At 35.6% G+C, this 72,089-nt stretch overlaps 1 long non-coding RNA gene across 1 annotated transcript; it reads right to left on the reverse strand.

The window, feature by feature from the left end:
• Window positions 1–29,406: 29,406 nt before the first annotated feature.
• LOC135969590 (uncharacterized) lies at window positions 29,407–58,727 on the reverse strand. Its single transcript, XR_010584861.2, has 5 exons — window positions 58,564–58,727; window positions 53,193–53,277; window positions 39,059–39,116; window positions 31,394–31,632; window positions 29,407–30,518 (listed from the first exon to the last, which is right to left on the reverse strand). It is a non-coding gene; the product is annotated as an uncharacterized lncRNA (long non-coding RNA).
• Window positions 58,728–72,089: the final 13,362 nt, after the last annotated feature.

Consider the following 72,089-nt stretch of genomic DNA (forward strand, 5'->3'; position numbering starts at 1 on the left):
CTTATTCAAAAATTAACTCTAGATGATTAAAGACTTAAACATAAGACCTAAAACCATAAAAACCCTAGAAGAAAACCTAGGCAATACCATTCAGGGCATAGGCGTGAACAAAGACTTCATGACTAAAACCACAAAAGCAATGGCAACAAAAACCAAAATTGACAAATGAGCTCTAATGAAACTAAAGAGCTTCTGTACAGCAAAAGAAACTATCATCAGAGTGAACAGGCAACCTAAAGAATGGGAGAAAATTTTTGCAATATATCCATATGACAAAGGGCTAATATACAGAATCTACAAGGAACTTAAACAAATTTACAAGCAATAAACAACCCCATCAAAAAGTGGGCAAAGGGTATGAAGAGACACTTCTCAAAAGAAGATATTTAGACTCTTAACCACACACCTGACTACCTTTTTTAAAACAATGAAAATTTAAACATAGAAAAATACATATTATGCCAAAGCTACTAAAAAACATGCTGGAGTAACCTAAATAATGTCTACCAAAATAGATGACAAAAACAATTACTAGAGACAAAGTAAATCATTTGAAATGATAAAAGTTTCAATAAATCAGCAAAATATAATAATTCTAAATTTATAATCACCTAGTAACAGTCTGTAAATATTACAAACAGTAATTTATAGGTTATATTGAAAATTTTAAAACCCAGCATTAGAGTATTTTAACATTAGTTATTTCAATAATTTATACATTAAACAGAGAGTAATTCAGTAAAGCAACAGATTGGAAAAGTACAATTAAAAAAATTAAATTTTGCATAATTCACATATCTAGAATATTACACTAAAATTAAAAATTATGCATTCTTTTCATGCCTATATTAAATATAATAAATATTAGTCAAATTTGGTGTTAGCCAGCAGATTCTAAGAAGTTGGTGGATTTCAAATAATCTTTTTTTTACCATGATGCAATTAAGACAGAAATCAGAGGCATAAACATAACTAGAGAAAATCTGCATGCAGTTAGCCAGTCTTATGAATAAGCATGGAAGCAGAATCCTTTATAAAAATGAGCAGACTGAACCCAACAATGTACTGAAAAGTTAATTCATTAAGATCAATCTAGATTAATCACAACAATAGAAAATTGATTACACATACTATGTCATTCTATTAGTTTAATGTAACCATTATATATATAAACTTATGAAAATGACAAACTCTCTTAATCATCTGTCTTCTGAGCTGTAAAATGGTGATAAAGATCTCTGTTCTATCTCTTTCTAAGATGATAAAGATGAGCAAATGAAAATAGGTTTAGTGGTTGTGTGGTTTGTAAACTGAAACACACTGTAGTATTCATATGAGTTATATTACTATGTGCAAAAATTGTTACTAACATTTCCTTTTTACTTTTCAACCCCTGTTATATAGTTAATAGAACAGCATTGTCTATATAAGGAGTTTAGTGTGTTCTTAAGATGAAATTGTTTTGAACGATGCTACATTTACACTTGCTGTCCATATCTCATTGTGTCTGAGTGTACATGTACAAGAGTTTATCTAGATTTTACACCTAAAAATTAAACAATTGTGTCAAAAGTTGCCATATTTAAAATATACTAAGAAATTCCCACTCTTTCCTGAAGTGTTTGTACCTATATATATTCCCATTAGTAACGAGTGAGTGTTATTATACTACATCATCAAAACTGAAGATATCACCCAACTTCTCAATTGTTACTTTGATGGATTTGAAATGGTTTCTTATTGAGGTTTTACTTTGCATTTCCTTATTTACCAATAAGGTTAAGTATATTTCCTTTCTTAATTGGTCATTTATTTTCTCTTCTGTGAAATGCCTCAATGTCTTCTGCCCATTTTATTTATAATTTTTTATTATTAAAGAAAGGTACAAAATGGTAATTAAACAATATGCCTAAGACATGAAGAATGGCAATACCATGAGCACTCCTATACTTTAAAAAAATTATCTTTGAATTTGCCATGTGTCCTGTATATCCTTCCTGATCCCATTCTCCTTCCTCACCCAGCAATGTAACCACAATACTAAATTGTGTCCTTTGGCTTTTGTTTTTAGCTTTTCAGTCTTCTGTAGTTTTTAAATATTGTTTTACTATATATACGTGCATAACAAACTTTTCTCCCCATCTTCATGCTTAATAACACTTTTATTTTCTGTTGGCATTAGCTGGACTAGTCAGAATTACTCAGGAGAGTGATTAAACAGCATTAAATAAAATGCTGCTGCTACTTACCCTTCAGAGAATTACATAGATCTGCCGATGTGAGCAGGTGCTTAATTGCAAATCATTGCCAACAGTTCAAAGCCCCAGCTCTTCTGACTTTCAATTTCGGGGTTATGTTTGAACTGAGTTGGTGTTTTATTCTTTCTCCCCTTTGTATTTAATGTGATGTTAACCTTCATGTCTGTCTTTTGACTGGCATACACTCAGGACTTAGATACATCTGAACAATCAATATTGAAGGGCGTATATATTCTCTTCATGTTTTTCTAATACTAAGGTTGAATATATGTTCTCCAAAACAACACGCAATATTGGTTTATTAATTTGTAAAATTTAAGTACATATTTTCATGAAATACTTTTTTTTTGTTTATAGAATGTAACCATTTAATAGGTATAAAGGCAGTGTATTTATTTGGACTTTTGCTTTTTATTATATTACTACCACGACCTATTATTTTCACTTAGTGGACATTTAAAAAATGTAGCTGGCTAGGTGTGGTGGCTCACGCCTGTAATCCCAGTACTTTGGGAGGCCGAGGCAGGGGGATCACTTGCGGCCAGGAGATCAAGACCAGCCTGACCGACATGGTGAAACCCTGTCTCTACTAAAAATACAAAAATTAGCCGGGCGTGGTGGCAGGTGCCTGTAATGCCAGCTACTTGGGAGGCTGAGGCAGGAGAATGGCTTGAACCCAGGAGGCAGAGATGGCAGTGAGCCGAGATTATGCCATTGCACTCCAGCCGGGTAACAGAGCAAGACTCTGTCTCAAAAAAAAATACAAATAAAAATAAATTAAAAAGAAATGAAAATGACAAAAAATAAAAAAATTAAAACGTAGCTATAAATGTTTTTAAAAAGTGACATGCAAGACCTTTATGGATGTGTGAGTCAATACAAAGCATCACACTTTTCATCGTTACTGAGCAAATCTCTAAATTATGCCTTTTATTATGAACTCTCATTTATACTCTTGTCAAAATTTGGTGATATTCTTGTGGATACATTATTGGAAATGTTCTTGCTTGTAATTTATTAGAGGTTATACATATATATCACAATCTATTCTACATGTCTGTTAACTTTCTCTTCATATTTGAATTTTTATCCAATAGTTGGAACAAATTTGGAACAATCAGAAAATAACTTTAATCTCTCCCCCTTCTACTAATCACATCTACTCTATGGGTTGTAATATTTCCTCATCCTTTGGTTTCCTGTGATCATTCTATGACTACTTTCATTATTCTATGATAATTCTGGCTACACTGAAAAAAATTTTTGAATTTTCTAAAATTTTTTTCTAGTCACTTCTACACACAAAATAATCTAAATCATGGAATGCAAATGACCATTCTTAGAAGTTCTAGATCCACTGTGGCAGAGTAAGCTCCCAGTAACCCATGACTCCTGAAAAGCCCAACTAACACATCTGGAAAAAAGTACAAAATTGACCAATTGAGGATATGCAAAAATAAACAAAAACAGGTGTACTGTCGAATAACAAAATTTGAAGAAATAACTTGATGAGGAGAATTTCCTGCTTTGTTTCACGATGTTTGTTTGTTTGCTTTTTTGTTTGTTTGTTTGTTTTTAAGTGGAGTCTCATTCTGGCACCCAGGCTGGGGTGCAATGATGCGATCTCAGCTCACTGCAACCTCCGCCTCCCGGGTTTAAGTGATTCTCCTGCCTCAGCCTCCCGAGTAGCTGGGATTATAGGTGCCCGCTACCACGCCCAGCTAATTTTTGTATTTTTAATAGAGATGGGGTTTCACCATGTTGGCCAGGCTGGTCTCGAACTCATGACCTCAGGTGATCCACCCACCTCAGCCTCCCAAAGTGCTGGAATTACAGGCATGAGCCACCGTGCCCGGCCTCACGATGTTTTTCCCTCGTGGTTTTGCCCTGAATTTGAGGCCCACTCCCAGAGCTGTGTAGGGGCACTGGAGGCTAAAACTCAGACAGAAACCTGACAACTTCCTGGCTAGAGGAAATTTCCTGAGCCAGCGACTGGGAGGAGAATGCCAGAGGGAAGACTTTTTTTACTACAATTTAATTTGTAATTGTGTTGTTTTAAAGAGGAATTTCACATACTTTGAGATGCGGAAGCTTAAAATTTTAGTAACATACTATTTTGAAGTTTCCTGTGTACTTCTGCTGGGCTCTTATTCATTTTATTCATGCAATAGTTATGCTCAATTCTCAGCTTGAGATTTCTGTAACTATGTGCATACCACACATTTAGACTTCACCCTCACATATGTTAGAGGTTGTGTGCCACTGGTGAGGATGAGTCTTTTTCCATCCAAGGTTCCCCCCCTCTCTCTTTCTCTGTCTCTCCTTTCCTCTCTCCCCCTTGTCAAACATTTCGCTTTCCTCCATTCGCTCTTTCCCTGATTCCAGGCTTTATTTATTTTATGTGATAATTTAGTACCTACTTCTTTAATGCATGTGCTGTCTCTCCCAGTGGGAAATACATGGTTTGTGCTGGGATTGAGTCATAATCATTCTTTATATATTCTGGATACAAGTTCCTTATCTGATATAGGATTTACAAATACCTTTGCCTTTTCTATGGACTGTCTTTTCCTTTTTTTGATGGTATCATTTGAAGCATAAATGTTTAAAATTTGGTGTGACTCAATTGATCTTTTCTTAAGAAAAAACTCATTTGTGCTTTGGAGTCATTTCTAAGAAGTCATTACCTAATAAAGGGTCACAAAGATTTGCTCCTGTGTGTTCTTCCAAGAATTTTAGCTTTTAGATCTAGGTATATGATCCATTTTAAGTTCATTTTTGTATATTGTGTGAGATAAGGGTTTAACTTCATTCTTTCACAAATAGACGTCCTGTCATCCCAGCACACCATTTGTTGAGAAGACTGTCTTCTCTCCCTATTGAATTGTCTTGGCACCCTTGTAAAACAAGTGATTCTGCATGGCTATATGGCTCTATATTTCTGAACTTTGTTTCTGAACTTTAAATTCTATTCCATTGATCCATATGTTTGTCTTTATGTCAGTACCACATAGTGTCAACTACTGTAGCTTTGTAGTAAGTCTTGAAACCAGAAAGCATGAGTATCTACTTTTATTTTTCAAGATTCGAGATGGTTTTGACTATTCTGGTTCCATTGCATTTCCATATGAGATGAGAGGTTAGTGCCTTTTCAGGCCTTTCTGGAACAGATGACCAATTCTGCTCATTAATGTGGCCTTCTAGAGTCCAGAGAATATGGCAGAGATTTTGAAAGGACCCTAAGGACCTCTCTTTCCTCAGTTTTTTCTTTCAGTGTTTTCAGTCAGCCTCTTTTTAGCCCCAACTGGCAGCACCACCTCAGGCAGCTGCAATGTTAAAATCTTGCTACTGATTGTGTTTGAAAACTTGGCTGGAAATAGGGCTACTCACTCAGAGTGAGTTCTGAACCAGGTCAAATAGGGAAAAGCTCTAAAATGAAACTTTTCAGTGAGCTGCCTGAGAGGTCAAATAGTGACATTTTCTTCTCTGTGGGCAAGGCTTTTGGGAATCTTCAAATCTGTTCTTCCTCCTCCAGTGGCTGGTTGACTGCTGGATCCAAAGCCACTGTAGTTGTAATGCTGTTTATTTTCAAGGCTGCTATGGAGCTGGGGAGAGGATATGGAATTAGGGCAAGTTAAAATATCACAAAACTCAATGTTACTACCGAGATCCAGCTGTTTTTCTAAATAACACTCTGGATTGTTTCAAGTCTTTGGTTAATTTTCAGAGTTCTGAAAAAGTTGATTTTGATAGTGCTCTCATTGCTTTTATGGAGAAGCAGATTTTTCTAAGGTCTTCATTCCATCATTTCAGAAATGCTTCTATCCCTGGTAATAGAATTTAAAATCCTCATACCCAGGTAGCTGGGTCTATATTTAATTTTGATTCCTTATAGGTTCTTTCCCATAGAAATTAGCATTTCTGCTTGCTAATCTTATACCTGTTCATTTGGATATTTTCCTTTTATTATTATTATATTTTAAGTTCTGGGATACATGTGCAGAACATGCAGGTTTGTTACATGGTATACAAATGCTACGGTGGTTTACTACACTCATCTACCCATCATCTACATTAGTATTTCTCCTAATGCTATCCCTCCCCTAGCCCTCCAACACCCAATAGGCCCCACTATGTGATGTTCCCCTCCCTATGTCCATGTGTTCTCACTGTTCAACTCCCACTTTTGAGTGAGAACATACAGTGTTTGGTGTTCTGTTCCTGTGTTAGTTTGCTGAGAATTATGGTTTCCAGCTTCATCCATGTCCCTGAAAAGGACATGAATTCATCTTTTTTTAAATGGCTGCATAGTATTCCATGGTGTATATATGTCACATTTTCTTTATTCAGTCTATCATTGATGGGCATTTGGGTTGGTTCCAAGTCTTTGCTATTGTGAACAGTGCTGCAATAAACATATGTGTGCATGTGTCTTTACAGTAGAATGATTTATAATCCTTTGGGTGTACACCCAGTAATGGGATTGCTGGGTCAAATGGTATTTCAGGCTCTAGATCCTTGAGGAATTGCTACACTGTCTTCCACAATGGTTGAACTAATTTACACTCTAACAAACAGTGTAAAAGCATTCTTATTTCTCCACATCCTCTCCAGCATCTGTTGTTTCCTGACTTTTTAATGATCACCATTCTAACTGGCATGAGATAGTATCTCATTGTAGTTTTGATTTGCATTTCTCTAATAACCAGTGATGTTGAGCTTTTATTCATATGTTTGTTGGACACATAAACAACAAACATATTCATATGTTTGTTGGACACATGTTGGACACACGTCTTCTCTTCAGACGTGTCTGTTCATATCCTTTGCCCACTTTTTGTTGGGGTTGTTTTTTTTCTTGTAAATTTGTTTAAGTTCCTTGTAGATTCTGGATATTGGTCCTTTGTCAGATGGATAGACTGCAAACATTTTCTCCCATTCTGTAGGTTGCGTGTTCACTCTGATGATAGTTTCTTTTGCTGTGCAGAAGCTCTTTAGTGTAATTAGATCCCATTTGTCAGTTTTGGCTTTTGTTGTCATTGCTTTTTGTTTTTTAGTCATGAAGTCCTTGCCCATGCCTATGTCCTGAATGTATTGCCTAGGTTTTCTTCTAGGGTTCTTATGGTTTTAGATATTACGTTTAAGTCTTTAACCCATCTTGAGTTAATTTTTGTATAAGGTGTAAGGATGGGGTCCAGTTTCAATTTTCTGCATACAGCTAGCCAGTTTTCCCAACACCATTTATTAGATAGGGAATTCTCTCTCCATTGCTTGTTTTTGTCAGGTTTGTCAAAGATCAAATGGTTGTTGACGTGTGGTGTTATTTCTGAGGCCTTTATTCTGTTCCATTGGTCTACATATCTGTTTTGGTATCAGTATCATGCTCTTTTGGTTACTCTAGCCTTGTATCATAGTTTGAAGTCAGGTGGTATGCTGCCTCCAGCTTTGTTCTTTTTGCTCAGAATGAAGGGATCAACAGAGCAAGAAGAGCTAACTATCCTAAATATATATTTAGGATAGCTCCTGTATTGGATAATACAGGAGCACTCAGATTCATAAAGCAAGTCCTTAGAGACCTACAAGGAGACTTAGACTCCCACACAATAACAGTCGGAGACTTTAGCACTGCACTGTCAATATCAGACAGATTAATGAGACAGAAAATTAACAAGGATATTCAGGACTTGAACTCAGCTCTGGACTTAGCGGACCTAATAGACATCTACAGCACTCTTCACCATAAATCAACAGAATATACATTCTTCTCAGCATCACATTGCACTTATTCTAAAATTGACCACATAATTGGAAGTAAAACACACCTCAGGAAATGCGAAAGAATGGAAGTCATTATGAACAGTCTCTCAGACCACAGCGCAATCAAATTAGAACTCAGGATTAGGAAACTCACTCAAAACAGCACAACTACATGGAAACTGAACAACCTGCTCCTAAATGATTACTGGGTAGTTAAATGACAAAATGAAGGCAGAAGTAAATAAGTTCTTTGAAACCAATGAGAACAAAGACACAACATACCAGAATCTCTAAGACACAGCTAAAGCAGTGTTTAGATGGAAATTTATAGTACTAAATGCCCACAGGAGAAAGCAGGAAAGATCTAAAATCCACATCCTAACATCACAATTGAAAGAACTAGAAAAGCAAAAGCAAACAAATTCAAAAGCTAGCAGATTTTCTTTTGTTTGTGTCAAGGTGAAAAATATTTTCTAATGTGTACATCTCTGTATTTGAGATAGATTGGGATACATTTTTACATAACATCTATCCATGATGTTAAATAAAATTGTGAAAACACTTTTTTAAGTGATGGCAAGAATTTGGTAAAGTGAGATGCTTTAAAGATCAAGAACAAAAATGTAATGTTTACAAAGTAATGGGAAGAGATGGGATCCGTAGTAAAGGTGATAGCATAATTCTTAATCACGTAAAAGGCCAACTCTTCTAAAATAGAGAGAAATAAGAATACAATGGTAGAATACCAGAAAGTCAAATGTTGGTAGGAGAACCAGTTAAGCAAATTTTTGTCTTATGTCATATTTTCCATGTGAATAAAAAGGCAGACTTTTTTTTCCTCAGAAAAAGGTTAAAAAGGATAGAATATGTTCTTGGCAAAATGGATACACGTTAAGAGAAAAAACGTGGAAGATGGAGGGAGAGACCTAAGGATTCAGAGAATAATTTCTGTCAGCTTTGGGAACTTGGTAGAGTAGAGATCATAAATCGGTAGTGGCAATAATGTGCAGCATTGTGTGATTTAATATAACACTGGAGCTCCAGTAACTGCAGCTACAGCCCTGTGGAATCACTTTTATTTTCATAAATACATCATGTTCTTTCATTCCTTCGTTTCTTGTTCAATACCATTCTGCAGTTCCTCATAATATAGAGCGTCTTATCTCACTTCTTCTCTCATGTGCTTCTCTCCAAGGGAAATGTGTAACTTATCTGATTAATGAGTTGAATGAAGAGTCACAGTTTATGCATGGCACAACTTTATTCTATCTACATCTCAGATCACCCTTCATGCATGTAACCCTACTCTGATGGGGTTCACTTATGGGGAGAGGTCTTCCCTGACTTCAGCGGAAGAAACAGTTGTCTGACTGTGATGTGTTTGGATATATCAGTCATTTAGTATAGCTTGATAGTTAAAAACTCCATTTTTATATCTGATTCAGGTTTTGTTACCGAAAAAATCTATTCATTTGAATCTTTATGTTATGAACAAACAAGTTGGTTCATTTCTATTTAGTTTATATGTTACTATCATTCTCAAATGCTGGAGACTTCGTTAATAGAAATTCTAACATATTATTGATCATCTCTATGAGCTTATCTGTTGTTGTAAGCTACATTTTAACCACCTTGAGTACAACAAACATAATGGTCACTACTGAATACCTAGTACTTAACCAAGTGACAAAACATAACATTCACTGTAATTGTTGCAATTGTTGATTGGAGAAGAGGGCAATTTCCTTATGACAAAAGAAAGAGATCAGACCTGCCATTTTGTACTTTTTAAAAAAATAAATTATCTGTAAGAAACTGCTAAACAAAGCAGTATACTTTGAAAACAAGCTTAAAGGAAAAAGACAAATACAGCACAAATAATAGATATAATTTCTTTCCATGACTCTACAGAAAACATAAATGTCAGAGTTTGAAGAGCCCTTAAAAGTCATGCATTCCAGTTTTTTGTCTTTGTTTTGTTTTGTTTTTGAGACAGAGTCTCCCTCTGTCTCCCAGACTGGAGTGCAGTGGCACGATCTCGGCTCACTGCAAGCTCTGCCTTCCGAGTTCACGCCCTTCTCCTGCCTCAGCCTCCCAAGTAGCTGAGATTACAGGTGCCCACCACCACGCCTGGCTAATTTTTGTATTTTTAGTAGAGACGGGGTTTCACCGTGTTAGGCCAGGATGGGTCTCAATCTCCTGACCTCGTGATCTGCTCACCTTGACCTCCCAAACTGCTGGGATTACAGGCGTGAGCCACAGCGTCCGGTTTTTTGTTTGTTTGTTTGTTTGTTTATATATTGTTTGTTTGTTTTAAGATAGAGTTTCTCTCTGTCGCCCAGGCTGGAGTGCAGTGGCGCAATCTCGGCTCACTGCAACCCCTGCCTCCTGGGTTCAAGTGATTCTCCTGCCTCAGCCTCCCAAGTAGCTGGAATTATAGGCACCCACCACCATGCCCAGCTAATTTTTGTAGTTTTAGTAGACACGGGGTTTCACCATGTTGGCCAGGATGGGTCTCAATCTCTTGACCTTGTGATTCACCCGCCTCGGCCTCCCAAATTGCTGAGATTACAGGCATTAGCCACCACACCAGGCCTCCAGTCTTAAAAAGAAATAAGGAATTTACATACTTCTATGCTGTGATCTCCAGGATATATTGAAAGTGAATAAATGAAGGTGGAGAAAAATTTGTATAATATGCTAATGTTTATGTAAGAAGTCAGAAATATGAATATACATAGGCATATGCTTTTAGTAACAATATATGTAATAAGTACTTAGAAGGTAAACATGTAATAATTAGCCTCCAATTATAACTTATAAAGGTGAAATTTTCCTTACCCTTTATAATAGATATATCATTTTTTTTCAAGTTCATACCCTCCTTTAAAAAACTTGAAAACGTCACCTTTTTTGATCACATTATTATGTGCAATGAATGTGTGATGTTTTCTTCAAAGAGTGCAGGTGTTTGCATGTGAGATATGACACTTGTGTTACTAGGGTGACAGTCTGCTTCTTGGTAACGGAAAATGTAATATTAGAGCAAAAAGATGTGCATATAGACCAGCTACAAAGTACATTTGAGAAAGAAAATGGCTTGTTGCAATATTGAATGAAACACAGGCAAATCAGGAAATGTGAACTCTCAGACTCACATTTTTCAGCTAATCTCTACATCTGAGGGAGCTTCTCCTACCTCCTTACCCATGTTCCTAATGTTCTGTTGCATTTTCCTTCATTCCTCAATTAAGCTTCCTCCTTTATTTGCTTAAGGTGTGAACAGTTGTTTACAGCTTCTAAAGTGTAACACTTCCTTAAAAATAATGCACTTCTATTCTAAAAAGGTAAAAGAGAACTTCACCCCTTTCCAATCTAGGACTTTCGAAGAGACACTGATGTGACAGCACTAAACTGCTCTTTCCTCAAGCCAGAGACTGAGTTCATTGGCCTCATGAGATTATTGCATGAATATAACTATCTCAAAATCATTCATTCTGAGTTGGGAATATAAATTCTGAAATCCAGAAAGTAATTACCACAGGCACATAAAAATTAAGTCAAAAAAATAAATCAACTGTCTTAGTATTTTATATTTATTATTAATGACTTATCTAACTAAGGAGAAACCAGTACTCTCAAAATTCAGTTCCCTCTTTAAAATGAGATAGAACAATAAGATTCCATCTGAGAGCCAAATGAAGAACACAATTCCATTTAAAATAGCCACACACAAAAAATAAAATGCCTATAAATACATCGAATCAAGGAGGTGAAAGTTCTCTTCAAGGAAAACTACAGAACATTGCTGAAAGAAGTCATAGATGACACAAACAAATGGGAAAACATTCCAAGCTCATTGATTGGAAGAATGAATATTGTTAAAATGATCATACTGCTCAGTCTACAAGTTCAATGCTATTCCTATCAAACTACTGTTATTTTTCATAGAATTAGAAGAAAAAAACTGTTCTAAAATTCATATGGAACCAAAAAGAGCCCAATTAACCAAAGCAATCCTAAGCAAAAATAACAAAGCTGGAAGCATCACATTAACCAACTTCAAAATATACTACAATGCTACAGTAACTAAAACAGCATAGCACGGGTACAAACACAGACACATAGACCAATAGAACAGGTTTGAGAGCCGAGAAATAAAGCAACACACCTACAGCCATCTGATCTTCAACAAAGCTGGCAAAAATAAGCAGTGCAGAAAGCATTCCCTATTCAATAAATGGTGCTGGGATAGCTGGCTAGCTGTATGCAGAAGAATTAAACTGGACTATTACCTTTCACCATATAGAGAAACGAAATCAAGATGGATTAAAAATTTACATGTAAGACCACAAACTATAAGAATCCTAAAAGAAAACTAGGAAACACCATTGTCCTTTGCAGCAACATGGATGGACCTGGGCATCATTATCCTAAGCAAACTAACACAAGAACAGAAAACCAAATTCTGCATGCTCCCTCTTATAAGTGGGAGCTAACTTTTGAGTGCACATGGACAAAAAGAAGGGAACACTAGACACTGGGGCCTACTTGAGAGTGGAGGGTGGGAGGAGGGTGAGGATCACAAAACTATGTATCAGGCACTATGTTTATTACCTGGGTAATGAAATAATCACTACACCAAACCCCCATGACATGTATTTTAACTATATTACAAATCTTCACATATAATACTGAAACTGAAATAAAAGTTTACAAAAAAAGTAAAGAAAGCCAGATAAACTCACTGACTTTACCACTAATGTTGGATATTCTGTATTTCACACATTTCATGTCCTATTGTAAATACATATTTTCTTTAGCATCGTCATTGCAAAAGGAATCAGCATTCTCATTCCTGACTACTGAGGAATGATTATGATATAATAAAGTTTGACTGTATGACTAGTGAGCATAAAAACATATTGCTTCTCCTGCTGAGCTCTTACAAAAAGCCAATTTAATTGCATAAATAAAAATCGGCAAAAATCTAAAAATGTTAAAAGTGTTTATCAAATGACTGCTAGGTTACCTGTTTTGCTATCTGCCAGGAGGTCTAGATGAAATATTTGATTTCTCATCAAGAAAAAGTGCTATGCTTCCACTGATTATAAAGTCTTTTGTAGATAGCAGACATTAATTTTTAAAATTAGATAAAGACATATGATTAGAAAATGTGGTTTAGAAAAAACTGTAAAGAAAAACTACAAGGAGCTTAGATAATGTATAATAGAGTTTATACTCCAATGTAAAGATAAATTTGAGAAAATTTTCCCTGAGGAAATTGTATGTGAAATGAGACCTGAAGCATATAAGAGTAAAGTAGATGAAGAGCAGAGCTAAAAAACCAAATTTCTAAGTGGGAAGAATGACATACATGGAAAACTGGAGATGGTAAAGGACTTGGTGTTTACAGGAGTGAGAATAGGGCTTATGTGGCTGGAACTAGGGGCAGAGGCTAGATCTTGCAAGGCCTTTAGGCAAGATAACAAATTTGGATTATATTCCATTCTATGCCGACTGTAATTAGGAATAGGTAGAAAAGGTGGGAAATGTTTCAGGCAAAGGGATTGGCCTGTACAAAGGTCCCGGGGGGTCATCACACAGCATGACCTGGATGTGAAAATGCACAGGGCACAAAATTGGAGGGACAGGAGTTAAATGGGAAAAGATGAAGCTGGGTGGTAAGAGAGAGCCCGATCATGTAGGGCTTTTGGTCCATGTTGAAGAGTCAGGGTTTTAACTCATAGGTAATGGAAAGACTAGGGAATTCCAGCATGATCTGTCATGTTAATGTCATCATATCTCATGCATTTCAGATGTTACATGATGCAGTGTGCACTGCACACTACAGAAGGAAGAGATCTGAGGTAAGGGGGCTGAACAAGTTAGTAAGATAATGCAAGAATCTAGGTACAGTTTTAAAAGATACAATATTTATTGAGCATTGGTACACGAAATATAGAAACACTGAAGGGTTGCCTTTTAATAGGTACATAACGTTTATTACAATATTATATTTGAAATAAAACCAGAAGTTGGGTTTTTGAAAAGATAAACAAATTTGACAAACCGTTAGCTAGACTAAGAAAAAAAGATAAAACTCAAAGAAAATTGTAATAGAAAGAATAGACACTACAATTGATATCATAGAAATACAAAGATTCGTAAGAGATTACTATAAAAAATTATAAGCCAACAAATTGGACAACATAGAAGTAATGGATAAATTCTTAGAAATACATAACAAGACTGTAAGATCACAAACTATAGGAATCCAGGAAGAAAATCTAGGAAACACTGTTGTTCTTTGCAACAACATTGATGTAAATGGAGGCCATTATCCTAAGCAAACTAATGCAGGAACAGAAAACCAAATAGAAAATCTGTACCCCTCCCATCCTTTCCATGGGAGCCCCTAAGTCCCTTGTATCTTTTTTTTTTTTTTTTTTTGAGACGGAGTCTTGCTCTGTCGCCCAGGCTGGAGTGCAGTGGCCGGATCTCAGCTCACTGCAAGCTCTGCCTCCCGGGTTCACGCCATTCTCCTGCCTCAGCCTCCCGAGTAGCTGGGACTACAGGCGCCCGCTACCTCGCCTGGCTAGTTTTTTGTACTTTTTAGTAGCGACAGGGTTTCACCGTGTTAGCCAGGATGGTCTTGATCTCCTGACCTCGTGATCCGCCCGTCTCGGCCTCCCAAAGTGCTGGGATTACAGGCTTGAGCCACTGCGCCCGGCCCACTCCCTTGTATCTTTCCTAGGTTTTTGAATTCTAAAGTAACTGAATTCAATTTCTGCATTGAAATTTTGCTGCATTGAGCCATCAGAACTTTCTCAAATTAACATCACACCTTCTAAATTATTTGATCTTTTAAATATATTTTAATATTTGGTAGGACAAATTACATTTTAATGTTTTTTATTCAAAAAAGAAATTATTGTACAGAGTAAATTACCAAATACTAAAACAGAAAACAACTGGGAAAGAGATCAAGTTCATATTATCTAAATGAAAATTTGAGTGAGATGAGTGAGAGAACTTAAATTATCTAAAAAAGTGGATGTGATTATCACATTGTGACCTTATAATCAAATATCTCCATCTCCTACCTCATTTTATTTATTTTGTAAATAATTACAACTTTTATTTTATATTCAGGGGGTACATGTGCAGGTTTTTTACATGAACATATTGTGTGATGCTGAGGTTTGGTATATAAATGATTCCATCACCCAAGTAGTGAGCATAGTATCCAATAGATAGTTTTTCAACCCTTGCTCCCCAAACCTCCTCTAGTAGTTCCCAGTGTCTATTGTTGTCTTTATGTCCATGAGTACCCAATGTTTAGCTTCCACTTATGAGTGAGAGTATGTGATATTTGCTTGTCTGTTCCTGTGTTAATTCACTTACGATAATGGCCTCCAGCTCCATCCGTATTGCTGCATAGGACATGATTTTGTTATCTTTTATGACTGCATCGTATTCTATGGTGTATATGTACCACATTTTCTTTATCCAGTCTGCTGTGGATGGGCATCTAGGTTGATTCCATGTCTTTGTTACTGTGAACAGCGCAGCAATAAACATGCACATGTATGTGTCTTTATGGTAAAATGATTTCTATTCCTTTATATACCCAATAATGGGATTGCTGGGTCAAATAGTAGTTCTGTTTTAAGTTCTTTGAGAAAACACCAAACTGCTTTCCAAAGTGTCTGGACTAATTTACATTCCCACCAGCAGTGTGTAAGTATTCCCTTTTCTTTGCAACCTCGCCACCATCTGTTATTTTTTTACTTTAATAATAGCCATTCTCACTGGCATGACATGATATCTCATAGTGGTTTTAATTTACATTTCTCTGATGATTAGTGATGTTGAGCATTTTTTATATGCTTGTTGATTACATGTATGTCTTCTTTTGAAATGTGACTGTTCATGTCCTTTGTCCACTTTTTAGTGGGGTTGTTAGTTTTTTGCTTGTAAATTTACTTAAATTCCTTATAGGTTCTGGTTATTAGCTCTTTGATTGGATGCATAGTTTGCAAATATTTTCTCCCATTCTGTGGGTTGTATATTTACTCTGTTGATAGTCTCTTTTGCTGCACAGAAGCTCATAAGTTTAATTAGATTTGACAATTTTTGCTTGCGTTGCCATTGTTTTTGGCTTGTCATGAAATCTTTACCAGGGCCTATGTTCAGAATGGTATTGCCTGGGTTTTCTTTGAGGGTTTTTATAGTTTGGGGATTCACATTTGGGTATTTAATCCACCTGGAGTTGATATTTGTATGTGGTATAAATAGGGGCCCAGTTTCAGTATTCTGCATATGGCTAGCCAGTTATCCCAGCACCATTTATTGAATAGGGAATCCTTTTGCCTTTTATTATTTTTGTTAATTTTGTCAAAGATAGGTGGTTGTAGGCAAGCAGCTTTATTTCTGGGCTTTCTATACTGTCCCATTGGACTATGTGTCTGTTTTCATAACAGTACCATGCTGTTTTAATTACTGTAGCCTTCTAGTATAGTTTCAAGTTGGGTAATGTGATGCCTCCAGCTTTGTTCTTTTTCCTTAGGATTGCTTTGGCTAATAGGTCTCTTTTTTGGTTCTATATGAATGTTTGAATATTTTTTTTCTAATTCTGTGAAGAATGTCATTGGTAGTTTTTCAATGAGTTGTATTAATAACTTGCAGTTAAGGAAGTAATCACTTAATGATTGATTATGATTTTCTTATCACAAAAATGTACAGTAGGTCAATATGCCTCAAAATTTGCACACTTATTTTAAACAGAAACTCAGTGACAGATTAAATGAGCAATACATTTCAGGACCTTGATTGGCTCAGTATTTAGCACATCATTGGAATTCAGTTCTCATCACTTATCTTGAGTTATCTTCTCTCATACAATGTAAAATGATGAAGATTTAAATAAAACAGTCCTTCTTTTCATTGTAATTGCATATAAAGTGTTGTTGGTAAGGGATTTAAGAAAGAATAATAAAAAACATTCAGTACTTTTTTCTTTGAAAAAGCAAAAATCATGTTCAGAAAGTGATGAAAATTAGAATTTTGGTCTCCAGAACAACTGAATACAATTTTAGCAAATAATCTTTGTATGGATATTAATTTCTGCTGTCCTTTAAGGGTGATCAAATCTGTGGACTTTTTATTGCCTACATGTAATTGTTCTCTGCTCAAGGATGTGTTAAGTATATGCACAGAGCCTTAGGTTTCTTTTATATAAGTTCATGTTTTCTTTTGCAATATTTTAATGGAAGTTTTGCATATTTGAATGTGCAACAAACATATTCTCCATGAAAAATGCAAACAACTATTTCATTTTCAAGGAGAGAATGGCTCTCCCTAGTTTCAGTGTTGTTGAAGAGTATATCTTTTTAATTTCATACAACAAAATTTGCATGTTGATGTAAATCTTATAAAATATTCTGACATTTCATATCTTTTTGGATCTTCAAAAAATCCTCAAGGATTGTTAGACAGGGTATATATTTCTGTTTGACTGATGAAGAATCTGAAGCCCAGAGAGACCTGATTTGCGAAAGGTTGTTCTTACAGTATTGAATATAAGGTTGAGCTATAGCCTTATTTTCTGCTCCTGCATAAAGTCTAGCATGATATATATCTTGAACTATATTGCAAATTATAAGTATGTGCATATATATTTCAAATAGCACAGACTCCCTTCCCTAAAAAGTGTGGGTCTGAGTGTGCCATATTTCAAATAGAACAAACACTCACTTTTAAAGAGTATGCGGTCTTGGCTGGGCACACAGGCTCACGCCTGTAATCCCAATATTTTGGGAGGCTGAGACGGGTGGATCACCTGAGGTCAGGAGTTTCAGACCAGCCTAGGCAACATGGTGAAACCCTATCTCTACTAAAAATACAAAAACTAGCCAGGCATGCTGGCGGGAGCCTGTAATCCCAGCTACTCAGGAGGCTGAGGCAGGAGAATTGTTTGAACCCAGGAGCCAGAGGTTGCAGTGAGCCGATATCATACCATTGCACTCCAGCCTGGGCAACAGAACGAGCCTCTGTCTCAAACAAACAAACAAACAAAAAAGGCAGGGCGCCATGACTCACGCCTATAATCCTAGCACTTTGGGAGGCTGAGGCGGGTGGATCACCTGAGGTTGGGAGTTCAAGACCAGCCTGAGCAACATGGAGAAACCCCATCTCTACTAAAAATACAACAATTAGCCAGGCATGGTGGCACACGCCTGTAATCCCAGCTACTTGGGAGGCTGAGGCAGAAGAATTGCTTGAACCTGGGAGGTGGAGGTTGCAGTGAGCCAAGATCGCAACACTGCACTCCAGCCTGGGCAACAGAGCAAGACTCTGTCTCAAAATAAATAAATAAATAAGAATGTGGGGCTTTAAAAATCTTGCTTTCAATTGAATTTTGCTCTCTATTGAAATATAAGTGGGGAAATGTTGGTTTTGTGGTTAGAACACTTCTCTTCCTTTACCTTTTTAAAAAGCCAAATATTTATTTCTCATTCCACGGACATGCTTTATCTGTGCCTTACTTTAGTCTGTGGATGTGTTTTATCTCTGACCTTCGAGTTTTTGTATTCTGAGATCTATGCAAAAAGTGCATCTCCCATGTGGGCCCTGTACATTCTTATGACCAAAGACTGAGGGGAAAGAGAGCAGATAGGGACTTGAAATGCCTTTAAGAGCTTTGATTATCTGTGGAGTACACCATGTTTACTAGTAATCTTGACCAAAGCATGCTACAAGGCTACATTCCATGTCAGTGTATTGCAGATGTAAATTCCTCCCATAGGCCAAGCGCAGTGGCTTACACCTGTAATCTCAGCACTTTGGGAGGCCAAGGCGGGTGGATCACCTGAGGTCAGGAGTTTGAGGCCAGCCTGGCCAACATGGTAAAACCCCATCTCTACTATATATACAAAACTTAGCCTGGTGCAGTGGTGGGCACCTATAATCCCAGCTATTCAGGAGGCTGAGGCAAGAGAATCTCTTGAACCTGGGAGGCGGGGGTTGCAGTGAGCCAAGATCATGCCACTGCACTCCAGCCTGGGCGACAGAGCCAGATTCCGTTTCAGAAAAAAAAAAAAAAAAAAAAAAAAAAAAGCCTCCCATAGGTGCCATTGACAAGTAACACAGCAATTGATGAGCAAGTATAAACCTCTCACAGAGAAGAAGTTAATAGCTGTGAAAAATAATGTGACCTACCAAAGACTTCACAAATACTTACATCTCTCTTCTGTGCGTAAAATATTCTACTTCTTTCCCCAATGAATATACTCCAAAATTTTACCAATACCCCAAATCCCATTACAGCTCCTCTTAATCAGATACCTATGTGCTAAAAAGACAAATTTTGCATCCCCATACACACTCATATACAAACCATTTTGACATGTGGAAAATGGGAAGCATCAAGAATAACTTGACTCTGAAAGTTCTTAATTTCTTTTGGGCAAATATTAGGCAATTTTTTTTTCTTTTTTTAATTTATTTATTATTATTATACTTTAAGTTGTAGGGTACATGTGCATAACGTGCAGGTTTGTTACATATGTATACTTGTGCCATGTTGCTGTGCTGCACCCATCAACTCGTCATTTACATCAGGTATAACTCCCAATGCAATCCCTCCCCCCTCCCCCCTCCCCATGATAGGCCCCGGTGTGTGATGTTCCCCTTCCTGAGTCCGAGTGATCTCATTGTTCAGTTCCCACCTATGAGTGAGAACATGCGGTGTTTGGTTTTCTGTTCTTGCAATAGTTTGCTAAGAATGATGGATTCCAGCTGCATCCAAGTCCCTACAAAGGACACAAACTCATCGTTTTTTATGGCTGCATAGTATTCCATGGTGTATATGTGCCACATTTTCTTAATCCAATCTGTCACTGATGGACATTTGGGTTGATTCCAAGTCTTTGCTATTGTGAATAGTGCTGCAATAAACATACGTGTGCATGTGTCTTTATAGCAGCATAATTTATAATCCTTTGGGTATATACCCAGTAATGGGATGGCTGGGTCATATGGTACATCTAGTTCTAGATCCTTGAGGAATCGCCATACTGTTTTCCATAATGGTTGAACTAGTTTACAATCCCACCAACAGTGTAAAAGTGTTCCTATTTCTCCACATCCTCTCCAGCACCTGTTGTTTCCTGACTTTTTAATGATCACCATTCTAACTGGTGTGAGATGGTATCTCATTGTGGTTTTGATTTGCATTTCTCTGATGGCCAGTGATGATGAGCATTTTTTCATGTGTCTGTTGGCTGTATGAATGTCTTCTTTTGAGAAATGTCTGTTCATATCCTTTGCCCACTTTTTGATGGGGTTGTTTGTTTTTTTCTTGTAAATTTGTTTGAGTTCTTTGTAGGTTCTGGATATTAGCCCTTTGTCAGATGAGTAGATTGCAAAAATTTTCTCCCATTCTGTAGGTTGCCTGTTCACTCTGATGGTAGTGTCTTTTGCTGTGCAGAAGCTCTTTGGTTTAATGAGATCCCATTTGTCAATTTTGGCTTTTGCTGCCGTTGCTTTTGGTGTTTTAGACATGAAATCTTTGCCCATGCCTATGTCCTGAATAGTACTACCTAGGTTTTCCTCTAGGATTTTTATGGTATTAGGTCTAACATTTAAGTCACTAATCCATCTTGAATTAATTTTCGTATAAGGAGTAAGGAAAGGATCCAGTTTCAGCTTTCTACTTATGGCTAGCCAATTTTCCCAGCACCATTTATAAAATAGGGAATCCTTTCCCCATTTCTTGTTTCTCTCAGGTTTGTCAAAGATCAGATGGCTGTAGATGTGTGGTATTATTTCTGAGGACTCTGTTCTGTTCCATTGGTCTATATCTCTGTTTTGGTACCAGTACCATGCTGTTTTGGTTACTGTAGCCTTGTAGTATAGTTTGAAGTCAGGTAGCGTGATGCCTCCAGCTTTGTTCTTTTGACTTAGGATTGTCTTGGAGATGCAGGCTCTTTTTTGGTTCCATATGAACTTTAAAGCAGTTTTTCCCAATTCTGTGAAGAAACTCATTGGTAGCTTGATGGGGATGGCATTGAATCTATAAATTACCTTGGGCAGTATGGCCATTTTCACGATACTGATTCTTCCTATCCATGAGCATGGTATGTTCTTCCATTTGTTTGTGTCCTCTTTTATTTCACTGAGCAGTGGTTTGTAGTTCTCCTTGAAGAGGTCCTTTACATCCCTTGTAAGTTGGATTCCTAGGTATTTGATTCTCTTTGAAGCAATTGTGAATGGAAGTTCATTCCTGATTTGGCTCTCTGTTTGTCTGTTACTGGTGTATAAGAATGCTTGTGATTTTTGCACATTAATTTTGTATCCTGAGACTTTGCTGAAGTTGCTTATCAGCTTAAGGAGATTTTGGGCTGAGACAATGGGGTTTTCTAAATATACAATCATGTCATCTGCAAAGAGGGACAATTTGACTTCTTCTTTTCCTAACTGAATACCCTTGATTTCTTTCTCTTGCCTGATTGCCCTAGCCAGAACTTCCAACACTATGTTGAATAGGAGTGGTGAGAGAGGGCATCCCTGTCTTGTGCCAGTTTTCAAAGGGAATTTTTCCAGTTTGCCCATTCAGTATGATATTGGCTGTGGGTTTGTCATAAATAGCTCTTATTATTTTGAGGTACGTTCCATCAATACCGAATTTATTGAGCGTTTTTAGCATGAAGGGCTGTTGAATTTTGTCAAAAGCCTTTTCTGCATCAATTGAGATAATCATGTGGTTCTTGTCTTTGGTTCTGTTTATATGCTGGATTATGTTTATTGATTTGCGAATGTTGAACCAGCCTTGCATCCCAGGGATGAAGCCCACTTGATCATGGTGGATAAGCTTTTTGATGTGTTGCTGAATCCGGTTTGCCAGTATTTTATTGAGGATTTTTGCATCGATGTTCATCAGGGATATTGGTCTAAAATTCTCTTTTTTTGTTGTGTCTCTGCCAGGCTTTGGTATCAGGATGATATTGGCCTCATAAAATGAGTTAGGGAGGATTCCCTCTTTTTCTATTGATTGGAATAGTTTCAGAAGGAATGGTACCAACTCCTCCTTGTACCTCTGGTAGAATTCAGCTGTGAATCCATCTGGTCCTGGACTTTTTTTGGTTGGTAGGCTATTAATTGTTGCCTCAATTTCAGAGCCTGCTATTGGTCAATTCAGGGATTCAACTTCTTCCTGGTTTAGTCTTGGAAGAGTGTAAGTGTCCAGGAAATTATCCATTTCTTCTAGATTTTCCAGTTTATTTGCATAGAGGTGTTTATAGTATTCTCTGATGGTAGTTTGTATTTCTGTGGGGTCGGTGGTGATATCCCCTTTATCATTTTTAATTGCGTCGATTTGATTCTTCTCTCTTTTCTTCTTTATTAGTCTGGCTAGTGGTCTGTCAATTTTGTTGATCTTTTCAAAAAACCAACTCCTGGATTCATTGATTTTTTGGAGGGTTTTTTGTGTCTCTATCTCCTTCAGTTCTGCTCTGATCTTAGTTATTTCTTGCCTTCTGCTAGCTTTCGAATGTGTTTGCTCTTGCTTCTCTAGTTCTTTTAATTGCGATGTTAGAGTGTCAATTTTAGATCTTTCCTGCTTTCTCTTGTGGGCATTTAGTGCTATAAATTTCCCTCTACACACTGCTTTAAATGTGTCCCAGAGATTCTGGTATGTTGTATCTTTGTTCTCATTGGTTTCAAAGAACATCTTTATTTCTGCCTTCATTTCGTTATGTACCCAGTAGTCATTCAGGAGCAGGTTGTTCAGTTTCCATGTAGTTGAGCGGTTTTGATTGAGTTTCTTAGTCCTGAGTTCTAGTTTGATTGCACTGTGGTCTGAGAGACAGTTTGTTATAATTTCTGTTCTTGTACATTTGCTGAGGAGTGCTTTACTTCCAATTACGTGGTCAATTTTGGAGTAAGTATGATGTGGTGCTGAGAAGAATGTATATTCTGTTGATTTGGGGTGGAGAGTTCTATAGATGTCTATTAGGTCTGCTTGCTGCAGAGATGAGTTCAATTCCTGGATATCCTTGTTAACTTTCTGTCTCGTTGATCTGTCTAATGTTGACAGTGGAGTGTTGAAGTCTCCCATTATTATTGTATGGGAGTCTAAGTCTCTTTGTAAGTCTCTAAGGACTTGCTTTATGAATCTGGGTGCTCCTGTATTGGGTGCATATATATTTAGGATAGTTAGCTCTTCCTGTTGAATTGATCCCTTTACCATTATGTAATGGCCTTCTTTGTCTCTTTTGATCTTTGATGGTTTAAAGTCTGTTTTATCAGAGACTAGTATTGCAACCCCTGCTTTTTTTTGTTCTCCATTTGCTTGGTAAATCTTCCTCCATCCCTTTATTTTGAGCCTATGTATGTCTCTGCGTGTGAGATGGGTCTCCTGAATACAGCAGACTGATGGGTCTTGACTCTTTATCCAGTTTGCCAGTCTGTGTCTTTTAATTGGAGCATTTAGTCCATTTACATTTAAGGTTAATATTGTTATGTGTGAACTTGATCCTGCCATTATGATATTAACTGGTTATTTTGCTCGTTAGTTGATGCAGTTTCTTCCTAGCCTCGATGGTCTTTACATTTTGGCATGTTTTTGCAATGGCTGGTACCGGTTGTTCCTTTCCATGTTTAGTGCTTCCTTCAGGGTCTCCTGTAAGGCAGGCCTAGTGGTGACAAAATCTCTAAGCATTTGCTTATCTGTAAAGGATTTTATTTCTCCTTCACTTATGAAACTTAGTTTGGCTGGATATGAAATTCTGGGTTTAAAATTCTTTTCTTTAAGAATGTTGAATATTGGCCCCCACTCTCTTCTGGCTTGGAGAGTTTCTGCCGAGAGACCTGCTGTTAGTCTGATGGGCTTCCCTTTGTGGGTAACCCGACCTTTCTCTCTGGCTGCCCTTAAGATTTTTTCCTTCATTTCAACTTTGGTGAATCTGGCAATTATGTGTCTTGGAGTTGCTCTTCTCGAGGAGTATCTTTGTGGCGTTCTCTGTATTTCCTGGATTTGAATGTTGGCCTGCCCTACTAGGTTGGGGAAGTTCTCCTGGATGATATCCTGAAGAGTGTTTTCCAACTTGGTTCCATTTTCCCCCTCACTTTCAGGCACCCCAATCAGACGTAGATTTGGTCTTTTTACATAATCCCATACTTCTTGCAGGCTTTGTTCATTTCTTTTTCTTCTTTTTTCTTTTGGTTTCTCTTCTCGCTTCATTTCATTCATTTGATCCTCAATCGCTGATACTCTTTCTTCCAGTTGATCAAGTCGGTTACTGAAGCTTGTGCATTTGTCACGTATTTCTCGTGTCATGGTTTTCATCTCTTTCATTTCGTTTAGGACCTTCTCTGCATTAATTACTCTAGCCATCAATTCTTCCACTTTTTTTTCAAGATTTTTAGTTTCTTTGCGCTGGGTACGTAATTCCTCCTTTAGCTCTGAGAAATTTGATGGACTGAAGCCTTCTTCTCTCATCTCGTCAAAGTCATTCTCCGTCCAGCTTTGATCCGTTGCTGGCGATGAGCTGCGCTCCTTTGCCGGGGGAGATGTGCTCTTATTTTTTGAATTTCCAGCTTTTCTGCCCTGCTTTTTCCCCATCTTTGTGGTTTTATCTGCCTCTGGTCTTTGATGATGGTGATGTACTGATGGGGTTTTGGTGTAGGTGTCCTTCCTGTTTGATAGTTTTCCTTCTAACAGTCAGGACCCTCAGCTGTAGGTGTGTTGGAGATTGCTTGAGGTCCACTCCAGACCCTGTTTGCCTGGGTATCAGCAGCAGAGGCTGCAGAAGATAGAATATTTCTGAACAGAGAGTGTACCTGTCTGATTCTTGCTTTGGAAGCTTCCTCTCAGGGGTGTACTCCTCCCTGTGAGGTGTGGGGTGTCAGACTGCCCCTAGTGGGGGATGTCTCCCAGTTAGGCTACTCAGGGGTCAGGGACCCACTTGAGCAGGGAGTCGGTCCCTTCTCAGATCTCAACCTCCGTGTTGGGAGATCCACTGCTCTCTTCAAAGCTGTCAGACAGAGTCGTTTGCGTCTGCAGAGGTGTCTGCTGAGTTTGTTTAGTTTACTGTGCCCTGTCCCCAGAGGTGGAGTCTACAGAGACAGGCAGGTTTCCTTGAGCTGCTGTGAGCTCCACCCAGTTCGAGCTTCCCAGGAGCTTTGTTTACCTACTTAAGCCTCAGCAATGGCGGGCGCCCCTCCCCCAGCCTCGCTGCTGCCTTGCCGGTAGATCACAGACTGCTGCGCTAGCAATGAGGGAGGCTCCGTGGGTGTGGGACCCTCCCGGCCAGGTGTGGGATATGATCTCCTGGTGTGCCTGTTTGCTTAATGTGCAGTATTGGGGTGGGAGTTACCCGATTTTCCAGGTGTTGTGTGTCTCAGTTCCCCTGGCTAGGAAAAGGGACTCCCTTCCCTCTTGCACTTCCCAGGTGAGGCAATGCCTCGCCCTGCTTCAGCTCTCGCTGGTCGGGCTGCAGCAGCTGACCAGCACCGATCGTCCGGCACTCCCCAGTGAGATGAACCCAGTATCTCAGTTGAAAATGAGAAATCACCGGTCTTCTGTGTCGCTCGCGCTGGGAGTTGGAGACTGGAGCTGCTCCTATTCGGCCATCTTGCTCCGCCCCTCGGCAATTTCTTACCCTAAAGATTGGTAATGTGCATTGATGGAGCCCAAGTTCCACTTCCCATATCATTATTCTCTATGAATTCATTATTCTCTATGAATATTTAATCCTCTGAGAGTACCTTTCTTTTCCATTATCCTTTTCCGAATTTGAAGAGAGCAATGGAGAACATGGCTTCCTTGGGAATTGAGAAATTTTCTCAGCCTCTTTTACTCCTATAGATATTTGGGAAACCAATAATTGTTTCACATTCAAACAGTCACAGTCTCTTTTAATTTAGGATACACCTGCATGTATATATTATATATTTTATATAAAATATAAAATATTTTATGTAGGTATACATTGAAATAAAATATGTAAGTGTATAACTATATATATTTAATGCAGTCAACTACATTTGTTATTACCTACCCCTACAATACTTTTTAAATTCTCCATTTCTCTATACTGAAGAGAGCACTTTTAATCTCTTCTTCTTGAGCCTTTGGGTTCAACTGAAAGGATTCACTGGGGTCAATGTTAATTCATGCACACATTTTAATGAAATAAACCAGAGCCACATCCTTGATTCTGGTTTGTGCCTTGAGACTGGGTATCATTCTTTGTATAATTTCTCAGTTTTTTTTCTTTTACATATTGGACAGGAGAAGTTGCAACTCTCAGCCCTGAAAGTTTGAGAATTTCTGGATTCTTTGCATTTCCTTATTGCCCTGCTTGCAGGTGAGTCAATTCTTTTCTGAGCACATACAGTGGTACTTGTCTTGTAGTACTTGCTTAATGTGACTAATAAACAAAAACTCTGAGAAAATTTTGCTTCTCAAAATCTAGCCACTAGATCTCACAAGCTTACTAAGTACATTGCTTGCTTGTAGTACTTGCTTCATGTGACTAATAAACAAAACTCTGAGAAAATTTTGCTTCTCAAAATCTATCCCCTAGATCTCACAAGCTTATTAGATACATTGCTTGCCTTTCAGGTTCTTAAAACCTTTGGTATTTTAAGGTTTACATTTAACCAAATGTTCACCAGTGCATGATATCTAGTGCCATTTTTCCATAAAATGTCAATAAAATGTCATCACCGGCATGTTACACATTTCTAATGATATCGCTTGGGTATTTTGTTAGGGCTGCATCTATTTCTGATACTACCTTTTGCATAGCAATTAGTTTTGTTGTATAAAAATAGCACTAAAACTTCAGTAGTTCACAGTAATTAACTTTCTTATTCATGTTACATGTAGGCTGACTCTGGTTGCTATGGCTTTATTTATTGCTGCTCCATATGAGTTTTCATGCTGGAAAATAGTCTTTAGGAGCAGCATCTATATAGAACATACTCATTCTCATGTCAGAGAGGAAGAGGAAGAGGTATGATAGCATTTTTAAGCAGAAATGAATTTTTCAGTTCTATGATTTGGATATGTCTCCCAGAATGTTGGAAATGTATGCATATGTTGGAAACGTAATACCCTTTGTAACAGTGTTAAAAGGTGGAGTCTTTAAAAGTTGATTAGCCTCTTCCCTCATAAAGGGATTAATGCTGTTATTGCTGGAGTGAGTTTGTTATTGCAAGTGTGGGCTTCTAATAAAAGGATATGTTTGGCCCTATTTCTTTCTGTCTTGCACACTTACTCTTCATGTGATGCCTTCCTCCATTAAATGACCTTCCATGTCATGCCCCTGGACTTTCCAGCCTCAAGAACTGTGAGAAATAATTTATTTTCTTTACAAATTACCCAGTCTGTGGTATTCTGTTATAACAGCAGAAAATAGAGTAAGACAGTTTCCAGGATAGGGTGCCAGGTTTGCTTTGTTGACAATCTTATTTTGCTGTAAAAGAAGCCCTGTGGCATTACTCTGAGGGAAGCTCTACAATAGTGCCTATGTGCTTTGCTTTGCTGATATCCATCAAATCTTAGATGTGTTGGAGTTAGTAGATCTCCAGAGATTAAGTAGGCAACATTATTATTAAACAGATGAGTATATCCAAGGGTAAAGAGGTGTATTTCAAAGAGCATTTCCAAGAGCATGGCATTTCAAAGAGTAATGCCATGAATTAGTATCTAAACAAGGGATAGAATTTGGCTCATCTCATAAATTAGTATAGAGTTTTGTCTACTATTCCACTTCATGCTTCCTCAGAAGAAATATAAACTTATTTAGTGAAACTATTGCTTTTTATTGTTATTGCCGTTTGTGTTGTTAATACATAGAGGGAGTGATTTCATCTCCTCTTCTTCAATCTCAGACTTACACATAACTATCTGTCAGCTTAGGCTAAGTTACACAGCACGTCTGTGCCAGGTAATTTAGGCTATGTTATGGTAACAAATTATCTCACAATCTTAGACTTAAGACAACAAAGACTTATTTCTTAGTCATATTCACATGCATTGGAGGGTGTTTGTGACTTCGCTCCATGTTCATTTTTCTTCCGGAATGAAGGATAAAAAGAAGATTCTATCTGAGACATAATCGTTTCATGGCAATAAGAAAGTAAGATGGTAGGGCCATGCAATAGATATAATTTATTTTGCTGGGAGGTCACCCAAATAACTTCTGTCCATGTATTATTGGTGTATTAGTCCATTTTCACACTACTATGCAGAATTACCTGAGATGGGATAATTTATAAATAAAAGAAGTTTAATTGACTCACAATTCTGAATGGCTGGGGAGGCCTCAGGATACTTACAATCATGATTGAAGGTGAAGGGGGAGCAAGGCACATCTTACATGGTGGCAGGAGAGAGCAAGCTATGAGGGAACTTCCTTCCCCCTACCTTTAAATCATCAGATCTCATGAGAACTCACTCACTATCACAAGAACAGCATGGGGGAAACTGCCCCCATCCAATCACCTTTCACCAGGTCCCTTCTCTGACATGTGGGGATTACAGCTGGCCATGAGATTTGGGTGGGGACACACAGCCAAACCACATCAATTGGCTAAGCCTGATGTCACTGTAATGGATTCAGTAGTACTTTTATAGGTAAGGATTCAGAGCAGAACAAGGGAGGGCAGCAAATATTTTCACTGTAATACAATGTGCAAGCACATACAATATCTCAGAGAAAATGATGTGTCCATCTTCATTATTTCATTGGAACAATAGATTTTAAAGAATGTTTGATCAAAAAATGACTGAAAATATATAGAAAATGGAGTTTTTATTGGCTTTATCATGATATGTGTATGAGGATTTCTGCTTGAAGCATAGAGGAGTGAGCTCCTAATAAATTAACCTTCCCACAAATAAGAGCTATTGACTCTCAAAAAAGAGCAACCTGAAGGCACTGGACACTGGAGATGGAAGCTGCGCAAGAACTTTTTGAAAGGGAATTGAAACTTGGAGCCTGTAACCAGCGTGGGCATTGAAATTTGGAGTGTGTATGTTATTTTTTAACTGCTTGACACAGAAGGCAATCACAGCAGTCATACTGGGCATGAGGTGGCTCTAGCTCTGATAGAAAATAACTCACCCTCTTTTAGGCAGAGGAATCAAGGAAGAGAGTTGAAATACAAAAACAGCTTCTGAAAAGGAAGAATCCAGAGAAGAAGAAACCTAACACCTAAAATCTTGACATCTGATGAATGCATGAATAAGCAAGCTGAAAGCAATCAGGAGTTAAGATTTAAAGAACTAAACTGCACTCTGAGCCTCTGCCATCACATATAGACAGTCTTTAATCTGAGCTTAAGTCATTTTTCTGCTAAACAATAGCATCAACACTTTTTAAAGTGATATGAAAAAAGCCAGAGCCTAGATTTTTATTCATAATTACATTCATAATGTCCACAATTCAATCCAAAAATCACTTCATATACAAAGAGCCAGGAAACAATGACTCATTTTTTAGGGGAAAAATGACCAAATTATCAGACATGAACTTTAAACAGAGTTAAAACTATGCTCGATCAGGTAAAGAAAGATACACGTGGAAGGAACAAAAAAGAATAGAAAATAGAAAATACCGGCATAAAAGTAGAAAACATAAAAAGGCATAAAAGAAATTTTAAAATTGATAAAAACACAAAAACATAAATTTTCTGGGTAGGCAAAATTATTAAAATAAGGATGTCAAAAGAATCTAAGTAAAACCGAATATAAATCAATAGAAATCATGCAATTTGAAAAAGAGACAAGTTTATGAACAAATACAAACTGGGACAGGTGCGGTGGCTCACGCCTGTAATCCTAGTACTTTGGTAGGCAGAGGCAGGTAGATCATGAGGTCAGGAGTTCAAGACAAGCCTGGCCAACATGGTGAAACCGCATCTCTAGTAAAAATACAAAAATTAGCTGGGCATGGTGGTGCGTGCCTGTAATCCCAGCTACTTGGGAGGCTGAGGCAGGAAAATTGCTTGAACCCAGGAGGCAGAGACCACGGCACTGCACTCTCCAGCCTGGTGACAGAGTGAGACTCTGTCTAAAAAAAAGAAAAAAAAAAAGAAAAAATATAAACTGAGCCCCAGAGAGCAGTGGAACATTTCAAAAGGTCTAACACCTTAATTAGTTAATTGGAGTCCTAGAAAGAAAGGAAAAAGTTTGAGACAAAAAATATTTGAAGAAATGATGACCAAAACTTTCCAAATCTGGTGAAAGGCCTACATTTATAGATTACTAAAGGGCAGCAAACTCCAAATAGGACACATTTGAAAGAAGCATGTACACAGGTATAGGGACCTCACAGTAAAACTGCTCAAAGACGAAAGGAACAAGAAAATCTTAAAAACACCCAGAAATGAATACTTTACATATGGTGGAACAATGATCAAATGATGGTGGATGTGACATCAGAAACGATTAAGGCCAGATGACAGTGGAGCAACAGATTTAAAATGCTGAAAGAAAAAGAAAATAATGGTTAACCTAGAATTCTAGATTTAGTGAAAATAGAACAGAGTTAAAAACATTTTCAGACAAAGTAAAACTATGGGAAATGCAAATAAAATTATTCAGGTTTGAAGAGGGAATTGATATAGAAAAATTCATATGTTAGGAATGAATAAAGTTTAAATGAATAAAGATGAAAGATAGTGACTGTATGGTTAAGTATAAACATAACAATTTTCTTATAATGTTTAAACATAGAACATTAAAACAAAATTAATTGCATATTATATACTTTCAGCAAAGACATAGAAAATAAAATTTTAAGAATTTAACATACATTTACCCCCCCCAAAAAATTATGAAATGCTTACATAAAAACTTAACAAAATATACACAGGACTTTTACACTATGAAATAGAGAATAAAAGAAATTAACAAAAACGTAAATAAATGGAGGAATATTACGCATTCATGCATTGGAACAATCAATATTATTAAAATGTAAATTCTCTTCAAAGTGATCTATAAATTCCATGCAATCTCAACAAAATGTCTAGAAAGTTCTTTTACACAAAGTGACAAGTTGATTTTAAAATGTACGTGGAAATGAAAATGTTGTACAATAGTAAAATGAATGTTACACAAAAGAAAACACAGAAAAAATACACTAACAGACTTCAAAAAGTACAATAACACTGCAATAATCACAGCAATATTATATTGGCATAAGCATAGATATGTATATTGCTGGAGCAGAATAGAGTATCCAGAAATAGACCCAAACATATATAAAACAATGATTTTTGACAAAAATGCCAAGGCAATTCAATAGGGGAAAAAGTACTTTCCAAAACATGCCACTGGGAGAGGCGTAAGGACTCACATCTGTAATTCTAGTGCTTTGAGAGGCCAAGGCAGCGGCATCGCCAGCCTGCACAACAGAAGAAGACCCCATCTCTACAAAAAATAAAAGAAATTAGCTGGGCATGGTGGCACACACTTGGAGTAGTAGGTATTCAGGAGGCTGAGGCAGGAGGATCTTCTGAGCTGAGTAATTTGAGGTTGCGGAGTTATGATCGCACCACTGCATTCCAACTTGGGTGACAGAGCAAGAGTCTGTCTCTAAAAAGAAACAAAAAAGGCACTGGAACAACTTGATGTCAGTAAAAAAATAAAAATATCTGAATCTTAATTCACATAAAATTAATCTAAATGGGTTATTCACCTAAATATAAAAACTGAAATCATATAACTACTACTTAAAAACAAAGCTAAACTAGACATAATCTTGGAGACTTAGGGATAGTCAAGCATTTCTTAAATCAAACACCTAAGGAAAATCACAGGAGAAACTTTCACAATTGGGCTTTATAAAATTTTAACACTTTTGCTCTTCAAGACACAATTAAGAAAATAAATACAAAGAGAGAGAAAATACTTAAAACACATATTTTTATAAAGAACTGTGCCTAAAGTATATCAACAACTCTTATATCTTAATAGTAAGAAGACAACCCAACTTTTTAATGCTCAAAATATTTGAACAGGCATTTACAAGAGAAAAAATATGAATAGCCAATAAATACATTAAAAAACACCCAACATCATTAGTCATCAGGAAAATGTAACTAAAACACAATGACCTACTCCTAACCATCCATAAAATGGAAAAAAAAATTAGAAAGACTTACAAAGTATTATTAATCAATAAAGTGCAAAGTAAATGTACACATTCAATGGAATACTAATCAGCAATTCAAAGGAATAAACTACTGATACATACAACAATATACATGAATTTCAAAATATTTTGCTGAGCTAAAGACACAAAAGACACAGAAGATTATCATATGATATTATTCTTATTATAAAACATGCAAACTAATCTATGTAACAAAAATCCAGTAGATTGTTGTTTGCAGTTGAGGATCAAGGGAAGGACTAACTGCGAAGGTATAGTAAAGATCTTTGAGAAATGATGAAAAATATTACTTTTTTTATTGTGATGGTGGTTTTACTGGTGTATACAGCTGTCAAACTCATTGATTTTACATCTTACATAAATGAAGTTTCTTGCGTAGGCTTTTTTCTCAAGAAATTTGATATATTTTTATATACCACTGATTTTTGCTTTGTTTTGCTACCATAAAATCCAACAGTAATATTTTTTATTCTTGTCAATGATAGTCTAGCATATTTCAGATCAGCCATTCTTCTGAGACAGCTATAAAACATGAAAATAATATTGAAAAGGATTTATGTGAAGGTATTCAATATCTTCTAAGGTCATCATCAGACTTGGCAGGCCAGCATGTCAGAGAAAAGTCTAGAAAGGTAAATGCAATATTCAGTACACTGATGCTTTTTCTTGGTGAATTTGAAGATTTACAAGCTACATCTAAGAGGCTAAGAAGGCAAGCAAAATTTCTGGCATTCTAATGGAAGCCACTGAAAAAAACGAACTCATGAACCACCAAGTAGGTGGGTCTCTGGTAAATGCCCTTGGTTTGCCTGTGGTCCAGAACAGCTTCCATGTACACACACAGCAAATATGACAGTATTGAGAAAGAAACAATAATTCTTCTTGGATGGAAAATACATATGATGTATAATAATGATGCTGGGCTTTGAAAATAAGTTGTATTTTTTTCACTGAAAGAGCGGAACGGGCATTTTTAAGCAGAAATCTTTTAAGATCCAGTCCTTCAAAAGGTTTCTGAGAGAGCTTTCTTTTCTCAGATCAGAGGAGGGGGAAAAGACAAGGGAAATTCAGGGAGGTAGAGAAAAGGTTCTATGCTTTTCTCAGAATACATAATTAATGCTTTTGCTTCCTCAGTTTCTTTCCCATAGTTAATCTATATTCTTCCAAAAGCAGAGTAAGTCCCAAAGACTGTCTTTCTCACTATTTAATAGCCGCCAGGAAAAAATTTAAATACCAGGAGGATGAGAACCCCTCTTTTAGACCTCTGTCTCCAATATCATTCTTCAAAATAAACTAATTTTGTGACCAATATTGTGCAGGAAAAATGTCATTAGCTGGCTTTAACCAACCTCTATGCTGCTCTTGGGGTAAAAAAAAAAAAAAAAAAAAATCATGTTTTTATCTTTTTTCTGCTTATGCAAGACTGTGACCAGTTACTTCACCTCTGAACTTTTGATTCTGACAATGCCATCAGACTAGGATATCATGCCATTGAATGACATGCTTACAATGGCAGAAGAAACATGAAAAATGGTAATCTATTTACTATATACCACACTGCCTTTAATAAAAGTCAGTAACATATATTCTGCCTACTCCATGGATAGTCTCATGCTAAGCCTCTTGTTGGTGTGTAAGCCTATATAATGTTGCCTGTATCACAATAATTTCTGTGAATCTTAAAATACTGCTGACATTTTCTTGTATTAAACATTAGAAACAGATCCAGAGGGAACTGTGCCTCATTATTTTTCTTTGAACTTTTCTTTCTTTCTTAAACTTCCTCATTAAATTAGCCATTTTCTTCCTTGGATTTAAAAGTAGCTGACACAAAAGGGCCACACTGATGGTATAGTAATGAGTTTTACAGAATCAATTTTTAATTTTAAAATGACTAAATTGGAAGGGAGATAAAGCATGCAATTAAAACAAATTAAAACTGATAATGATTATCTGTAGAAAAAATTGTGTCCTGGTTTTTTCCAGTATGCCATACCCCTTACAAAACTAATTCCAGTCCCTTCAGAGTTACTTGTTAGAGGTAAATTTTTTTTAATACTCTCCTGTAACAGAAAAGCTGAATTCCTTGGCAAAGATCAATTGTATGATATGAGTTTTGAGCCATAGTTTATGGTTTATTTTTAATTGCATATTTCCAGAATTTTGTGAAATTTTTTACAAGTAATTTCTAAGTGATAGTCACAAACACATGTGAACACACATATCCATACACAATAATCCACAAATCACAAATGCATCTTGTAAGGTGTGGTGAAAATTTATGATGGTTATTTTTTAATGTTTTCAACTCTGTTCAGGTTGTAATTCAAATTTGCTCATACCAAAATCCTGAGCTAGTTTTAGTACTCTCTTTTCTCAATTCTTTTTTTTTTACATGCTAACAGCTGTCTACTTATTATTATTATTATTATTATTATACTTTAAGTTCTAGGGTACATGTGCACAATGTGCAGGTTTGTTACATATGTATACTTGTGCCATGTTGGTGTGCTGCACCCATCAACTCGTCAGCACCCATCAACTCGTCATTTACATCAGGTATAACTCCCAATGCCATCCTTTCCCCCTCCCCCCTCCCCACAATAGGCCCCAGTGTGTGATGTTCCCCTTCCAGAGTCCAAGTGATCTCAGTGTTCAATTCCCACCTATGAGTGAGAACATGCGGTGTTTGGTTTTCTGTTCTTGCGATAGTTTGCTGAGAATGATGGTTTCCAGCTTCATCCATGTCCCTACAAAGGACACAAACTCATCCTTTTTTATGGCTGCATAGTATTCCATGGTGTCTATGTGCCACATTTTCTTAATCCAGTCTGTCACTGATGTGGACATTTGGGTTGATTCCAAGTCTTTGCTATTGTGAATAGTGCCGCAATAAACATACGTGTGCATGTGTCTTTATAGCAGCATGATTTATAATCCTTTGGGTATATACCCAGTAAAGGGATGGCTGGGTCATATGATATTTCTAGTTCTAGATCCTTGAGGAATAGCCATACTGTTTTCCATAATGGTTGAACTAGTTTACAATCCCACCAACAGTGTAAAAGTGTTCCTATTTCTCCACATCCTCTCCAGCACCTGTTGTTTCCTGACTTTTTAATGATCGCCATTCTAACTGGTGTGAGATGGTATCTCATTGTGGTTTTGATTTGCATTTCTCTGATGGCCAGTGATGATGAGCATTTTTTCATGTGTCTGTTGGCTGTATGAATGTCTTCTTTTGAGAAATGTCTGTTCATATCCTTTGCCCACTTTTTGATGGGGTTGTTTGCTTTTTTCTTGTAAATTTGTTTGAGTTCTTTGTAGGTTCTGGATATTAGCCCTTTGTCAGATGAGTAGATTGCAAAAATTTTCTCCCATTCTGTAGGTTGCCTGTTCACTCTGATGGTAGTTTCTTTTGCTGTGCAGAAGCTCTTTAGTTTAATTAGATCCCTTTGTCAATTTTGGCTTTCCTTGCCATTGCTTTGGTGTTTTAGACATGAAGTCCTTGCCCATGCCTATGTCCTGAATGGTATTACCTAGGTTTTCTTCTAGGGTTTTTATGGTATTAGATCTAACATTTAAGTCTCTCATCCATCTTGAATTAATTTTCGTATAAGGAGTAAGGAAAGGATCCAGTTTCAGCTTTCTACTTATGGCTAGCCAACTTTCCCAGGACCATTTATTAAATAGGGAATCCTTTCCCCATTTCTTGTTTTTGTCATGTTTGTCAAAGATCAGATGGCTGTAGATGTGTGGTATTATTTCTGAGGACTCTGGTATATTCCATTGGTCTATATCTCTGTTTTGGTACCAGTACCATGCTGTTTTGGTTACTGTAGCCTTGTAGTATAGTTTGAAGTCAGGTAGCGTGATCCCTCCAGCTTCGTTCTTTTGACTTAGGATTGTCTTGGCAATGCAGGCTCTTTTTTGGTTCCATATGAACTTTAAAACAGTTTTCTCCAATTCTGTGAAGAAAGTCATTGGTAGCTTGATGGGGATGGCATTGAATCTATAAATTACCTTGGGCAGTATGTTTAATGTAACATAACTGTTGACATTATCCTTAAAATCTATCCAATCTGACTATTGTTCATTATCCCAATTTCTATCACTCTAGTCTAAGTCACTAGTATATCTACTTTGATCCCTGTCATGCCTACCATTCCTATCTCTGCTTGTATTGTGCTAAATTGCATACCACACATAGGAGCTAAAATGATCCATTTAAAACATAAATCATGTCATGTTGATTTCCCGCATAGACTTCAATAACATTTCACTGAACTTAGAATAAGGTGCAAACAATTATCATGGTCTACGAGAGACTATATAGTCAGACAACTACTCAAGACATTGCCTTTCTCTCCTTCCACTCTTCTCTCATTCATTTGACTTCATTAGTACTAGACATGTTGGTATTTCTTGGAAATAACAATTCTGTCCTGGCTAAGGCCCTTTTGTGCTTGGTGTTTCCTTATCCTGGAGTATCCTTTGCCCACACCTTGGTCTGAATTGCTGCCTTTCTTCATTAAGGGATCTGTCTAAATATCTCAACAGAGAGAGTGTCCCTTAATGATCCTATTTAAAGTGGCATGAGACAAGTAGAAAGTAGTCTGTGTTGTTTAAAGTGCTAGAAAATGTTGAAACTTGGTATTTTGGGGAAAAATCACTGAAGATTTTTGCCTGATATTTTTTCTCATCAGCTAGAAAAGTGGGAGAAAATAATGTATCTTCACAGAGTGCGGCAAAAATCTGAGGAAATATCTGCAGGATAATGGCTCCTTAACTGCATAACACAGTAAAGATATAAAATTCCATTTTATTGGTGATTGTAAATAATTGGGGGCAGTATTTTTTCTGACAGTGCTGATGTGGGAAAACCATATATGCAGCGCCTATATTTGTATGATGTTTGGATTTTACAGCTCACAAATATTTGTATAGTTTTCTTCAAAGTCATCCTGTGACAATAAAAAATAGTACTACCTGTATTATCATAATTTATATATGAGAAACTGAGGCCCAAAAATAGTGAAATGGCTTGCATTCACAGCCTACAAGTGTTAGATTTTGCACCTTATACCAACTTTTATCACTACAAATTTAGTATTTTTTCATAGCACTGTATAACAGAAGGGGTAAATGCTAGAGAAAAATATATAAACCCAAATAGTCAATCTAATTAGATCCATGTTGAAGAATTATCTATTAATTATCTAGTAATTTTGATAAATTATCTATTAATGCATTTAAACAAATAATGAACCATTTCTCTTTGATAAATTATCTATTAACGTGTTATACAAATACTAAACCATTTCTGCTTATGCAAGGAAAGATACTTTTTCTATTGCTACAGTTATAAAAGCAAAAAGAAATTACAAAATGGTTGGAGAGAGTTAACAGTAGTTGTTGAGTTCCTGAGTTTGTCACCACAAATGGGAGGCTTTCATAGACCTTAAAATTAACTTCCTTCATTGCCAGTTGACCGGCTGCACAAGACAGCCTGCAGATCTTCATTAATTGGATTAAACAAGCTTGCTATGTTTTTCTTTCTAGCAACACAAGCTATATAAAAATCTCCAAAGAGAATGCCCTTCTTGACAAGATTTATTCCTGACAAGCTGTCAAAGCAGCATAAAGCCAAGGCTTCAGTGAATGAATATAAATGAAGATCACCACTCTATGTACAATATCCAAGAAGGAGATGTCTCCAGGTCATAGATCCTAGAGCTGTATGTTAAGAAAGTTTTTAATCTGTTAGAATTCTAGGTATGAAAGGCATTGTGTGGCCACTCAAACCTTATTTTATAATTACAGAGGGAGCACCACACTTTAATTATGATGGTTCTAGAAGATCATTTTCATGACCACTGCTTCAAACTTTAACGTGTTATCATCAGAGAAATCAGCACAGAGCACAAAGCTTTCAGTTTAAAAATGTATGTTATTGTTTATTGTTTAAATTTTTATTAATTGCTACTATTTTCAATGTTCTGTGTTAAATTCCACAGAAGACACAGAGAAAATTATTGATTTTCTGCCCTATCATGGTTATTGTCTAGAGGATGGATAAGATGTTTATGCAGATGACCAGGGGATGAAGAAGAAAGTAATCATTTCTATAAAAAAATACTAAGTTTGGGAGTTTGGGAAAATGCTTATTCTTATCATAGAGTCTGGGTTTCAGAGCTGGGTAGTTAGAGATTATTTAGTCTATTCTTCTCATTTTAGATATGAGGGAATCTAAGCCCTGGTTGGAAAAATTAGTTTTTTAGTTCGTGTAGCTACTTAGTAACAGATTCAGGAGCAAAATAAGCTATCTGAGTTCCCAGTCTTCTAATATTTATAGGAATGGATGCACACAATAGTTAAGAATAATAGTTAGCCTTGGGACTCAGGAGAATTCAACACCTGGATGTATTTTATACCAGGCAGCCAACTGGTGGCCACATTCACCATTTAGAATCCTGGCTAGCTTCTCACGCCATATCCAACTATGACTTTTCCAGTGAGAGCTCTTCAGGGAAATGGGCCAGGGCTTTAAGAAAAGAAACAAACAAACAACAACAACAACAAAAAAAAAACAATTCTAGCCTTCAACAATCTGTGCAACATCTAACTCTTAAATTGCTCAAGATTCTGGCTCATCACAACTCTCTCTACAACCTTTAATACCAGTGCCTTCAACTACTGTCATTGACACAATATCCTGATCGGTCTTCATCCAGAACCCAGGTTCATACTGCCTATTGGACAGTTACACCTTAATATATAAATAACATATCTAAATGGAAATATAACTGTAATAAAATGGGAAATCTCTAAAGCGGAGGTCCTTACCTCTGTTGCTGTGGTGTATTTCTCCTGTTCTATGCTCCCTCTCTCCGTGCAATTAAACCTGCAAAATTTTAAAATCATTTGTCAATTGCGTTTCCACATTCATAAGTCATTTTCTTTCTTGCCTCCTGCTCTCTAAAAGCTTCCCTGGCTTTTCTTTTCTCTGTGCTCTACCGCTTACTAGAGCTGACAAATTTCTTAAAATCCCTGGGGGTTAGCATTTGCAATTGTAAAAGAAGGATGGTCATTTCAGTTACCTTAAAAAAGATTATTATGCTGGAATCATGGGGGTTATTGGATGACTTTTTCTGCTTATTTTGCTTTTGTGTTACTTTCTACATTTTCTGTAAAGAGCATTATTTACTTTAATAATAGCCAAATAAATGCACAAAATTAAAGCAAAAAAAATAAGAATTTTTTGTGCCACTTTTGCATTTTTATTTGAAAATGATATTTTCCTCTTTTAAATTCAAACAGTAATAACTAATTATACAATGAAAAATCCCTTCATCTGTGGCAAAAACTGGTAACTATCGAGCAAAATGTTTTGCCTCTTACCATGGCACGCAACCAAATTGCCGCATTGTCAGACTCACTGGCACTTAGGTGTCACCACGTGATAGATTCCTAGCCAACAAGTAAAAGTAGTAATGTGCAACCTCCAAGCCTTCCCATAAAAATCTCCATCTGCAATTCTCCATGCTCCTTCTCCTTCTTCTTCCAAATGAATTTTGCTATCTATGAGAACTTTGGAAGTCAGTGGGAAAAAATGTTACAAAGTCGGTCATCCTGGGTGACAACTGTACGACATAAGACACCCCCACCCTCATCATTACAATTAATGTAGAATCTCAATGAAGCGATATGTGAGCAAAAAGAGACTTCTATTGCATTTGAGCCATTATGTAATTTGGACTGTATATGTTATAGCAGTAAGCCAATTTTAAATATATCTGACTTCCCAAATTGACCACTTACAACAATCAGAATAGACTAGGTTTATTTGGTGGCAAACAAAACCCAAAATTCACAACAGTTTAAAACAGTAAAAGTTTATTTCTTGTTTCTGCAAACTTCTTGATAGTCCTGGTGACTGTCAGCCAGTTGTCCTTGTATATGAGTCAGCCATTCAAGCTGCTTTTACCCTGTGGCTCTACATTTTCAACACAAGACTCTGTGCATGCATACTGGCAGAATTTAAAAAGGGCTTTTCGTTTTTGTCAGCTCAAAAGTCAGTCGCACTCATTGTATTTGCCAGACCTAGTTTCCTGGCTTCAGTTAACTGCAAGAAGTATGGGAACTATAATCTTCTGTATGTCCAGGGAGAGAACTAGCTGTTAGTGAACACAGTCATGTCTACTACACAACTGTTATCTATTTCTAGAGAAATGAGGGTCTACTATATAGACAGTGTTTGAACTTTTGCTTTTTCATTTAACATATTTTGCAGATTAATATATAAATTATTCCTTTCTAATGGCAGAATTTATTCAATATGTCACTCATTGTCGGAAATTTGACTTATTTCCAGACATTTTCTATTGCAAACAGTATTGCTGTGAACATTATTTGAGTATATACTAGAATATCTATGAGATAAATTCCTAAAAATAAAATTTCTAGGTCATATTTGCATTTTTAATTTTGATATATAGTTTTATGATACATATATGTAATTTTATCCAATGAGTTTGCATGAATTTACATCATTGGCAACAACTTAAAAAGGAAGTTGTTTCCTTTCAAGTTTGCAATGACAGTATATTATTAAAATCATGTGAGGGTATTAGGTGTAATCTGCATAGTAGCCTATCACATTCAGTCATGCGTTATTTAACAATGGGGTGCCTTCTGCAAAGTGTGTCATTAGGTGATTTCCTCATTATGTGAACATCACAGAGTATACTTACACAAATGTAGATGTTATAGTCTGCTATGCAATTAGGCTAGATGGCATAGCCTAGAGGCTACAAAACTGTATAGCACATTATTGTGCTGAATAGTGTAGGCAGCTGTTGCACAATGTAAGCATCTGTGTATCTGATCGTAGAAAATGAACAGTAAAAATACAGTGTTATACTCTTATTGGCCTGTATATGTCACCTGTCTTGACTGAAACATCCTTATGTGGTACATGATTATATTTATATTTAACAGAGTAAACGTTACTGAATATTGATTTTGTTTCTAATACTCAAATTACATAAAACATTACACACAAATATGTACCCACATGCAGGGGCCTTTGAAAACAGTATGCTGAGAATAGATAGGGCTCAAGGACAGTATCTCCAATTGAACTTTTAATGAACTCCTGTAGGCGCCAAGAAGGCGGACAGATAAGGAAGGGCATAGAAACAAAGAACTGAGTAGAAGGTTACATCAGGGAAAAGAAAGTTTGTTTTGCATTGCATTCTTTCTGCTGACATGGGGTTTATGGAGTATAAATAAAGTGAGGCGGAGGCTCTGAGCGCGGCCGCCATGTTCTCTGTGTGTCTTTGTCTTTTGTGTGTTCTTTCATTCTCCACCACCCCCGGCACCGACCCACATTTTAATTATGTTATTAGATTTTCCTTTTAGAAGTGGAATTACCATATCTACAAGTGTGAACTATTTTAATTTTCTTGATATTTTATCCAATTGCTTTACAAAAAGGTTTTACCAATTTACACTTCCTCCAGAGTTATATGAAGGCCCCTCTCACTTCACCTCCACCAATATTAGGTTTTATCATTTTTTAATCTTTGTAAACTAGTAAGCTGCATAAGGGCAATACCGGAAATTGACAATGCCACCTCTGTAACAACTAACTTATGGGACATTAGCATGGCAAATTCCATTATCAAAAATATTCTAAGGGGTATGTTTTCTTAGCGTTGCATTTTTTTACAATGTAGCATCTTTTGAGAGGTAGGATCACTATTCCCCAGTGGCATGTGGTTTTTGTGAACATTTCAGTCATGTTATCTTGTTACAGGAATTCTCTATTCCCCTGTTCCAACAAATATCCTAAGCTGTGCCAATTCAAGACCTTCCTTAATATTAATCTACAGAACCTGGAATAAATAAGCTGTTGCCCTTTAAGGGAAAGGGCAGTGTTGCTAAACTGAGAGGAAATATTACTGGAATGGCCAGGGGCTGTATCTTATTTAAAATATGAAGAATGAAGCTAAGCACAGATAACAAAAGAGAGAGATAAGATTTTAGCAATTCTGAGTGCATAATTCCTGCCCTAGGTGCTTTGTTTTTCTATATCTCTTGCTTTCAACTTGAAGCTATTCTTTTCTTCCCAGCCAGTGAGTTACTTTTGTATAAACTAATTTGAGCTGAATTCTTACCTTTTGCAACTGAAATAATTCCTACTAATACACACATTAAAGCAGTACCTTTACATACTTCTCTGCTACTTTGCATTCTGATAACCAGAATGTTAGTCATCATAGACAATGTAAATCTTATTAAATTTCATAAAGAAAGCAGTATTAGATCCACAAGTGTCTCCCAAATATACAAAGATATTTTTCAGAACTTGATATAATTTTAATATTACTGTATTGATTTGATTACAATATATTATTATAAACTAGAGATCCTTTTCTTGATATGTAATAGATGAGTCCAAAACCTATTAGCTTCCAACCCTGCTGAGTACCTGTTACAGAATTTTACTCTTTCGTGTCCCTTGAAATAGGAGTCAAAGGCTATATTTTGGAGTAAGAGGCAGGTGCTTACATCTGGACATCTAGCCAACCTTTAAAGCTGAACTAATCTAGAGTAGCTAGTCTTACAAAATTGAATAGATTGTTTTAGTTCAGTTTCCTCACCTATAATAACCTCATTTGAATGACTGTTAGAATCCCTCCTTGTTCTCACATTCTAATGAATTTTATAGTAAAAACGAATCAATTTTATAGTAAATTTAACTTCAAAGTAGCAAGTCTGACCTTAATCCAGTCCAGTTTATGTTGAATAAATAAAACATTGCTTTCATTTATTCTCCTGTTGACGTAAAAATGAACTAGACACTTTACAAATCTTCTGCTTTTCTTTTATACAGTCACAATGACTTAGGTGTTTCTGAATAGCCTAGATCAATTAAAGCATTATATATCATTTGACATTTCAAAATCATTAGTTAAAAAAAGTTACATTTCTGGTGGATTGATTATTCTGTGATTATATAAGGTCTATAAAATTTGTTCCTAGTTATATTAATAAATAATTATATTTGTAGGTTTATCATAAGAACTGTAGTTCTAAATACCTTTTATTTAAATAAACTCATGATTTTTCTGAATGGCAGTTAAATAGATATGGACATCTTTTTAGAAAACTATTAAATCAAGGTTTCCTTTGGGCATGCAATTGCTTGGCCTTGATATGGATTTTTAAATAAGCATGTTAAAACTGTGGGATTCTCTTTCTTTTCTTTATTTTTTTATCAAATCAAGAACCCACGAAATGAAATGATGTTACAGTAGAAACTACATTTGGCAAATAGAATGAGAGTAACAGCTCCAATTTTCTACTTTTTTTTTCTTCCACATTAACATAATTCCATTAAGAATATCTACAGAGAATTTCTGGTGTGCAAGACCATACATCAGATATTGCAGAAGATAAAAGAAATGAAACAGAAGTAACTCTATTCGAAGGTGAATGCCTTCTCCAGCAAAATGAATAAAATGCACACATGCAAAAAATTATCGTCGTTACTTACATATTTATTGGGCATCTTTTGTCTCCAGGAAACTTACATTTTAATGAGAGAGACATACATAAAATAACTTTAAATACTGCTATGAAGAAAGTAAAACATCACAATAAAATAGACAGTAACTGGGAAGTTACTTTACGTTAGATGATCAGAGAGCTTACTGCAGCAGTAGAATATAAACTAAGACCTGGATAACAAGAAAAAGCCAGTCAGAAAGATCTGAAGAAAGTATTTCAGGATGAGTGAATAGTTCAAGGCCTTAAGGCATTAATATAACATATTACTAACAAAGGAGGCTTATGCTGAGGTGCCCTAGGACAAGAGGCCAAGAGAATTCAGAGGTGTAAGAACATAAGTAAAAGCAGATATAGGAGATTTGTGAGAAACAAATTAAACCTACCTCAAATTTGAGCGGGTTTCATTAAATGGACATGTTAAGGTCAAGGAAGAGAACCCAAGATACAAGGAAAAGCATAAACTAGGAATTTCTAACACACAGTTACAGTCTTAGATTATGTAGTGAGGTTTAATATTTACCAAAATGAAAGAGTAGCATCAGGAGGTCTTTAGTGGACTTTTCCAAAAATATCATGAAAAAACAGATACTGACTTCTTTTAGAATCTCAGAGCAAATACTTCCCCATAATCCAAGGTATTAATACTTTAGGAAATAAATCTGATTTTAATTATTAAAACTTGAAATTACATATTTTATTCTCCTGTCCTGTGTGATTTTTTAAATATTCATTTACAAAAATCCTTCTCTAAGAATTTTCCAGGGAATAATTATAATTATTTGAGAAATAATTTGTATAATTAAGAGCTAAAAGAAACTTTAAAGCTCACCTAACCCAAAACTCTAAACTTACAGATGAAGAAGAGATCCAGAGAAGTAAATCTTGCCCATTGTCACAAAAATAATTGAAGAGATAATCAAGATTTGAACCTAATTCTGCATTGATTCCCAATCCAATACTTTTTATTGTTTCCTTATTTTTCATTATGAGCATAATTACTTGTATAAACATATAACAGTAAAATTGTATATATAATGTAAAACATAATATGTGTGTACAATGTGTGTGTGGGATAATTAAATCAAGCTATTTAACAAATATTTTTATGGTGTGAAGGTTGTTGGTCAAAGGACACAAAATTAGTCAAAGGGTACAAAGTTTCAGTGATGCAAGATAAATAAGTCCTGGAGATTTACTATACAGTATAGTGCCTATAGTTTATTTTACATTGTATACTTTCCAATTTGCTAAAGGGTGTATCTTCTGTTATCCCTTCTTATGACAGAAAAGTAACAATAAATAAAGAGGGCAGGAGGAAACTTTTGGAGGTAATGGATATGTTTATGGCATATATTGTGATGATGATTTCCTGGGTGTACACTTATCTCCAAAATCTTCAAGTCATATAGATTAAATAGGGATAGCTTTTTTATATGGTCAATCATATCTCAATAAAGTAACTTTAAAAATATCTGAGAAAACTCAGGCAACTAAAACAGAGTAAGATATGAAGTATATCAGATATAATTTGCTTAAATGAAAATTTTAAATATCATATCTTTGGATGCCTTTAATATTTTACAACTAGAGATGATCCAAGTTTTTTTTCTTTAATGTCACAATCCTTCACTTGCATGCAGGTATGATTTCTAAAGAGGTCAAAGGAAAGGGTGGAATTTGTAAGATATCTTTTTTTTTTTTTTTTTTTTTTTGAGACAGTCTCACTCTGTCGCCCAGACTGGAGTGCAGTGGCTCCGTCTTGGCTCACTGCAAGCTCTGCCTCCCGGGTTCACGCCATTCTCCTGCCTCAGCCTCCTGAGTAGCTGGGAATACGGGCACCCGCCACCGCGCCCGGCTACTTTTTTGTATTTTTAGTAGAGACGGAGTTTCACTGTGTTAGCCAGGATGGTCTCGATCTCCTGACCTCATGATCCACCCGCCTTGGCCTCCCAAAGTGCTGGGATTACAGGCGTGAGCCACCGTGCCCGGCCGAATTTGTAAGATTTCTTGACAGAAAGATTTCAATCTATCTGAAATATCACACTGTCCTATCACTCACTCAGCATTTTTGAAATTGAGCCTTCTTTTTATCTAAAACCACAATGTAAAAATTTGTTGATGCAGCTTCTGAATATTTTATACCAAATCCCTAAGTATTGTTCAGGAATTAGAGAAGAAACTTTAAGACCCTTGTATTTATCTTTACTAGATTAAGGATGATTACAGGCCAGGAGCAGTGGCTCATACCTGTAATCCCAGCACTTTGGGAGGCTGAGGCGGGCGAATCACCTGAGGTCAGAAGTTCGAGACCAGCCTGCCCAACATGACGAAACCCGTCTCTACTAAAAATACAAAAAATTAGCCAGGCATGGTGGTACATGCCTGTAGTTCCAGCTACTCAGTAGTCTGAAGCAGGAGAATTGCTTGAACTTGGGAGGCGAAAGTTTCAGTCAGCCTAGATCGTGCCATTGTACTCCAGCCTGGGCAACAGGAGTGAAACTCCATCTCAAAACAAAAAAACAAAAAAAACAATGGTTTTTAATTAACTTTTAAATATAAAAATGTTTACATGAAAGCACAGCAGGTGTATTCTCAAAAAAGGTTAAACTCTGTCTTTTAAAAAAAATCTTTCTCTTAATGCTATTTGCATATGAAACTGGTACTCAGCTGCCTAATTTTTATCTTATTAAATGCAAAATAGATCTGTAAAATCCTACTAAAATAAAACTCAAAATGGACACACTGCGTATACATACTTTTTAAAAACTCAATGTATTAGTTACCTTACAAACTGTAGTTTGTGTGTGAATCATCTCATTCATCACTTAACAATCAATTATTTTTGGATAGAATGCCTAAGCCCAATAGTGACAACAACATCACAATTCAATTTAATGAGAACGGCTATTTCTGAGTGAAACAGAGAAAAGTGAGAACAAGAACAACATGACTAGTTCCTAAGAATGCATATAACTTCCAATTATGCCGGCTAATGGATTTTTAAAGATTGTCCTAGATCTTTCCTTTAATTCCATTGATTTGATTTTCCATTTCTTTCTCTGTTCTCTCTCAGATTCATTTTTGTTGTGAGCACAATCATAGCAGCACTCAAAGCCAAAAATATTTTCTAGCAAGTTGGGCTAGGCTTCGATTGGCACTGGTTGCTCAAATATAAAAAACAAATGAGAAGATGAGAGGTATATTAGTGAAGTGCAATAGCACCAAATGGGAAAAGGATAGACTTGTTGAATATGAAGGAGACACCTTAATTCTCTAACGTTCATTTGGCACAACTATAAAAGTAGAATATTAGATTTACCCTTTATCCTCTAATATGGTTTTGATCTTATTACTACTGTATAAACTTTTAGAATTAGATGATCTCTAAGTTAACTTTAGCGATCACCCAAACTAGTCCATACATCATTTGAGTTGGATGAAAACCTTCGTGCATTTATTTATATGGAGTGGCTCCTTAGAAGTTTCTGGCAAATCAGAGAAATGTCCTGAATCACTCCTAATCTTTCAATGGTTGGGAAATTCAGGACCTCATAAGAAACCTGACTTCTCTACTTCACATGCTCAGCATCAGTAATTGAGAAAACCTCACAACCTCAATCATAGGCTAATATTTTTTATTTGACATCAGATGATATTTAGTCTTTCAACTAAAATTGTTGATAATACTCAGACTCTTCAATTCAATGTGGTTCAGTGTCCCAGCACAGGACTTCTGGAAGATTTTGGGGAAAAAAACCAAAAAACAAACAAACAAAAAACCCTCTTATTATTAACTCAGCCTGTTTTCTCTCAGCACAGGTAATTTACTGGAGCTCAGAATAACAGTATTCTGAAACAGCTCTTATACATGATATATGACTGCTTATGCTTCTGTCAGTAGCATTCCTTCCATACTTTCCCTGTACCCAGATATCTGCCTACCTAATTATTTAACCAACAATAAACCCCAATATGTACAGTGAAGGTGAATTTTGAATGGTCTTGTGATTCTGAATTCAGTTTAAGTGAGGTTCTCGCCAGCATGGAAGCTTGTCCTTAACATAATTTCCACGAAAATGTACGATATTAAACACCTTTCTCTGTCTCTCCTTTACCTACTCACTAAACTCTCTTGTGGATCAGACACAGTTACAAATTACCGCTTCTGATTTATAAATATCTAACAGTTTTGCTTTATCAATCTCAATTAACTTGCTTTAGAAGTACTAACCAGAAAGGAGAAGCAAAGGGAAAGAGATTAGGAAAGACGCTTATGTTGAATTTTAAAGAATGCATTGCTGGGAGGTCAAAATTAATACTGTATTCCTTTCAAATATGCTATTCCTCATGGGCATGAAAACACATTAGTAGTTAACACACACTCTCCTCAAGATAAAATAAAAGTTTCAAAAATCAAAATATTGATGACATTGTCCCAGTAGTTTGTTTTCAAAGACAGGAAACACTTTTCTAGTGACTTGGGCTAAGCTTGGGTTAGCACTGGTTGCTCAAATACAAAGAACAAATGAGAAGATGAGAGGTATATTAGTGATTTGCAATAGCCCCAAATGGGAAAAGGATAGGCTTGTTGAATATGAAGGAGACACCTTAATTCTCTAAGGTTCAGTTGGCACAACTGAAAAATTAGAATATTAGATTTACCCTTTATCCTCTAATATTGTTTTGATCTTATTACTGTTGTATAAACTTTTAGAATTAGATGATCTCTAAGTTAACTTAGGACAACTAAGTTATCATCTGGGATCCATGGACCCAAAGTAGTCCATACATCATGTGAGTGGGATGAAAACCTTTGTGCATTTATTTATTTGGAGTAGCTCCTTAGATGTTTCTACCAAATACAAGATTTCCAGAATCACTCCTAATCTTTCTATGGTTGGGAAATTCAGGACCACACAAGAAACATGACTTCTCTATTTTACATATTCAGCATCAGCCGTTGGAAACCTCATACCCTTAATCACAGGCTAATATTCTTTATTTGATATCAGACGTTATTTAGTCTGTCAACTAAAACTGTTTCTTGATAATACTCAGACTCTTCAACTTCAATTCCGTGTGGTTCAATGTCCCAGCACAAGATTTCTGGCAGATTTTGGATAAAACAAAAACAAAAACAAAAACAAAAACAAAAACAAAACACCCTTCTTATTATTAACTCAGCCCAGACGGTGATGTCTCACACATTGTCCTTGCCGGGTTCAATAAATCTGACACTTGTCCTGCTGAGCTGAGGTAATCCACATCTCATCTCTCTTCAATTCGTTTGTATTCCTTTGATCACAATTGCCATGTATTCTGATGCTTTTATTCATAACTAAGAAAAACACTTTGGATACTGCCTTTGGCTTTCTCCCAAAAAGCCAACAAGAGGACACCTTTTAATTCAACAGCCAATCCCTTTGTAGCTTAACCATTTCGAGTACATTCTAATATTGATTTTTATATATTTTTCCATTAATAATGATTTTCTATCTTTAAAAATAGGTACTCTCTTATTTCTTGCAATCAACTTGCTTGTCTTTTACTATGCTAGAAGTTGTTATTCATCTTGTAATAAAGCAAGGTGGTCTAAAGCCAAGAAAGCCAAAGTAGCATTTCAGTCACACCACATTGACCTACGAGATGCATTACCCTAAAATATGACTTTAAAAGATCCAGATAGCTCAGTTGAGGTCTTGGGGGCAATCTCCTACAACTCTTCTGTTCAGGCCACAAGTTTTCTCTTAACTTTGTTCTTAATCTTTTAGATAGATATAGGGCCTTGAGATTCTGTAAGTTTCCCAGCTCTTGTTATTGAGAGAAAGATGTCTTCATAAATCTCTCACAGATAAATATGGAAGATTAAGCTGTCAGAACTAGAAATTGTGTGCTGCAAGTGATTTCTTGTATGACGTAAGGTAAACTTCTTCACTTTTCTTGTTCTCATCTATTTTTTTTTTGTTTTGTTTATGTGGTGAATGTTAATTACACTTATGTTTTCTGTTCTTTCATAGAACATATGACTGGGACAACAGGAGAGAAACAGCTTTGTGGGCTTTTACGTACTACAATACTGTGATTATTGAAAACGAAAATGCAATAGAAACATTAGAAATAACAAGTAGAACCTAAATGGTCTTCAACAGAGGTGCTAAACAATTTGACTGCAGTAATTGTACAGGCTTTAGCTAAGCGTAATGTGACTGATTATCAGCTTTAACACAAAACATTTTCAGGCTTTTCTTAGTTGATGTGACTGCATCAAGGTGAGTACCTCCAATGTTAGCTCACGAAAGTTTTCACTGGCCGGGTGCAGTCACTCACACCTGTAATCCCAGCACTTTGGGAGGCTGAGGCGGGCAGATCACCTGAGGTCAGGAGTTCGAAACAAGCCTGGCCAACATGGCGAAAACCCGTCTCTACTAAAAAAATACAAAAATTAGTTGGGGGAGGTGACAGGCACCTGTAATCCCAGCTACTAAAGAGGCTAAGGCAGGAGAATTGCTTGAACCCGGGAGGCAGAGATTGCAGTGAGCTGAGATCGCGCCACTGCACTCTGGCCCAGGTAACCAGAGCGAGATTCTGCATCAAAACAAACTAACAAAAAATATAGTTTTCATTTAGCATACATGGTTATTGTTTCTGCCTCAGGAATCATCATGTTCCAGGAAAATAAATAAGCCAGGTCTAAATATATCCTAAGAAATTTTGATAAGAAATAAGTAGCATCCTTAGTTCTGCTATGAAGATATTATTAATCTTATACTATATTTAATGAATAAATAAAGTTATATATGAAGTTTTTGTGCCCTAGCATTTGTAGCATTGGTTGTGTTAATAATCAGAATAATTATTAGTGATAATTATCAAGATAATATGCCAGGAACATTTCTGAATTTTTTTAGTTTACTTTGAAAATAAAGTTAAATAAAGGAAAAAATGGCCATTGTCATTGTGAAGAAACTTAGTAATGATTTTCTCCATCTGTAAAACGCACTAACCTGCATTTTGTTGTACTGATTTCTTTAATAATTATATAAAAATTATATAATTTACATTTATATGATAGCACATAATATCTGACTTTGGTTGGTTAAAACAACCTATCCAAAGTCAGACGTTACGTGCCATTGTATAAATGTTTTTATCTAACTGTTACTACTTGTGTTGGTTATCCTTAAATCCCACATATAGAGCATGCTCAACAATTTAAAAACTAAACATAGAAAAATACAAAGACTTCCATTATTTTGCAATATGGCAAACTAAACATTAATGGAATCACTTCCCATAACCATACAACTAATTTTGATGAATAAAATGTGAAAACAACAAAAACCCTGTGTACAGAATAGGAGAGAATTCTGTGAGTGCTGGAGCTGATATTCACCTGGAGTCAAGTGTCCGCCACTGACAGCCTAAAGCCTCTATTATCATCAGCCAACTGCACTGGAGAGAGGAGGACAGCGACTAGGCCGCTGGCAGAATGGCAGCTCAGTTAAGAGAAATTCGGAGAAAACCAAGGCTTCTGACCAATCATAAGTTAAAGTCAGTTAAAACCTGACTGGAGAGAGTTAGCAGAGATATGTTTACCAGTCTCTGATTCCCAGTGAAGCTGAACAAAAAAGAAAATGTTTACTACGAAAATTCTTTAAGTATTATTTTGTTTATAATTGACACACGATAATTGCACATATTTATGTGGTGCAGTTTGATGTTTCATTGCATGTATACATTGTATAATAAACAAATAAAGATAATTAGCATATGTGTCATTTTAATTTATCGTTTCTTTATGGTGATAGTATTCAAAATCCTCTCTTCTAGTTACCTTGAGATATACAATACACTATTAGCTATAGTCACTCTACTGTGTAATAGAACACCATAACTTATTCTTCCTGTCTAACTGCAACTCTACACGCTGAGCAACTGCTCCCCCTTCCCGCCAACCCTCTATCTCTGATAGCCTCTATTCTACTGTCTATACTTTTTTTTGTTTTGTTTTGTTTTTTGAGACAGAGTCTTGCTCAGTCACCCAGGCTGGAGTGCAATGGTGCGATCTCAGCTCACTTCAACCTCCCTGTCCCGGATTCAAGCGATTCTCCTGCCTCAGCCTCCCAAGTAGCTGGGATTTCAGGCATGCGCCACCAGGCCCATCTAATTTTTGTGTTCTTTTTTTTTTTTTTTTTTTTTTTTTTTTTTTTTTGAGACGGAGTCTCGCTCTGTCGCCCGGGCTGGAGTGCAGTGGCCGGATCTCAGCTCACTGCAAGCTCCGCCTCCCGGGTTCACGCCATTCTCCTGCCTCAGCCTCCCGAGTAGCTGGGACTACAGGCGCCCGCCACCTCGTCCGGCTAGCTTTTTGTATTTTTTAGTAGAGACGGGGTTTCACCGTGTTAGCCAGATGGTCTCGATCTCCTGAGCTCGTGATCTGCCCGCCTCGGCCTCCCAAAGTGCTGGGATTACAGGCTTGAGCCACCGCGCCCGGCCTTGTGTTCTTATTAGAGACGGGGTGTCACCATGTTAGCCAGGCTGCTCTCCAACTGCAGACCTCAGGTGATCCACCCGCCTCAGCCTCCCAAAGTGCTGGAATTGCAGGAGTGAGCCACCACACCCAGCCTCTACTGTCTACACTTCTATGACAGTAACTTTTTTAGGTTCCATATATGAGTAATTTCATGCAGTGTTTTTGTCTATCCGGGCCTGGGTTATTTCGTTTAACATAATGTCCTCGCAAATTTCTCTGAGAATTCTTAACAGCAAGTTTGCATTTATATGAGTCTGGGGACAGATTTACCACCACCTTTGGGACAAAAATCTCCAAGCTGAAAATTTCTTTTAGAGTGGTTCCAGGTTCCAGGTTGGTTTTACCCTCAGACTCCCAGAAAAGGTTAAAAAAAAAAATCCAGAAGAATGTGTATTTTCAAAACAAGTCTCAAAGAATTCACATAAAATTCTAAGTTATATGATAAGCCTAAAATTAATATATATATAAAAATAAGAGGAAAATATTTAAACATTTCTCTCCATATGAATTAGCAGAAAATAATGAAATGTTAAACCCATAAAGTCTGCAAGTATTAGAATTATCAGACAAGAATATAATGTTGATATGTTGAATATGATTTTTTTTTAAATGCTTTGAAAAGTAAGGCCAAGTAAATCTGAAAAATAATAAAATGTAAAATGCAGACATTAATGTAATAACAGGATTTAGAAACTCAATGCACAAAACACACAGTACAGCAGAAACATCGGATGTATCCTCCATGAATAAAATGGTGAATAGTAGTAAAGTAATTAAACCAACTGCAGAACAGAAACTACATGAAAAATAGGAGAGACTGGAAGATATATTGAATAAGGTAAGAAGATTTAACATAATCTATTTTTAGAGTACCTTATGCTTTTGGAGGCTTAGGAGGGAGAATCCCTTGAGGCCAGGAGTGTGGAACCAGCCTGAGAAATATAGCGAGACCCTGTGTCTGCAAAAAGAAAAATAAAACATTTAGCAAGACATGGCACACACCTACATTTCCAGCTACTCAGGAAGCCGAGGCTGGAGGATCCCTTGAGCCCAGAAATTTGAGGTTGTGTTGAGCTATGATTGTACCACTGCACCATTCCAGCCTGGGTGACAGAGCAAGGCCCTGTCTTTGGAAAAGAAAAAAAAGGTTTGGGGAAGTAGTGAGAATAAGCAATAATTTAAAAACATAGCAGAGAGTTTGAATACTGATGGAAAAAAATTATTCCGCAAATTGGTAACATAGATAATTCAAAAAGTAAATATTTTTTAAAAATCCAAATGAGAACATAGTAAAATACCAAAGACAAAATTAAAAGCAGTCAGTGACAAAATATAGACTAACTGTAAAAGGTCTATTAGATATTGGCAACAATAAAATTTAGAATATAATGTAATTACATCATTACAGTGATTAGCTAAAAATATTTAAAAGTAATCTTGGAAAATCTATGCCCAGTGAAATTATCTTTCAGTAATGAGGATAAAATAAAAGTATTTTTAGGGACACACAAAGTAAAAACATATACTACCAATAAACTCTAAAAGAACTTCTAGAGAAATTCTTTAAGAAAATCAATTCCAAAGGAAGATCTGAGGTTCAAGAAAAAATACTGAACGAAGAAAATGATATTATATCAGTAAAACTAAAGGCAAAAATTAATTATATTAAACAACAGTAATAGTTTAAAAATTAATCAATTAACATATATATAAAACCTGACCAAAAAGTAAAATAGTGGCAAGTGAGAGGAATTCTTATAGGAATAGATTCAATATAATTCTTCCTGTTAGCTTTAGAATTTATTAAAATGTATATATTAATTTTAAAAATTATAGAAAAGCTACTAAAATATAGATTTGATATAAATTCTAAACCAGTAGGTGGAAAAATTACAATGACTGAAAAAAAGGAGAAAGAAAAAATACCCTCAAATGGACGGACAGAATTTATAAACGAATCATAATCAACGTAGGGCTGAAGTAAATATTGTATTAAAATAAAAATAAAAATTGTCACACTGTATTTTAAGAATATATTTTTAAAAGTATTTCTATAAGGAAGAGAAAAAACACATGAGGCAAATTCAAGCAAAATAAATACATTGGATGTGTCTATATTAATATCAGATAAAAGGTACTTTAAATCAAAATACAAATAAAGAGAGTAATCAGACATTGAGAAAAGATTCAATTCACCAGAAAGATTATAAAATTGAATGCAATTAACAACAAAGTTTCAAAACTTATAAAAAAGAAAAATTATGGAATCCCAGGAAAATGAAAAATTTATCATGAGAGGTTTTAACATATCTCTCTCAGATATTAATGAAAAAATAAGAGGTTAAATTAATAAGTGGAGGATTTGAAAAATTCAGTAGAATTTTCTGTGTCTTTTTTCCCCCCACTCCCTCTAGAAATTCAGTTACAATGATTCTAACGGAATAAATGGAATTAACCTATCACCCAAAAATAATGGGAAACATTACCTATAGTGGATGAGTTAATTTAACACATTATGGAAGACAGAATGTGAAAGTGATGGGAGACACAGAATCACAGAAGTAACAGACTAAACTATATATAAGGGAAAATGTAAAGGGAGAAAGGAGATCATTTTCCAGACAGAAACCCAAAGATGCGCTAGCATAAAAGTTCACAGGCACAGAGAAAGTCCAACGGAAAACAGGAAGTTAGAGACTCTCTAAAAACCTGCCTCTGACTTAAAAATAAATTAAAAGTCTTTCATTATACTTCTGTAACTATAAATTTTCTCCATTTTTAGAAACAGTTAACCTAAAAAAGATATGCAGGAAAAGCATACTGTGAACAACATGATAATTTTTAAAAAACATTTCATGAAAATAGAAAAAAAGACACTGCTCACAAAACTGTAGCTCATACAACTGTCCTTTACCCTTTTGCTAGCTAGATATGCTGAGGCATAAAATTACAAATCCACATTTCCTTGCAACTAGTTATGTGAATATAAAATGGAATCTGTACATTCTTTTTTCCATGTGTCTTTAAAGTAACACTGCAGCCAGTGGCATCTTCTTGATCAGCTGTGGTTTTAGAAATAGTACTCCTATGTACTATCTTTTCAAAACTCAGAACAGTTTTGCCTTGTTCTGGGTGACAGCCCTGAAGGCCTAATCTACAACCTAGACTGGCAGTACTTTTAGTGATTTTCTGACTTGCCATATCCTTTAATCAAATTCCTTCCTTCTTAAAGTACTTGTAGAATTTTCTGTTCACTATAGTTATTCCTGACTGATAAAGGTATCCACTATCGTTGCTTCTCACTAACTTTTTTTATTTGAATATCTTAGCCAATACAATAAGATCAGAAAAAAGAAATAAAAAATATGAGTAACAGAAAGGAAGTAAACTATTATTAGGTGCAAATAATATGATTGTGTATATCTATGTCCATTAAATCAAGCTTGTTCATTGGGTGGTGTAAAATCCTCATTCTCACTCAATTTTGTCAGTAAGATCAATTACTATAAAAGGAGGGCATATTAATGACCCCATTTTAGTTTTATACTTGCCTACCTGTCCTTGTAGTAGGATCACTGCAACTCAGCAGAAATATGATTTAGAGTGGTCAGAGTATTTTGATAAAAATACTTTGTTGCCAACATGGTGAAACCCCATCTCTACTGAAAAATACAAAAATTAGCTGGGCATAGTGGCAGGCACCTGTAATCCCAGCTCCTCGGGAGGCTGAGGCAGGAGAATCACTTGAACCCAGAAGGCGGAGGTTGTAATGAGACGAGATGGCACCACTGCACTCCAGCCTGGGCAACAGAGTGAGACTCCATCTCAAACTGAATAGACAACAACAACAACACAACACTTTGTTTTTAACTGTCTGAGCTTTTTTTTTTTTTTTTTTTTTTTTTTTTGAGATGGAGTCTTGCTCAGTCTCGAAGGCTGGAGTGCATTGGTGCCATCTCTGCTCACTGCAACCTCTGCCTCCTGGGTGCAAGCGATTCTCCTGCCCCAGCCTCCCAAGTAGCTGGGATTACAGGAACCCGCCACAACATCTGGCTAATTTTTGTATTTTTGGTAGAGACGGAGTTTCACCATGTTGGCCAGGCTGGTCACAAACTCCTAACCTCAAGTGATCCACCCGCCTCAGCCTCCCAAAGTACTGGAATTACGGATCTGAGACACTGCTACTGGACTGTCTGAATATAAAAATTGGTCTTGGTACACCATTTTGGATTATTTTTTTTTCTCAACTTTTTGAAAATGTTATTCTATGTTTGGGTTGCCATTGTTTCTATTAAGAAGTCAGCTAGCAATCTATTATTTGTTAATAGCAATCTTTTTTTTCTCTCATAAGTCTTTTATGAACATTGCCTTTTTAATTATTTAGTTTTATTACAGTGTGACAATAGGAATTATATTTTGTGTATCTTACTATGATTCATTTGGTTTTCTGAGTCTAATGATTGGTGTTTTGTAAAAAGTTATGGCAAATTTTTTAGGCATCATTTGTTCAAATATAGCTCTCTCCATTTCTTCAATTTTTAAAATTCAGGTGATTCAATTACGTTAGATTTTCTGATTCTCTTCTTTATGTTTCCTAATGTTTCATGCTTTCTATTTGTTTTTCTGTTATATAGTCTGATTAAGTTCCTGAATATATTTTCCAGTGCATTCCTTCCTCAGTTGAATTAAAACTACTGATAATGCCACATATTGAACTATTTAAATGATTTTATTTTTCACTTTCAGAAATCTTATTTAATATTTTTTCAAAGACATTTTGTCATTTTCATTATCATATATTACTTTATGTTTTTAAACTGCATTAACAAATTTGATTTTATGTCTATCAAATATTGAAAATGTTTTCTCTTTCTATCCAGTGTCAAGTTGAGACAGAAATTCCTCATACCTATTCTGGATATGAAATTTGTCCGTTGTCCTCTCTACTTCTTGAGGTCATTAAAATCTAAGCTCAGATGTCTTTGGTTTGGCAAATACCCTGAAGTAACCACCTGTTTCAGTTCTCTGCTTATAACTCTGAGTTTCTACTTTCTATTATTTTTTGGCATCTAAAAATTTCTATCTTTCTTGCAAGATTGTCTGTGTTTTGAGAGGAATGGGTTTGTAAGAATATTTTATCTAGCAATTGCAATTGATTTCAACAAGAGTTTGTTCAGTTATCGAACTGTTTGTTCATATCAGTTTGTTCATACCATCTGAAACAAGAATTGATTTTTTCTTGTTTATTACTTCTTTCCCCAAATGGAATGAGGTAAAAGGAAAGTCTGGTACTTGGCCTGTCTTAATCAGCATTATATCTCATGCATATAAAACAGTTTCTGATATGTATTAATATTTATTGAGTAAATACAAATTATGAGTACCTCTAGTTCATTTATTTTAATATTTATTTGCATTTTATGATTTCAATAAAATACAGAAAATTATTAACAATTACTATAACCTCTAAGTGTATTTACAATACTTTTATGTATTTCCTCATTTTTCAACTGTGAGTATGCATTAGTTTTTAGTAAGAAGATATTTTTTAAGAATTAAATATGTCATATGATAAATACATTTTAAAATTGCTAACTACCCAAAGAAAAAAAGTTACAGGTAATAAAACTACAAGTTAACAGTAGCTATCTATGGGTGGTAAAGTATAGGTTGTTTGTTTTTTAAAATTTATTCCATCTTTAAAATGTTCTATAATTATATATTGTTTTCAATAAACAAAATGTTTATTTTAATTCAATAGACACTCTGGATGGCCTAGAGGCAATTATTTTCTTTAAAATCCTATGTAAAATTTAAACATCTATTTTTAAACTGAAATATATTAATTGATTAATATATGTCTGACTAATGCTAAGTACCTTATGTATATTGTATCCATTTTTACAAGCCAATAAAATCTTTTATGCATAATGAAATTAAATACAGTTAAGGAACTTTTCATGGACATACATGTGTGTAAAAGATTGTAATAGCAGATAAACGACAACTGCCAGGGAAGACATAGAGCTGAAACCCTTTGTCTGTGACTTTTATGGAATGTCAAAGCCATGTCTTTAAATATTGGCCTAAACTTCCTCACCCCCTATGAAGAAGTAGTGTTCTCATCTATGAAACATCAATGGAATTTCATTAAAGAAGCAGTACTCTGGCTGTATTAGTTTGCTAGGGCTGCTATAACAAACACAGATGGGGTAACATAAGCAACAGAAATTTGTGTCCTCACAGTTCTGGAGATTAGAAGTCTGAGCCCAAGGTGTAAGCAGGGTTGGTTTCTTCTGAGGCCTGTCTCCTTGGCTTGTAGATGGCCACCTTCTTGCTGTATCCTCACATGGTATTTCTTTTGCGATCATCATGCACCACGGCTGCCTCCCCGTTTGTCACTCTCCTCTAATAAGGACATCAGTCATAGTGAATTAGGACCTACCAGAATCACCTCATTTTAACTTAGTTACATGTGTAAAGCTCGTGTCTCCAAATATAGTCATATTTTGAGATACTGGGGGCTAGGACTTCAACATATAAATATTTAGAGTAAGATAATTCAGCCTATAACACAGCCATACTGAAAGTGGGCAAAAATGTAGTTCTATGTTAATAATAGTGCTCTATAATAACTTGAAGCTAAAAAAGACAAAATCCTTGCAACTCTGTAGAATACAGTCTCTGATTAATACATACGGATATTTCTGGCTTGATTATGTTGGCATTTTCCCAATATATGGTTAAAATTTGTTGTCATGAACATTTGTTATAATTTAGTAGTTAAATTCAACAAGGAGCTATTGTGTTCCAAGTACCATGGGACATTTCTAGTAAGAATCCCTGATGCAACACCAAAGAGGCTTACGATATTACTAGTGTGGGAAGAGGAACCAAAAAAGATGTATATTAACTATTGTAATAGCAGAGAAAGCACTCAATAAATGACAGCTGTCAAGTAAATTATATAGGTGAGATACACAGTACATTGGATTTTAAAAGATTTCACTTTAGGGGCAATATAATATCAGTGTGCTTATTATTTTAATTGTGTGGTGGTTTGTGTGGACCCTTTTCCTCTTTGATTTAAGCATATGAGGTAAACATCAACATAGCTTTTGGGAAGACCATTGTTTTGTTCAGACATTATTAAAATCTATTTGAAAACATTTAATGTTTTTGTGGTATCTGATCATGTGACAAAGAAGGAGCTGCTTTATAAATTAATCTTATAGAATAAAGTAAGATTTCTTTTAGTATCTCTTGAAAAAAATAAATAAGAAGGAAAATGATTTCAGTCACATAACTAATATATCAATGCAAAAAATTCAAGGGTAAGATGTTATGGTTTTTAGAGATACAAAAAAGCAACAAAAGCTAGATAACTAAAGTAAGTGCAAGACACGATATAAAAATAGAAGGGAAGGATTACAAATTAGTATTTTAAACAAGGGTAACATTGTCTCTCAAAATTTGTCTCAAATGGTGTGCTTGACAATGTCTTAATCGCATAAGTATCAATGCTAAAGCAATCGAAGATGCCAATAAATTCTAAATCTCAGGGAAATTTCTGAGAAGCTGCCAGTGGAACTCTCATAATATGCATAATCTATTTCAGATTTAGTCGGTTGACAGAAATCAACTGATATAGAGAGGTCTATTTTATTATACCTATATGCCTGCTTTCCTACCTTATATCCTCCTTTGATTAATGCTATTGTGATTCTTATGCTTTAGAACAAAACAGAAGAAATCTATGTGTTTTTTTGTACTTTAAAAGCAGTGGTTCTTAAATTGAGTAAAAGACCCCTTTAGGAATTTAACAGAAGCTTAGACTTTTAGAAATATTTATTCATTGACTTATTCCTTCAATACACATGTTGAATTCCAATTACGTGTTAGGTATTATTTGAAGTATTATGAATACAGCAACGAATTGAAAGATAAGATATCTTATATTATAGTAATAGGAACAAGGCCAGTCAAAAATAAAATAAAAAGATTATTGCAGGTTGTAATAATGTAATGAAAGAAATAAGCAGATTAATCAGAGATGAGACTAACTGTAGGATAACTGTTGTAGCTAGTGCTTCAAGGAAGCTAGTGCATCTCTGAGAATTTTATCTTTGAGCTGAAACCTGAAAGGTGAGGAGACCTCCAGGCAGAGGGAAGAACAACTTCAAGCACCCGGGGATGAGAAGGACTGGATATATTCAAGAAACAGAAAAGACAGCTGCAATCATACCATAACGGGTAGAAGAAAAAGTACAAGCATGGAGCTTAAGTAGGGACCACAGTGTTTCAAGTCTGGAAGACAGCAGTAAGTAACCTGGGTTTCAACTAAAGCTTAATGAGGTGCTTCTGATAGTGTATAGGCATAATCCTATTAACATTTCAAAAAGATAGCTCTCTTTGTTGTGTTGAGTGTCAATAGAAGCAGCAAGAAGATCATGAAGTAAATGATTTTAATCCATCAGACAGGGGAGGATTGTAGCTGGGGGGTAAGGTGGTGGCTGTAAAAATGAATATAACTATAAATAGAACTGGAAAGATTTAGAACGGCAGAGATAACCATGTGATCTTCTGGATTTATTTGGAAGGTGAGACAAAGGAGTGATCATGTCTAGTTTTTAGTCTGTAGCAAATATGTGATAGTGATGGTAGTTCCATATATAAAGATAAAACAACCTGGTAGAAAAGAGAATCAGGGATTTCTGTTTTGCATTTATTGAGACATATAGACACATAATAATACATATGTACAAAAAAACCTCAATAGGTCTACAAAACAACTGCTAGAACTAATCAGTGAGTCTAACAAGGTTACAGGATAAAGGGTTAATATTAAAAATGCTTTGTACTTGTATATGTTGGCAGTAAATAACTAGAAAATAATAATTGTTCAAAATCCATTCACAATAGCACAAAAATTCATAAAATACTTAGATAAATGCAACGGAAAAAATAAAGATCTCACACTAAATATTATCAATATTCTTGTGAGAAATTGAAGGTCTAAATAAATGGGATGATAAATTACATTCAAGAATTGAAAGTCTCAATATTGTTAAATGTCAATTACTCAAAAATTGTCTATGCTTTCAATGCAGTTCCAATCAAAATCCCACAGGTTTTTTTGGCAAACTCTATAAGCTGATTCTACAATTTATATGGAAGTTCAAAGAACTTAGCATTACTTTGCTAAGCACTTTCTTTAACAGAAGAACAAATTTAGAATAATTACCATACTTGATTTCAGCACAAAATAAAGCTTACAGAAATCAAGACACGTTAGGAGCGGCAAAAGTTTAAAGATACAGAGGGATGGGACAAAGTCACAAGTTCAGAAATAGATCCACACATATTTAATTGATTTTTTTACAAAGGCGCTAAGACAATTCAATAATCAAAGAAAATACTTTTCAATAAATATGACTAAAACAATTAAATTTCTAAATGGAAGTAAGATAAGAGATTCGTATCTCATGCCATAAAATGGAAATTGATTACAGACTTAGATGTAAATCCTAAAGTTAAAAAATTCCTAGAGAGGTTAAGAAACGTTTTCTTAGAACACGAATATTATTAACCATTACAAAAACATTAATCAATTGTTTAATCCAAATTTTTGCTCCTTGGAAGCACAGGTAACAAAATCAAAAGGCAACCTACAGACTGGGAGATAATATTCACAACACATATACCAGATGATCTAGAGGACCCTTAAAATTCAAAAATGAAAAATGGAAACACTGTATAAGAGGTTCTGTCAATTGAAATATGGAAAGTAAAAGCAATAAAACATACGAAGTTAGGAAATAGGAAGTAAAACTCTCCCTTAGGGAGATAAAACTTTGCATATGCAAAACATAAACCCAATAAGTTTACGTATTCACCAACGCTTGATTTTTTTCAGTCTTTAATCCTAGCCATTCTGAAAATGCATAGCGCCATTCATTATGGCTTTAATTTGCATTTCACTGATGACTAATGATGTTCAGAATCCTTTCAAGTGCTTAGTGGCTATTTGTATATCTTCTTGTCTGATGTGTCTGTTCAAATCTTTTGCCCTCTAATACACTGCTAGTGAGAATTACAGGCAATTGTAAAGGTGGGGTCACTGTAGAAAGAGAAAGTGTTGGAAGCATCCAGGGTTATTTTTCACAAAACAAAACCAAAAACAAAATTAAAACAGGTTAAGAAAAAAGAAATTCCTTTATATCCCAGCTCAAATATAATCTTTGTTTTCATTTCTTTGCCACTCATCTTTTCCACAAAATTACAAAGTGCATTCCCTGTTCTATCTTTTAAATATCTACTATGTGTCATCATCTTGCTAATCAACATAGTTAAAAGCAGTAGCCAAGACAGTGGGTCCTGGCTGATCTGGGACTTAGAATCTGTATGTTTTCAAAATACATAGTTGATATTTCTATTAGAGCACATGTATGGTATTTTACACTTAGCATTTGTCTGTCTTCCCCATGAGGTTGCTCGTTGACTACTGAAAGGTTATATGTTAACTTGTTTTATTCTACAACACCCAGCATAGTTCTTTGCACACACTAGGTACAGGGAAAGAAGAAGGAGGAGGGAGGGAGGGAAGAGGAAAGAGGAAAATGATAATCCATTTGGTTTACTCTTTTATTTATTTGAATACTTCTCAGAATCTGAGATAAACAATGTTTCTATAAGATTACGAAGCCAGCACTGTTTAAAGAAAAATAAATCTCCCCAAAATCTACTGTTGGACATTGAGTTCATATTGAGGTATAATTATCCAGTTAATTTGACATTTATCTGGAAGACTGGCTACCCAGCTGAAAGCCAGTTTAGACAATATTCGCAGCTATTTCATGGAGATTTGCACAAGTGCTCATTTGTGCCTGCATGTGTGAAATTCCTGCTGTGAAACTGACTTCAGGACCAGATTTCAAGATCAATCTGTTCCATGTGCAACATCCCAGCTAGAGTACTGTCTTCTGAAGTCAGTCTTTCAGCCAAGTGCTTAAGTGAAGGGGGCTAATCGCTTTAGGTTGAATACCTGACTTAGGCCCCTCTCAGCCTACAAAACCGGAGCTAGCAACATGGACTGCCTGTGAATTCCATACCATGGTTACACACAAAACCCAACGCCTGAGTCTGCTTTGTGAACCCTTCTTAATATTCCCAGAAATATTCTCTTTTGAGGTGATATAGTTTGGGTATTTGTCATGTCAAAATCTCATGTTGAAATTTGATCTCAGTATTACAGGTGGGGCCTAGTGACAGGTGTTTGAGCCATGGGGCACATCCCTTTTGAATGGCTTGGTGCCCAGATCATGAGTTCTTGTTTTATTGGTTCCCCCGAGACCTGATTGTTAAAACAGTTTGGCAACTTTCTCCTCCTGCCTCTTTCTCATGCTCCATCTCTCAATATGTGGCATGCAGGCTCCTCATTTCTTGGGTCATGATTGGAAGTTTCCTGCAGTCCTCAGCAGAGGCAGACGCTGGCACCATGTTTCTTGTACAGGCTGTGGAAGCGTAAGCCAAATACACCTCTTTTATTTATAAATTACCAGCCTTAGGTATTCCTTTATGGTAAGGCAAAATGGACTAAGACATTTGGTGTTCTGGATTTAGTAAGAGAGAGAGGATCTGCTGCAGCACATTCCTGACCACTGGTATATGAGAGTTTTACAGTGTTGCCTCAAAATTAGAATCATAACCGAAACAGAAAAAACCAGGTAGCCACAGCTTCAGAAATCAAAAAATACAGAGAAAATACTACTACTAATAAAAATAACAACAACAATAATTTTCTTTACTTTATAATGTTCTAATCAAATATATAAATATAAATTCATAAGATCAAAACATTCTATTTTTTATGCAAAGGCAGTGCTGCTAGGAGAGCAGAGAAGCATTTAAGTCATAGTAGGGCAGCAGTTCAGAGCTAGAACAATCATTTTTTCCCGAGTTTAACTTCATTTTAAAGATGAAGAAGGAAGCTTGAAAGAGATTAGAAATTTTATTGTATTATATAAATCATTAAAAACACGATCTTTACTACAGAAACATTAATAGTGATTTAACCAGTAAAAGGGACAGGCTAAACTAGTTCTGCAAGAGAGGTTAACCTGGGTTATACTTTTTTTTCTCTAAAACCTTTTCCACTGCTGTTTCCTCTGCCTGGAAACATATTTTTTTAGATACGTACATAGCTCAATACCTCACCTCTTTTATGTTCCTGTTCACCAAATGTCACTTCACTGGGAGGACTTCTCTAATCATCTATTGTAAAATTGCAACCCCATCACTTTCTATTCCTTTTCTCCATTTTTCTCACTTTATAATGCTTATCACATTCTAATATCATACTTCGCATGTATTTCCTTACCTGTTTATTTTCTGTTTCCTCCTCTAGTATGTAAATGCCGATGGCAGGAACTTTGTCTTCCTGGTGCCTTCTAACAGTGCCTGGCATGGATTAAACACTCAGTAATTGCATGGGGGATTGATGGATAGATGAGTTTTCTCAGAAGCTCATCAAAGTCAAGCTTCTCCTTGTACTCTATCACTATCTCCATATTGCCCCATGCAAACACACACACACACACACACACACACACACACGGCACCTACATTAACACACATGCACATGCAACCACCACACATACACAAGAATTTTTGTCTTTACTAAATTCAGCAAGCTCTAAGCTGCAAGATCTCCACTAGGTTCTGCTAATTTGGGTGCAGTATGTTAAGGAAGGAAAATGGGCTCACGATTTGGTCATAGCCTTTAAAGAACCTATTGTCTGGTTATAATGAATTGGAGAAAAGTTCATCTGACACATTGACTGTTTACGATGTTTGAGGACACAGAAATATAAACTACTATATTTTGCTGTATGGCACCTTGAAAGTCTGGAAAGCTTTCAGGAAAAGGGAAATGAGCAGCATTCCAACCAGTAAACAAACATGTATAAAGGCATTCCAGATAAAAGAATCTAGGCAAAAAATGACGTAAAGGAATGAGAAGGCAAGGCATGTACAGAAACAATGTCCAGCTTCCCAAAGGACTGAATACAGCAGGGGCAAGTGCACTGAAAGAACATGTTGGTTCCAGTTTGTGGCATGATTTGAATGCCATTGGTAAACATTTGGAATTTATTCTCTTGGTGATGGGAAGCTATCGATGGTTTTGCTTGGGGGAGAAACGTTAAACAGCGATCTTAAAATCTTTATTTAATATCAGGCATCATGCTAAAATGTAATACGCATAATCTTGCTTAAACCTTGCAATAAGTCGGAGAATAAGATTGTAAAATTAAGGAAACAGATTTTCAAAAAAGATAAATAAAATGAAAAGGTAAAACAGCTTGAAAGTACAAGAACTCGTTTAAAAACAGGTATCCTAATTTTGGGTTCCTGGTTTATTCCAGTTCACCTACCCGATTAAATCTGCTATTTAAAATATTTCTTTGGGACCATTATTTATGAGATACTCTATTGAAACAAAAAATTCAGTTGTAGAGTTCATATAGGAGTTTTCTGCAAAAAAAGAAAGAAAAAAACATGAAACAACAAGGGCCTGAACTAGAAAATGGGATGGAAATAAAAGGGCAGATGAGATAGGTTGTGTGAAGTTATTACACAGACCACTGGACAACTGGGTATTTTCCCTCTGGGCTAGTTTAATTTTGAAGAAGAAAATAAAAACTAAATTGCATTTTATTATTATTTATTTATATGATCAACTAGCTTAAGGGAAGAAAAATTAAAATAGCAGTAGAATATAAAACCAAGTGCCAATAAGGCCTTTTAAAAGAATGGATACTATAATATCATTTCTTCTTTCTTTTCTGAAAACAAACAAGAAATAAAAGCTTTCAATATTTTTAGGTTTTCAAATCCACCCACTTACACCTGTTCAGAAACATCTGTTTTCCTATAAAATAGAGACCAGAAAAAAACAAAAGGCCAACTAGGAACAACATATGGTGAAGAGAAAAAACTTCTTTGTTAGTTTATTTAGTTTTTGTTTGTTTGTTTGTTTTTTGATTTTTAGAATATATCTTTAAAACTAAACTGCACATGATTGATTAGGTATGAATATGGGAATCTCCCCCATTATACTTTGGATTCCTGGCACTCCCTTATTTGTTAATGTCATTAGTGCATCACTTATTTTCATATGGTTTTACAGATATGTGGTTATTCTGGGTATTTCATGGTGTTAATTTACTAAGATTTGGATATATAGAGAATACATTCCATTATCTTAGAATACAGCTAAAACTCCTGACATCTTTTATTTTGGAACTGCAATGACCTTAAGCACGTCTGAATTAATTATAATCTAGCACAACAATGAATCTTAGCAGGGTACTGTCTGGCAAAGAAGATGATACATTTGACTTGAGAAATAAATAAAAGAGACAAGCCGTACTTAAGATAGGGAAGAGCCTATTCCAGACAAAGTTGACAATAAGGGAGAAGATTCTGAAACCAAAACAAGCCTGGAATTTTCAATGAACAGAAAAAAGTCCGGTGTGTCTGAAGCCAGAGGAGATGAAAGGAACAGCGAAAGAGGAGCTTGAAAAGAAGGCGGAAAAAAGATCAGGCTTGCTTTGGAGGCCACGAAGAAAATATTCTTTCTATTTACAATGGGAATTCATTGGAGTGTTTTAATTAAGAGAGTAACAGATCCAATTTACATTTTAAAAAGTTTACACTGATGTCTCTAGATAATGAAAGTGGGAGTGCAGGGATTGAAGCAAGGACACCAGTTAAGCAACTTTAACAAATCCAGATAAGAAATAATTGAAGTCTTGGGCTGGAGCATTGGAGATGATAGGAAGTGTTCATAGTTAGGATACAGAGTAGAAGAATAACAGATTTGGATATAAATGAGCATGGAGTTTATGTCACTGAATTTATATTCAATTAGTCTATGTTGTGTAGAATTTATTTTTAAAATAACAAAGAATAATCAATGATATTTTTAACAATGATTAAATGAATAAAGCTAAAAATTGGAATTTCTCTATTTGGTACACAATGGTTTTTAGAATCAGGCTATTAAGCCATTTAATTTAATTTAATTTAATTTAATTTAATTTAATTTTTTGATACAGGGTCTTACTCTGTCACCCAGGCTAGAGTGCAGTGGCACAATCACGGCTCACTGTAACCTTGACTTCCCAGGCTCAGGTGATTCTCCCACCTCAGCCCCAAGTAGCTGGGACTACAGGCATGTGCCACCACATCCAGTTAATTTTTATATTATTTGTAGGGTTAGGGTTTTGTCATGTTGCCCAGGCTGGAATAAAGCCATTTTAATTCATAAAAGGACACTGACAATATACCATTTATACCAAACACAATTGTTTATTCACATGATTTATTTTTTATAAAACTTCTGAATAGCTTACTGTGTCATTTATCTGCTCTTAAACTTGTTGAATTATGTTATTATAGCAGAGGTTTTATTTAAGGAACCTGTCATATACAAAAATTTCAAGAAAAATAGGTAATTATGCAAAGAAATGTATAAGAGTTAATTTTCAGTGTACATGAGACTTTGGTTTTTCTGTACACTAGTAAAATATAACTGAATCATTTAATAGTAAACATGGCCAATACTTCCAAGCCTAATTTCAACTAGAGAAATGCCTATTTGGTTGGAATTGTGTGAACAGTTTACATTTTCTGCTAAAATATGTTCAAACTCAAGTAGTGTTTGTATAATGAGATAGTCTACCTTAAGCACTAATAATGGTTTGCTGCATGATCATCATACTAACAATGTGTTGTCATTTATCACACCTGCCATTGACGGAACTCTAAGAATTTCACAAACAACCCCTCATTAATCTATTCATCTAGCTCCTTTCTCCTTCAAAGCTTCTAAGCTATTTAAGAAATTATGTAGCAACTATGGGAAAGAGATTTTGGAACATTCAATGAAAAAGAAAGGACTGAAACAGGGTTTCAGGGTTGCAAAGATGTAAATTCCATGTGAAACAATCGGGGGAACTGACACAATTATATATAATTATATATTATATAAGATATATATTATATAGATAAGATATATATAAGATATATATTATAGATAAGATATATATAAGATATATTATATAATATATATAAGCTATATACATATAATATATGTATATATTAATATATATAAGATTATTATATATATAAATTCAGTGACATAAACTCCGTGCTCATTTATACCCAAATATATATATATATATATATAAAAAAAATCAATTTCTGTTTTTTTAATGGGAAACACTCTAAATATTTAGATCAAGTTCTTCATTTTAAAAATTGAGCATCTCTGTCTAGTTTCTTACTCATCTGTTTTCCCTGGCAGTTTGGAGCTTACTGAAGACCTGGGGGTCTGTCACACTAAAACAAATTATGTATTGCACCAGTACTATATAATTATAGCTAAAGATTGTTTCCCAGGAAACTAAATTTGATGCTATATTCATATACAATATACTCAGTATTCTAAAATATTCTGAAATATTATTTATACTGTTGAATAATAAAGCATAAAGCCTACTCTGAATATCTTAAATAGGTATATGTTCTGATTGATTGGCATAAAATGTTAGACTAGTTAGAATGTAATTGTTCTTTAATTTTATAATCTATAGATCTACTTATTAGATTATTTATTTTATAAGCACTTACAGAAAACCCTCGTTTGATAGCTGTTATATAATTTCCCCAAAATACTAAACCTTAAGCAAATATTTTTTATAGACAATAAATAACTCTGAAAAATATTCTGCTGATAAAATGAGTTAACAGTCACCTGAATTTAAGGAATTGAAAAGTTTTAGAAAGACAATAGAGAGATAATTTATATGTACAAAGATTAATTCCCACAACAAAAAGATACTTCACATTACAAAAACATTCACATTAGGATTTGTATAGACATCCCTTTAGATAGCCCTGTGTAAACTGTATATTTTATGTTAAAATATTATTTAAAGCTCATACAATGGAAAACTATTTATACTGGGAAAATATTTAGGTTCTTAAAAGGTAATAGGTTTGGATATAGTTGAGAAGCTGCAAAGGTTCATGAGAATGTAGTAGCAAGCAGACCCACCCAATTAATTGTGTAAATGTTAAATCAAGCATTCATCTATAGGTGAAATAGGCAAGTCAAGATAAAATGTCTTCTTAATTAGAAAATGGCAGTCATATTTCCAAGTAGCATATATAGATGTAAATCTCCTTCTGAATAAATGGAATCAGGGCACCTAATTGGATTGAAAAATAATGTCGCTTAAACCTGTCTCAGCTTAAGCACAAACCATGCCTTCCTTATTTTTAATGAAAATCAGAATTACCTGCGGAAGAAAGACTAAAAAATGACTCAAAACTTAGTAATTATTGGTACTGGCTAGAAACCTGGGGATGTTTGATCCCAATTAATCTTAATTGTAGAAGGAATATTATAACAAACACCTATGTAGACACTGTCTCTGTTAAAATTCAGCCACTTTATCATTATGTTATCAAAAACTAATTTTTAAGTGTTACAAAATATATAGGTGGGGTTGAAGCCCCTCATGCTCATCTTGCATTCCATGACCCATCTGAAAAGGTACTAAATATGCTTAATTTTGCATTTTTTCAAAACCATTCATGGTTGCATATATTTACCTCCTATATTTGTCTTTATGGAGTAGGAACATTATTATTTTGTATGCTTTACGCTTTATATAAGTGCTATGTCCTATACATATTTTTGTGCAACTTGCTTTTTGCCATGATCTTACATTCTTTAATATTTATCTTTGTTGATATGTATAAATATAGCCGATTCATTTAAAGTACCCTGTAGTATATCACATTATGGATATATTATAATTTATTCATCTATTCACCTGTTAATGAACATTCAGATTTTCTTCTATCATAATATAGCGATGTTCTCTTCTGTTTACGTCTGTAGCCCAGCCTGGAGTGCAGTGGCATGATCTCTGCTCAGTGCAACCTCCGCCTCCCAGGTTCACATGATTCTCCTGCTTCAGCCCCCCAAGTAGCTGGGATTACAGGTGTACACCACCACGCCCGGCTAATTTTTTTGTATTTTTAGTAGAGACGGGGTTTCACTATGTTGGCCAGACTGGTCTCGAACTCCTGACCTCGTGATCCACACACCTCAGCCTCCCAAAGTGCTGGGATTACAAACATGAGCCACTGCGCCCAGCCTATGTCTTTTTAATCACATGCATGTTTCTCTGAAAATTATTTTCACATCTTTAATTTTACTAGATATTATCAAATTGATCTAATTGTATTTACTATTATCTGCTCCATCAAAGAGCAATCATTAGTGGTTTCATTCATAACTATACATATTATTGCCAGGGGTTTAATTTTTGTATCATATTGGTGATGTATTATTTTATAAAATATAAATGATCCTATTTCCTAGGAGGCATGAGCATCTTTCAGTGTTACCTGACCATTTATCTCCATTTTGTGCTGCTATGACAGAACACCACAGACTGGGTAATTTATAACAAACAAACAGAAATTTACTGGTTTATGTTTTTGGAGGCTGAAAAGTCAAAGATCAAGGGGCTGGAATTTGGTGAGGGTCTTCTTGCTGCATCATCCCATAGCAAAAGAGCAAAGAAAGGGCAAGAGTGAGAGAGAGAGAGAGACAAAAGGGTGCCGAATCTGTCTTTTTATGAAAAACCCAATACCAAGATAACTAGCCCATTCTCATGATAATGACAATCCATTCATAAGGGCAGAGCTGATAGGGTTTGGCTGTGTCCCCACCCAAATCTCATCTTGAATTGTAATCCCCATAATCCCCTTGTGTGAAGGGAGAGACCCAGTGGGAGGTGATTGGATCATGGGGGCAGTTTCCCCCATGCTGTTCTCATGATAGTGAGTGAGTTCTCATAAGATTTGATGGCTTTATAAGTGTTTGACAGTTCCTCTTATACACACTCTTCTCTCTTTCCTAACAATGTTCCTGCTTCCCCTTGCACCACGATTGTAAGTTTCCTGAGGCCTCCCCACCCAGCCATGCGGAGCTGTGAGTCAATTAAATCTCTTTTCTTTATAAATTATCCAGTTTTGGGTATTTCTTTATAACAGTGTGAAAACAGACTAATACACAAGAGCCTGCATAGCCTTATCACTGCTTAAATGTCCCATCTCCCAACAGTGCTACATTGGGGATCAAGCTTCTAGCACATAAACTTTGGGGGACACATTCAAACCATAGCACCATTTATTTATCCTCTGATATGAACCTTACCCATTTTATTTGAGATTGTTTTTAAATCTTAAAGATGTTTTAGTTAAGGATATGAATAATCACATCACAGAGAAAGATAATTAAATAGTCAAGTAACATGTCAAAAACTGTTCATTCTAAAGAATGTTCCAGGATATAAAACCCATCTTCTTGGTATTTGGTATGAGTGTCTGTTTGGGTTTATTCCTGATTACATATATTACTATTAAATTTTTATCTTTTACTTAATCTAAAGGAAATTATATCCTGTTTAGTGAGCAGAAGCATCATTCAATTTTCATAAAACCCTAAAAGTTAATAATAATAATATGACATTTCATTGACTTAGACCTGGAAAAGTCCATCAACTGGCTCAAATTCACCTAGTCAGAAATGAAAAATGTCAGGTTTGAAACTGAGGGGTATCGTTCTATGCTGTTATTTGTTTAACCATTCCACTAATCCTGGTACCTCTTATTTCTTTATCTTTT

This window comes from Macaca fascicularis, chromosome 2 (assembly GCF_037993035.2).
Source record: "Macaca fascicularis isolate 582-1 chromosome 2, T2T-MFA8v1.1".
Classification (NCBI taxonomy): domain Eukaryota; kingdom Metazoa; phylum Chordata; class Mammalia; order Primates; family Cercopithecidae; genus Macaca; species Macaca fascicularis.